Raw genomic sequence first — 72,089 nt, forward strand, 5'->3', positions numbered from 1 at the left:
AACTGAGTATACTTTTAATTTCTCCTTTGTCAAGTAAAAAAAAAGAGAAAGGGCAATAAAATGAGTTTTTCACATTCATAAATTCATACCCCAAAGACCCTTCCCTTTGAAGAAATGGACTATAAATTTATTTAATGAAATGTTATGTTGCTAGATACTTCAGTTAGGAATTCTTCATTTCAGATTAGTGGAATACCAACTCAAGGTAGCTTAAGAAAATAAAAAAAAGAGGTATTATAATGAGGATAAGGGAGTGTTTCAGAGCACACAGGGATAGTAATATAACCAGGTTTTAAGAAGAAACTAAAATACTTTAATATCACCTAGTTGCTTATTATACTCTGCTCCTTTTGTCCACATCATAAAAAACATGCCAACCTCAATCCTCAGGATTCTTTGTTCTTGTCTAGTCACCCAGAAACAAACTGATTTTCTTGTCATCTCCATATCCAAATTGGTTCAGATCATCCTTGGTTTAATAAGAAGCCTATGTTGGAGCTGGGGTTGCAATAAATCTGACAGGTTCAGCTACAATCATATAGTTTAAACAGGGTTTAATCCTTCAAAAAGGTGTGCTGGGGATTTAATCTAATGTCTACTAAATCAAGACTGAGGAAATTACAAAGAGTTGATACTATGCATAGATAGAGCAAGAAATTGATTTAAAAACTAGTAAAAGGCCTTTTTTTTGCACGCATGCTTAGTTGTGTCTGACTCTTTGCAACCTTTGGACTGCAGACCACCAGGCTCCTCTGTCCATGGGAGTTTTTCCAGGCAAGAACACTGGGGTGGGTTACCATTTCCTTATCAAGGGGATCTTCCCAACCCAGGGATCGAACCCATGTCTCCTTCATTGCCGGTGAATTCTTTACCTGCTGAGCCATTGAGGAAGTCCTATCAGGTCCAAATATCTCTCCCAATAATCTATCAAAATGTTACTCTCTTCCTTCTCATGTTATCATACTTATTTTGGAGAATAAAGGGAAGCCAGCTCAACATATTTTAGCAAATGTGTGATCCTCAGATAAAATGGTTGTATATTGTGTCAAACCATGGCCAGAATAGTGTATTGGAGTGCCTTGACATATTGGTATCTCACAGTCAGCTGTGAGATATCATAAGTAATACAGGGGATTAAACATTTCTAAAGTTTTTTTTTAATTTAAAAAAAGCATAGTTAATTTACAATTTTGTGTAAGTTTCAAGTGTATAGCAAAGTGATTCAGCTATACATATATATGTATATTATATATACACATATCCTTTTTCAGATTCTTTTCCATTATAGGTTATTATAAGATATTGAGTTTAGTTCCCTGTGCTATACAGTTGGTCCTTGTTGTTTATTGTGGTGGTGGTTCTGACTCTTGTGACCCCATGGACTCTAGCCTGCCAGGCTCCTCTTTCTGTGGGATTCTCCAGGCAAGAATACTGGAGTGGGTTGCCATTTCTTTCTCCAGGGGATCTTCCTGACCCAGGAATTGAACCCAGGCCTCCTGCATTGCAGGCAGATTCTTTACTGATTGAGCTATGAAGGAAGCCCTGTTGTTTATTAAAAGATCTATTTAAAAAGTAAAATAAAAACAGAGCACTTTCAAGGATAGTCCTATAACATCATCACTTCTACTTCTTCCCACTTGGATATGCTTTCTTGAGTGGTCAAGAATTACTCATTGCACACCAGGAATGGTAGAAATGCTGGTATGTGATGAGAGTTGTTTCATTTATGGGAATGTCATCACACATAGGCATTGCTGTAGCGAGAAGTTTGAAAATCCCTGCATTAAGAATCCTGAAGAGCTTGAGAGAAGATTCAGGATAGATCAATTTCCATTTGATTGTGGAGATTGGAGAAATGTGGCCAGGAAAGCCCTGGGGAGGCTCTAGGGGAGGGGTGGGTGAGCTACTGTATCTTGGACAGGGAGGAGAGAACTAGAACAGGTGCCTGGAGAGAGAAGCCTGCTACAAAAGATGTGAGGTACTGACAAAGGGGGAAGAAGGCAGGGTACTCAAGAGAAGTTTCATATGTCCCATCATCTTATCCCTGACAAGCCCTGTTTATGCAACCTTGTTATTTTACAGCTAAGATATTTTCATCAGGACAAACATTCACATAATGAGATTCCACCTGCCTCATTAACAAATTTATCAAAGCATTCAAGAGCCACACGCACAAGGCCCACAAGCTTGTCTCCAACACTTGGAAATCTGTATTGAACTTGAAAAAAAAATAGGATTCAATATCTGTGCCAAGGCCAAATTATCTCAAATTAGCAACCAAGAAAATAAATGTACAAATAAATGGCAGAAAGGGGATCACCATAGTCTATTTCTGTAGGGAAGTGGATTAGTAAGTGCCCACAAAGTGGATCCACTAAGTACCTGTATGAGTAGGGGCGATATTTCCTGTCCTTTAGGTTTCTAGTTTTGTGGTTGTTGCCCTTCAAAGGAATACTCACATTGTTAAAATGAAAAAGAAAAAAACATCTTACAAAGTCTCAATTTAGGTATGCTGCCACCAGGTGGTGGTAGTATGGCACAAACCTATAGTCCAAGCAATAAGGCCCAAACTCAAAATACGTGTTTTAGGAAAAAGATTAGCACACTATATACATAATCTATTGAAAAAAAAAAAAGAGTATTTTTTAGATAACAAAAAAAGCTTTGCTTAAATCTATAAAAAGATAATTTGGCTTTTAAGATTTCCTTTTGTTTTAGTTTTGTCTTTTAAAAGAAATATACGCCTATGTACAATTTGGTGTCAGTTTTACTAATCTTTAATTTTATGATCTCGTACTGAATTACATTCAAAAAGTCATCCTATGGGTTTGGCCCAACTGCAACGAGGCTAAAGTAGAGGTCAAAATAACCTCAAGTGCTTTGTCTTTTAGTAGGCAGCCAATTCACCTTGCCTGGCTAGTCTGAAATAAGTTCCTTCTATCTCTCCACCTTATAAAAGCCCTACTTCAATAGAATGGGAAAGCCTAGAGATCTCTTCAAGAAAATTAGACATACCAAGGGAACATTTCTTGCAAAAATGGGCTCAATAAAGGACAGAAATGTTATGGACCTTACAAAAGCAGAAGATATTAAGAAGACGTGGCAAGAATACACAGAAGAACTATACAAAAAAGATCATGACCCAGATAATCACGATGGTATGATCACTCACCTAGAGCCAGACATCCTGGAATGCAAAGTCAAGTGGGCCTTAGGAAGCATCACTACGAACAAAGCTAGTGAAGGTGATGGAATTGCAGTTGAGCTATTTCAAATCTTGAAAGATGATGCTGTGAAAGTGCTGCACTCAATATGCCAGCAAATTTGGAAAACTCAGCAGTGGCCACAGGACTGGAAAAGGTCAGTTTTCATTCCAATCCCTAAGAAAGGCAATGCCAAGGAATGTTCAAACTACTGAACAATTGCACTCATCTCACACGCTAGTAAAGTAATGATTAAAATTCTCCAAGCCAGGCTTCAACAATATGTGAACATGAATTTCCAGATGTTCAAGCTGGTTTTAGAAAAGGCGGGGAACCAGAAATCAAATTGCCAACATCTACTGGATCATCGAAAGAGCAAGAGAGTTCCAGAAAAACATCTATTTCTACTTTAGTGATTATGCCAAAGCCTTTGAGTGTGTGGATCACAATTGTGGAAAATTCTTGGGAATACCAGAACACCTGACCTGCCTCTTAAGAAACATGTGTGCAGGTCAGGAAGCAACAGTTAGAACTGGACATGGAACAACAGACTGGTTCCAAATAGGAAAAGGAGTACGTCAAGGCTGTATATTGTCACTGTGCTTATTTAACTTATATGCAGAGTATATCATGAGAAACACCGGGCTGGAAGAAGCACAAGCTAGAATCAAGACTGACGGGAGAAATATCAATAACCTCAGATATGCAGATGACACCACCCTTATGGCAGAAAGTGAAGAAGAACTAAAGAGCCTCTTGATGAAAGTGAAAGAGGAGAGTGAAAAAGTTGGCTTAAAGCTCAACATTCAGTAAACGAAGATCATGGCATCTGGTCCCATCATTTCATGGGAAATAGATGGGGAAACAGTGGAAACGGTGTCAGACTTTATTTTTTGGGGCTTCAAAATCACTGCAGATGGTGACTGCAGCCATGAAATTAAAAGACACTTACTCCTTGGAAGAAAAGTTATGACCAATCTAGACAGCATATTAAAAAGCAGAGACATTACTTTTCCAACAAAGGTCCATCTAGTCAAGGCTATGGTTTTTCCAGTAGTCATGTATGGATGTGAGAGTTGGACTGTGAAGAAAGCTGAGCACCAAAGAACTGATGCTTTTGCACTGTGGTGTTGGAGAAGACTCTTGAGAGTCCCTTGGACTGCAAGGAGATCCAACCAGTCCATCCTAAAGGAAATCAATCCTGAATGTTCATTGGAAGGACTGATGTAGAAGCTGAAATTCCAATACTTTGGCCAGCTGGTGTGAAGAACTGACTCTTTTGCAAAGAGCCTGATGTTGGGAAAGATTGAAGGCGGTAGGAGAAGAGGACACAGAGGATGAGATGGTTGGATGGTATCACCGACTCAATGGAAATGAATTTGATCAACCCCAGGAGTTGGTGATGGACAGGGAAGCCTGGCGTGCTGTGGTTCATGGGGTGGAAGAGTCGGACACGACTGAGCAAAGGAACTGAACTGAACCCAAAGAAGAGAAAGTCACCTTGGTATTTGGAGCAACAGCTTGTCCTCTTCACCATGTTATTTGCCATATTTCCCCAGTAACATTTATTTTCTCTCTCTCTTTCTCTCTTGATGGGAAAAGAAGGGAGAAATACATTATATATGCTATATATATATATATATATATATATATATGTAAGTTAGAATTTATAAAATAACATTGTATTTCCACCTATTTAATGGACTATTTAACTGCTTTGATTAAAACTTCAGGGTGGGACGAATTGAGAGAATAGCATGGAAACACATACATTACCATATGTAAAATAGATAGCAAGGGGGAATTTGCTCTCTGACACAGGGAGCTCAACATAGTGCTCTGTGACAACCAAGAGGAGTGAGATGGGGAGGGAGTTCAGGAGGAAGGGAACGTAAGTATACCTGTGGCTGATTCATGTTGATGTATGGCAGAAACCAACACAATATTGTAAAGCAATTATCCTCCAATTTAAAACAAACAAACAAACAAACTACAGGTTCCTTGGTTTATAGAAAAGTTCTCTCATTTTGCTTTTAGCTATTCAGCATAATGCTCTTAGCTATTTATTTTTTTTTCAGGATAGTGGCCAGTATGATTTTCCAAAACTGAATTTTTAAAAGGCCAGTATTTGATGCATAAAACACAGCATTAGGCATTAAAAAATAGATTGGCAGGAAAAAATTATATTATCTCCTGTGTCCAAGACTTATGGTTGGAGTATATGAGATTAAGATCATCCTCATCACCATCCATCATTCTCTGTTATTTCTTGAGCAATTAGTACCCACCAGGTTCCATGCTGGAGAAGGCAATGGCATCTCACTCCAGTACTCTTGCCTGGAAAATCCCATGGACGGAGGAGCCTGGAAGGCTGCAGTCCATGGGGTTGCTGAGGGTCAGACACAACTGAGCGACTTCACTTTCACTTTTCACTTTCATGCATTGGAGAAGGAAATGGCAACCCACTCCAGTGTTCTTGCCTGGAGAATCCCAGGGACGGGGGAGCCTGGTGGGCTGCTGTCTGTGGGGTCACACAGAGTAGGACACGACTGAAGTGACTTAGCAGCAGCAGCAGGTTCCATGCTAGGTGCTGCTTACTTTTGTTACAGCAGAACTCAGCCCAAGATATCCTTTTGTTCACAATGCCCTGTCAGCCACAACCTTCTTCGTGTTTCAGACCTCATGCAGTGTACTATCACTACAGCTTTCCATGACCGAGAACAGATGTTATTATAAAGATCCCCCAAAGGCAAATCAGAAGAATCAGTCTTTATACTGTAGTGCATAGTGGCACATTCAGGATTCTAGAATTGGCCATGGGAAGTTCTGTTTGGGGTGAATCAAACTTATCTGGAGCCTTGGTTTCATAGCCCTATTTTTTTTTTTTTGCCATTTTTCTGTATATGTTGTATAGGCAATTTATGTAAAATGCCCTTCTTTCCTCATGTGACATTTGTTTCAAAGACCATTTCTCACTGTGGCATAACATAGTGACCAGCATGATGGTGTGATGTACATCTTGCGGGTACTGATCTGAACACCGTGGACCTTTTACAGAGAGTTTATCCCAAAGCAATGGCTTTTGCCATCAGACATTTATCTGTTCTTCCTGGGTAGCTCTGCAAGAGATGATACTATCATGATAAAGAAAATATATCCATAAGTTTCAGCACAAGTCACTTAGCAGGATGACAGGTGTTATCTGGGCTTTGTTCTCTGTCTTTGGGGGTTTTGATGATCAGACCAAAGCAAAGTGAAGCTTGAGAAATTCAACTGAGCAATTGCTACAGAATTTCTTGCCTGAACCAGTTTTTCAGTCATCAACCTTTGGAATCTTAGTTCTTTTGTTTTTGTCACCAAAAAGTACTATAGTATGGAGAGTTATATTCAATTTTTAAAAGTATTTAAAAAAATGATCACAGATCTTATGAGTTACAATCTTTGAATGTCAACTTAGGCTATTGCTGAAAAGAAGATAAGCAATAGAATTCAAGAATCTAGTCAGAATCAGTTCTAGCAAATGTACACTTCACCAACCCTCAACACTACCCACCTCCAACTCTTGGTATGACTACATAGAGGTGGGGATAAAATTGCACATATAACTAAACTTTTGAAAAATTTCCTGCATATCAGCTCACTTACGGGAACCAACGTCTTTAATAGGTCCATGAACATGACAGCAAAGTCACACCTATTTTTGACTCTGACATAAAGAGCTAAATAGAATAGCCAATGAGTATCACTTGCACCATGAATTATGTTGGAAATACTGTGAATTCTCTGAGTCTTACATGGACTAACAACTCTTTTGAATTAAGTACAATATTGTACCTCAAGGGTTAGCATAACATATACGATTTCTTTCAAAATAGACTACCATTACTGCAGATGATTTTGGATGTTCCATGAAAAGTAGTTTACTTCTGCCTGAAGTTAGAGATTTACCTACTGATTGTTAAGACCTGTTGGATTTCATATGGTTGATTTCTGGGGCTCTTGATGAATACTCTTTCCTACACACTCTCTGGCAACTCCAATAATTTTAGGCAAATAGTGGCAGTACTAGTTCATGTTTTTCATCTTGAATTTTAGGTTATATGTAAGAATATGGGGCTCAGCTTGATGTTTAATTATACTCTTTACTTAAGCAACCAACCTAATATCCACAACATCAAAGCGTAGTGGCAAATCACAAACTGGACTCATTTTAATGTATTATAGTCTACGTCAGAGATCTAGCCAGTAGAGTTTATGGGTAAGGAATCAAACAGACCACTGTAGAATGAGAAAATAAAAATTCTGCAGCTTTAGGGACAAAAAGAATTGGAACTATAGAAGACACATGGGGTAAGATGCAAAGACATATAGGGCTCTTAACAGATTTATTTCTTCCACAGTCTGAAGTAGGCAAGGAAAAGAAAAAAGATCTGATCTAACACCACAGTACCTGAGGGCAGGTGTAGTACTTGAGGGTTGTTAAGGTAGAGCTTGTTGGTGACATTTTGAAAATTATTTAAGATACAAATAAATTAAAATTGAAGTAACTGCAAAAGAATGCAATTAGAGCAACATTAACATTTGTTCTTGCTTTCTCTCTCTCAATCTAAAGTGTTTTATTTTAATACATACAAAAATTCAATGCAATATGAGAATCACTTAATTCTATCTAGTATTATTATACAGAGGATTTGGCTACCTTTCCTCATCCAGGAATTATTGTCTCACTGTGTACCACCACTACACAGTGGATAGGATGGCAGATGTTACCATGGACGCTTGGGATTTGCAGAAATTTCTCACAAAAGAGAAAAATGGGTTAGAGATTCAGAGAAGGAAGTGTTTCATATACTATTTGTACCTGAAAAATCAATGATGTTCCACAAAAACACAAAAGAATGGCAAGTAGGATTTCAAATTAAAGATGGCAGATTGCAAAAAAATATAGCCTTTGATATCTCCTAAAAGCTAAAGTGATATTTTAAAAGGCATAAATATCCCCTGGAGAAGGGAAAGGCTACCCACTCCAGTATTCTAGCCTAGAGAATTCCATGAACTGTACCCATGGGGTCGCAAAGTGTTGGCACAGCTGAGCGACTTTCACTTTCTTTCTTTTACTATGGTCAAAAGTAAACATGAACGGTTCCCAGAGCAGTAAATTTTGAGAAGCTGGAAAGCTTATGAATAAGTAATACTTGATCTAGAAACCCCAAGAAAACCTAATCCTAAACTGACAATGGAGAAAGAGAAACCATGAACTTGCATTGTCAAATTTTACATTAAAAAACAGATCTAATAAATCCCCTTTTCTTCTCCATGTACTGGAAAACCAGTCTTTCCACACCTTGACAGAAGATTAGGAATTTATATTCTGTAGAGGGTAAAATAGAGGCTCTGGGCAGGGGTCACCAGTCACAATTGATGGTTGCATACTATACTGAAAACAGAAGCATTAGTTAAATATTGAGATCCCCAGTGCTCTCTTGCCACTCATTTCTCATGACATCATTATCCAGGCAGCGAATCTGAAGTGCTTTTTGGTGAATCTAACCAACATAACAGGAAGACCTAAAAAATACTGAAATGAAGGCTTCTCTAAAGAAATGACTCAGCCAGAATACCCTACAATGAAACATTGTAGGCTCAGAGTTTATAGCTGGCTTTTCAATTTCTCATTCTTCAACATAAACAGAGAGCAAATGATGACTAGAGATTTGAGGAAAGTCTCATATGAATGACAGAAACCAAAACAACCAACAAACCCATATATAAAAGTTGAACAAAATGAACTGGGGAGAAATAGACTATGCAGTTGAGATATATGATATAAAAAAAGATTCATGAAACAATAACAAACCTTAAACACATATCCCATTTATAGATTAAGAAAGATATCTCAGAAATTTAAAAACATAGCAAAAATGAAAACAATCAAGAGTAGAATGTTTTAAAGACAATGTCACTATAAATCTTTAGAATGTAGAGTAAAAAGACAAAGTGATAGGAAAGGGAGAGAAAGGATAAGTGGAATTAGAGAATCACATGAACTTGGGCAAACTCTGAGAGATGATGAGGGGCAGGGAGGCCTGGCATGCTGTAGTACATGGGGTCATAGAGTCAGACACAACTTGGTGACTGAAACAATAAAAGAGTCCAACTTGTAGCTAATTGGAAAAATGTACTTGACATAATTTTAAATTATGAAAATATAAAATGTGGAATATACATTTATTGTAATATAAAAATATTACAAAAATAGGTTAAAGTTGATATGTTTATAAATGAGAGTTAGAAGGTAACATAAATTAAAACATTGATTTAATTAAATGACAGACTTGTAAGCAAAAAAAAAATAAATAAATAAAATATTAATGAGTTTCAGAAAAATAACAGAGAAAATGTAGTGAATAAAATCAAAGTAATTATTCAAGAAAAAAATCCCATTTCCAAAGACATCAATCCACAGATACTTAGGACAAAAAGAAGATCCTACTTGCTTTCAGAGAGAATGAACTGGATTTGGAATGGCAAAAATTTTCCCAGTTGCAATATTGGAAACCAGAAGGCAAAGAACAAACTTTCAATATGTTACAAAGAAAATATTTTCAACCTGGAATGCTATACATAACCAAACAAATGTGAAAACACATTTTCAAACTTGAAAAATCTCAAAAAATACCTCTCTTTCTCATGTATACTTTTCCAGAAAATAAATGGGACATATCTTCTACCAAAATGGAGGAATAAACCACGGAGGAAGGCTGGTAATAAAAGTTACATGGGTTCCAACTTAGAAGAGAGGCGTAGGGAAATCCCAGAATGATGGTGACAGGCATACTCAGCATACTCTACTCTAAAGGCCATAGGAGATGTGTTTGCCAAGAACATGAAATTAATAGAAAACTTGATGCATCCAAATGTATTAAAGGAGATTTTTGCATGGGAAGGAACATAAGCTAAGGGGGAAAAAGGATAACTATCAAGTTTGATTTAATCAAATGATGTAATTAGAGAAGGATGGGAAGATAGGAAGAGAGTATGCGTCTGTCTGTGAGAGGCTGAGGATGATGAAAAAGTTAAGTCTAAATTTCAACAGCAGGATGTTACTAGATTACATCAAAAACTAAAATCTAACAAAGAAACAATATAGTCATATCATTTAGACCTGCAACGTCCAACAAAATAGGTACTGTCCATATGTGGATCTGGAGCACCTGAAGTATGGCTAGACCAATTGAGGACTTGAATTTTTAAACTGATTAGTTTTTACCAATTAAAATTTAAAGATCTTAATAAACTCAGTTCAGTTATTAGAAAGCTTCTAAGTATATCTAGAATAACATGGGTATGTGACTTTCCTTTTTCAAACTATAGGGAGCTTAAACACAGATCAAACATTTCTAATGAAAATTTAACGTCCAAACAGAGATGTGCTGTAAATGTAAACTATGCACTGGATTTCAGAAGCTTAGTATGGAAAAAATGTAAACTTTTTTTTTTTTTTTACATTGAATACATCTTGAAAGATAATATTTTGGCCATAGTGGGTTAAACGAAAAAATTTTAACTTTTTAAATGTTTCTACTAGAACATTTACAACTGACATATGTGGTTCTAATATTTTTACTGGACAATGCTGATTTAGATTAATGGCATTAAATAGAAAGAAATAAGCACTAAAATAAATGAAAGTTATCTCCTGGTAAAGAATCCGCCTGCAGTGTAGGAGACCTGTGTTCAATCCCTGGGTCGGGAAAAATCCCCTGAAGAAGGAAATGGCAACCCACTACAGTATTCTTCCCTGGAGAATCCTATGGGCAGAGGAGCCTGGTGGGCTACAGTCCATAGGGTCACAAAGAGTCAGACATGACTGAGCAACTAACACTTTTACTTCACTATCTCCATCCACAGAGCAAGATATAGGATATAGGGAATGTCAAGGGCCACTGTTTTTCATATGTCATAGAATTATATTATAAAATTATGATTTTATTACTACAGAACTCTGTTGCATATTTGACTCTTTAATCTTTGTGTATGTATAATGTTGACAAAGAAAAAAACAAGAAGGGGAAAGCAATTTCTCAATATTTTTGCAGCTTCACAGGACTACACCTATTTTCATTTACACTTGATGTTATTCTCTGGAGCCAGGGAAACATTGGAAATAATGTTTTCAAAAGAAGCAGGATGCCAAGAAACTACCCATACTGACAGGCTGTGTGTCCACTCTGCCTTCTCAGTGTGTGCATCAGCTAGCAAACTGTGCTTTCTGTAATATTTTTTCCCCATAGGAATGAGATGAGGCTTAGGAACTAAAGGTATAAAAACATAATAAAAATTCAATTTTCCGGAGCATTCAAGCTGTATAAATAAACAAAACCCCATGATGATTTATCATTAAGGTCTGAAAAATCCTTTATCATCTCCTCTAGTGTACCTACAGTCTACAGTCCTGTTCTGGGAAACCATGGCATATTCTTAAAAATCAACTACTGTTGCTAATCAGGAAAGCAGCCAGCAACACAGACTCCGCCGCTCATGTGCAAAATAAGGTTGGATCTGAATTGTTTCTGGTCATCTTCAATACTGCAGTAATTAGAAATGACTTTCTTGATTTTTCTTCAGTCTTATTAGGCGTTAGAACTCCCAAGAGAGAGAGGTGACAATTTGCAGTTCAGTTAACAGGCACGACAATGCATTTGAAATAGCAGTCCCCTAGAGAATTATCAAGCACAGATGGTAAGGGGAACTGAAAAAATTCATCAGGGAAAATGGGGGAAAACATTAAAAAAAAAAATCTCCTCTTGACTCTTCTCTACTTGCCAAACCTAGTTCCCATTGGAAAGTACCATTAAAGAGAAAGGCTTATCCTTATCATTTTTGTGTGTATTTGCATTTGAAATAGATTTTATCTAAATCCCATTTACATTTTTTGTAATCATTTTCATATTTGACCTTTGTACATTCAGAGTATTTTAGTTCTTAAGAGGGACAAGAACAACTTAGAGGTTCTAAATGAGAACTAAGGAGATGACTAACAGTCAAAGGCTATTCAGGCTAGAGAAAGAGCTGGCAGAGGGGCAACTGAATGTTGGTCTTTAAAGAAACAATCAACTTGGGAATGCTGCAAACGAGGAACAGAGAAGCTATCAGAGAGATTCCTGATCAGCAAAGGTCATTAGCTTTTTTAGCTTCACTACAGAGGTTCTTTCTTTTATAGCCTTCAGCAACACGATGAATGTGCACTTTATAGGAGATTTAACATGGCTTTTGGATTTCCCTGGTGACTCAGATGGTAAAGAGTCTGCCTACAATGCCGGAGACCTGGGTTAGAACGATCCCATGGAGAAGGGAATGGCAACCCACTCCAGTATTCTTGCCTGGAGAATTCCATGGACAGAGGAACCTGGTGGGCTACAGTCCTTTGGGTCACAAAGAGTCGGACACGACTGAGTGACTAACACAGTTTTTAGTAAGTTAGGGAAATTAATCATGTGGCTTTTCTTAAGGTCTTTTTCAGGCATAAGAGTTTCTAATCGTTCCCCCATTTTAAATTTATTGAATACCTATCATAGGCCAAATACTGTGCTAGGCTCTGGAGATGACAACAGTGAACAAGAGAAACCATCTCCATACCCCTGACACTAATTTAATGATTCCACCATGCTCTATGAAGGAGCTGGGCTATGTAATCTCTGATATTCTTTGAATTTGAAAATTCAAGAATAGATTGGCAAGATCATTTCTTGTCAATGGCAGAGGGAGAAGCATAATCCACAGTCAGTTCTGAAGCTAACCAATAGGTAGATTTTTTATTCACTGTAATTTCTTATTTTCTTGACTTCTTTGTCCAAAAAAGTCAATGTTTAGAAACTTGACTATTTTTAAACTCTTTTCAGGTGTGACATTTAGAAAGCTAAGGGGACTGTATTTTCAAAAGCATTTAATGATTATGAATTTATCCCAAAAGCCCGGAAGTATGTGGCTCTTGGAAGCCACTGACAAGTATTTCTCAAAACCATCTCCTCAGCACTGGAAGAGTATTTGCATAAAGCAGACTTCTACAGTGACAGCACATGCTGTAGTTCCTAGGAACTATATCGCTCTTCAAACTCCTGCTTCTGATAAGGACTCTGTTGAAAACAGTTCAGAAGGAGGAAAGCATACACGAGTGAGTGCTAACAATCTGCTCAAGTAACTCAAAACAAGCAAGGCAGGATGTTACTTGTTCAGAAGTCAGACAGATGCCCCTGATGTTGTCTAGAGAGCAGAATTTTGGGGGGCATTCAGGTCACTTTTACTGTCTGCTCTGATAAGGCTGGTCCTCACCTTTTTCCTTTGTCTTCCTCACTGAGAACAGGAAATGAGATCAATGCAGAGCATACCCAATCACTAAGAGGTCTTGGGAAACCTGACATTGGGAACTTGGGAGAGAAACCGAGGTTTCCTGGTTCTATTCCTCACAAAATGCATTGCATCCCAGACGGAAGCACAATGATATAAGAAACATGAGGCTGTCCTTCAGAGAGATCCTCTTCTAGGGAATGAATGTTCATGCAATAAGAGGCCCTTCTTTGGGTAAACAAATGCTATCCTGCCCTCTCTTTCTCTCAAAATGAAAGCAAAAATTCAGTTAATAATAACTGTCATAGATTTGCCTCCATCATATGTATATTGAGAAATTGTGCAAAGAAACCAGTCTACTAAGGGGTATTCAAGGAGAGGGTAGGGAACCCCACCCCTTTGTCAAACAAGGGACTCTTGGGTAGTGAGTAAAAACTTGTTAGCTCAGGAGCCAAATTGCTTGAGTTCAATTTTCAGTGTTGCCACTTATGAGTGTGCTACCTGGGACAAGATATCAAATCTCCAAGTGTCTCAGTTTCCTCATTTTTAGAGCAAAGATAATACTATGTTTTGGGTTGAACTGTCTCTCCCTTCCCTCAAAATTCATTAGACAAGGTTCTAACTTCCAGTACTTCAGGATGCAACCTTATTTGGAGATAAGATCTTTAAAGAGGTAATTAAGTTAAAATGAGGCCAATAGAATGCGGTCCTATTCCAATATGACTGTTGGCCTTATAAGAAGAGGAGGAAACACCAGGGATGCACATGCATAGAGGAAAGGCAGCAAGAAGGTGGCCTTCAATAAGCCAAGGAGAGAGCTGCAGAGGAAACCAACATTGCCAGTACCTAGAACTCGGACTTCTAGTCTCCAGAACTTCAAGAAAATTAATTTCTATTGTTTTAGCCACACACTCTCATGTTTTGTCATGGGAGCCCTAACAAACTACTATGTAGTTCTTATTCTTGTAAGGGTGCTATGAGAATTAAATTAGTTAATCCATGTCAAATGCCCCAAATTAAGGCTGGCACATAGTTAACACTTGTGATGAGAAAAAGAACTTTCGAGAAAAAAGAAAAAAAATAACAACTTTTGTTTTTCTGACTTGCTGCACAGGAATTTTACAGTATGACAATCCTGTTCACACCCAGAGTCTGGACATTTAGATAAGGACTTGAGTTTAGGATGGACTCCATAAGTTCCCTCTTTGCTTTTCCTGTGCTTTAAAACAACCACACTTAAAACTAAGCCTGCAAAAAGATAGTGAGCTCTGCCCCAAGCACCTTATAAGTAATACGTACTTGCTGCCTTGCTCTCTGTCTCCTACTGGCTTGTGACCTGAGTTGGAGGACTGCCCTTCCCCTGGCTCATTGTGCTGCCAACAACCCCCAACCCCGGATCTGCAAGCAATGATAAATCTTGCGATTTGACTTCCTTTGTGTTGACTTCCTTTGTGTGACTTCCTTTGTGTTGTATTGATTGAAACTGTGCCTTCAATCAAACTGACCCCATGGGTTTCAGGTCTCCAAAGTGAGAGGTAGGATGCAGAGGGAGCTCCCTGGCGCCCCCATGTGGTAGCTGGTGCCTCCTCATCCAGCAGGTCACAATCTGCATATTCTTCATGCAATACACCAGCTCTGACTTCTCAACATAACTGTACGTTAGCTACTGCGTGAAACAACAAAAGGGACTATCTTTGTTGTTGACGATAATTCAAAGCCACCTGCACATTGGCTTCTGACCTTACTTGGGACAGGAGTTATGCCCCTTCCTGTTCATTTTGCTAAAGACTTGGATGAAAATAGACCCCAGATTCTGTCCTGAAGGGAATTCCAGATTCTAGGGATCCTAATAGGTATGTTGTGATTGACTCTCTGATGGGTATAGGAAGACACAGTTAACATTTCCTTAAAGAGAAGATTATTTCACTAAGAAATTTGCTCTTTTTGTCCTAGGGTTGTGAATCGTTCCTGTAAACATTGGTTTAACTTTATTATGCACCATCACAAACTATCAGTTTGTAATAACACAAGTTTTATAGATTCTATATATCAGACACTGTTGAATATAAAAATGTAATGATTTGAGAACATGAGAATTAATTTTCTCTAGCTCTATTAGATTAGAAATGTCCTGGGCTAAGCAAAAAATAGGTTAGAGTTTTACAGGAGAGTATTCATTTTAATGAGTATTGCTTATTATTCAGGAGCAAGTGATGCACACATTCAACTAACCTAATGAAGATGCTTTATACCTATTGTATTTGGCATTACTGATCCCTTATAACGGAGAAGGCAATGGCAACCCACTCTAGTACTCTTGCCTGGAAAATCCCATGGACAGAGGAGCCTGGTGGGCTGCAGTCCATGGGGTTGCTAAGAGTCAGACACAACTGAGCGACTTTAATTTCACTTTTCACTTTCATGCATTGGAGAAGGAAATGGCAACCCACTCCAGTGTTGTTGCCTGGAGAGTCCCAGGGATGGGGGAGCCTGGTGGGCTGCCGTCTCTGGGGTTGCACAGAGTCAGACACGACTGAAGTGACTTAGCAGCAGCAGATCCCTTATAATGCTTTCTTTCTAAAAACCATTATAATGGTTGCTTCCTACCCCTCTAGAAGTCTGAGAATGGGATAGTAAGCCCTGTTCTGATTTGAATAGCATAAAACGGTTGGCTGTCACCACATCTCCCTTTGGTCTTTAACCTGCCAAAGTATCTCAAAGATAGCATTGATGGTAGAACTCTCTGTTTAAGTGCAAATAGACAACCTGGTCAAGTTATCATCACATTGAGTAACTTATTATCATTTCACCTCTATAAATCTCAATTTCCTTACATGGACAAAGTGAAACCATGGATAAGCACACACTAATCTTTGTTGGACACTTATCAATGTAGTGAACTTTGTGCGCAATTTGCTGCATACATGAGCTCAACTAAATCCTCAAAATGATACCTTGAAGTAGATTTTATTATACTACTATATATAATTCATGTTCTACAGAAGAATACACTACCATTGACCCTTGTATAAGGTGGATTTGAATGGTGTAGGCCCACTCATATGCAGATGTTTTTCAACAGTAAACACTACAGAACTACAAGATTTGCAGCTGGTTGAATCTGTAGATGTGAAAGAATGGTGGATATGGATGGCCAACTCTGTTATAGGCAGATTAACTCCCTGTGTTGTTCAAGAGTCTGCTGTAATGCTTTCAGATGTAAAGAACAGACTTTTGGACTGTGTGGGAGAAGACAAGGGTGGGATGATTTGAGAGTATAGCATTGAAACATGTATACTACCATATGTAAAATAGATGACCAGAACAAGTTTGATGCATGAGGCAGGGCACTCAAAGCTGGTGCACTGGTACAACCCAGAGGGATGGGGTGGGGACAGAGGTGGGAGGGGGGCTCAGGACGGGAGGGACACATGTACATCCATGGCTGATTCATGCCAATGTATGGCAAAAACCACCACAATATTGTAAAGTAATTAGCCTCCAATTAAAAAAAATAAATTAGTTTTAAAAAAGAGTCAACTGTAATATTTAAAGAGGTTAATGAACATGCCTGAGGTTCACACAGCTAGCAAATAGCACAGCTCCAGGAGTAGAATTCAATTCTTAGCTCAAAGCTTACCTCTTCAGTCTTCTTGACTCCTCTAAAGTAGTCAGCACCCTCCATGAGTCATTCTCTGTATCATCTCCCATCATTTTTTTTCTTTTCTTTATAGCATTGACCATCATCTAAAATTTGTATTCTTTTCTTTTCTTTGTCTTCCCCCCACCCCCAGTGGAATGTAAGCTCCAAGAGAGCAGAGAGCTTGCCTGTTTCATGTCCCCAGTGTCTATAACAGTGCCTGACACAGAGTAGGATGGAATATTTGTTGAATGAATTGATGCATGCCTAAAGAGGAAGCTGTGCTGTAAACTGGAAAACTCAAGTTTAATGGCAAAGCATTGTCATTATTACCTGAGTTTGGTTAATCATAAGAGCTGGACCTGGGAAAATCTAGAGAATGTATTAGAGAAAGGGGTCAGGTGCCATACCATAGTGGGTAATCCAAGTAGAATTTTGCAGGCAGGGGCAAGAGGCCTCCTAAGAGAAGCGGTGAAAAAAAATATTTGACAATACTTCAATTTTACCCATGAAATGTGCAAAGCATTCTTAGAAGTACTTTTACTTTGGTGAGAAATGTAATTATGGGACAAACCATAACCTCTCTGAACCTCAGAAACCATTTAATTAGGGGAAAATACCTGCCCTGCAGAAGTTCACAGAATCAATATAAAGATCAAATGAGATAATGCATACAAAAGTGCTTTGTAAAATTTAAAGTCTTGTGATACAATGGTAAGGTGGTATTAGGATGTTAATTTGATCTACTTGTTTCCATTTCAAATGGCTAACATACAATTTATTTCCTGGAAAGTCTTTCCATAATAATATGATTATGGAAACTCTCCAAGCACTATAGGCTTATTACATCAAACTCAGAGCTAGAAACCACGGTCTTTGCAAAGTACAAGTGTAAGAGACCTTGGTATCTCTGTGTGCATTTAGCTCAGTCGTGTCTGACTTTTTGCAACCCCATGGACTGGAGCCCGCTCAGCTCCTCTTTCCATTTGGATTCTCCAGGCAAGAATACTGGAGTGGGTTGCCATGCCCTTCTCCAGGGGATCTTCTTGACCCAGGAATTGAACCTGGGTCTCCTGCATTACAGGTGGATTCTTTATCAGCTGAGCTACCAGGGGATCTGAAAAGACTGTGGGGGGGATAGCCTAGAGTGGAAGGCAGACTTACTTTTCATTGTAAGTTTTTACTGATTTTTTTTTTTTAACTGTTAGAGATTTTTATTAAAAAATTTAACCATTTACAAAATACCTAAAAGAAAACAAATGAAACCAAAGAGGAGAAGATTTTACAGTACCAAAATACATCTCTTTGTCTTGAGGATTACTTGGAGATAAAAGCAAGCAAAATCCATCTGATTCAGGAAAAGCTTACTGCCTCCTCAACATGAAAAGGGAGCCTGGACCAGGAAGACAGCCTGCACTAGAGGTACATTTTTACCTAAGAAACTTATCTGCACAACAGAGTAAACTTCATCTTCCAAACATCTTTTCTGCCTTCCTGTGAATGGCTTTCCTCCCCTTTGCATCCCCAGACCCCAATAACCTGTCCTTAGCTCAGGATGTTATGTAAGCCTCAATTGCCTAGCTGCTCTTTGGGTCTCATTTTTAATGGGGCTTCTGTATATATAAAATGGGTTTGTTTCTCTCCTGTTAATTGGTCTTATATCAATTTAACTACTAGACCAGCCAAAGAACCTAGAGGAGAAGAAGGAAAAAATTTTCCACACCTTCAAAACAAAGAAGAAATAAGATTACATATGAATATGATCGTGGTTATCTAAACCAAAAAGCTTTCAACTGAAAGGAGGTATCAACTCTATGTTTTCATCTGAGTGCTTCCTCCATGCTTGTTTTCTCCCTGGTGGTTATAGTATTGGTTTTAGGGCAGCTGCCTCATTCAGAATTTCCCCTTCTCTGAAAATGACCCTGAATATAAAGTAATCATTCTGTCTCCTACCCAAAGCTGATTGCATTTAGTGGTAGATATTAAAACTGAGACACACTGCTCTAGGAGGATTCATGAAATATACCTCATATTTCTATGTAGCTAACAATTCCTGGATAGCTTGAGTTTGTTCTTCACTAATTCCAAGAAACATTCTAGTGACATTTCAATAAACTCACCCCCTTCAATGTCCACTATTTAAACTAGCTTCAGGTCAGTGGGTGTATTGTTTGTTTCTAAAGTTCCCCAGGTGATCCCAATATTAAAATTAAATACAATATGGAGAGTAGACTTGAGAATTTCTTGAGCAGACAAACCATCTAAACTACATAAACAAAACTAAATCTATCTTACTTTATGAACATAAATGAAACTTAGGCTATTTATTGTAAATGTCTCTGACAATCATAAAAGAAACTCAAGTCATCTTCTTAAACATGGTATGAGATAATCACTTTTAACCACTTCTCCCTCCCCTGTCTGGAAACCTCCAATGTAGTAACCAATCATTGTAAAGGATAAACAACTTGTTCATTTTCACTTTATGAGCCATTCTGTAACTTCATGCCCCTGAGCTTCATACCAGCCTTTTAACTTGAAAGCTCTCAGTTTGTGAAATATTCTTATATGTATAATAAATTCTTACTAAATACTATGTATTGATTTGGTAGTTCTAATTTAGCTCTTTCTGGATTTTGGACACCAATATGCATTCAAGGCTGAGAACAGTTATATTACTCCAATGTTAGGCAAGGTTTAACTTGCATGTGACTCACCTGAAGATCTGGTTAAATAGAACATTCATATTCAGTAGGTCTGTCTGTGGTGGGGCCCAAGATACTTTGCTTCCAATTATTCCCCAGATGATGTCAATGCTACTACTTTAGAATGACATTTGAGTAGCAAAGCTCTGCATGGTTTCTGTGGCTTGAAACCCAAAGAACCTTAATTTAATATAGTATCTTTTCTCAGATTGCAATCCCATTCTGTAAGGCCTTCCTGCTTTTCAGATCCTGCTCATCATTTGAGTCAATTATAACCCTATTTCCTTGATGAAGTCTTCCTTAAATCATTACAGCTTCCTCTTTCCTTGTTGATGGCCCATTGATCATACAGCTTCCGTTACATAATATGACATTCGATTGTCTTCGACATCCCACTTACAAATGGTAGCCCATATACAACTATTTCTTGTGTAAATCTCATCTCTCCAATATGTGTGTACAATAATATAAATGTAAAACACATAAATATTATATATATATATATATATATAATATATATATGCTCAACCCACCATGACCTCTAGTCCAGTAGTGAGAACTGGGCAGATGTTTAATTAATATTTGTAGAATTGAAGGTGTATGAAAAAGGAAAGTGTAACCACCACCACTGCATGATCAGTCACTTCAGTCATGTCTGATTCTCTGTGACTCTATTGACTATAGCCTGTCAGACTCCTCTGTCCATGGGACTCTCCAGGCAAGAATACTGGAGTGGGTAGTCATTACCTCCTCCAGGGGATCTTCCCGACCCAGAGACTGAACCCGTGTGTCCTGTGTCTCCTGCACTGCAGGCAAATTCTTTTACTGATGGATCGCTGGGGAAGCCTCCAACCAACACCATTAACTAGCCAAAAAAAAAATCAGAAGAGATCATAAACCAAAATAGTAGAGTGACCTAATGTGGCTTATAGCCCTGGATCCCAGAGGATAGATATTGAATATACTTACATAGAGTTTGGGTGAGGATAGTGGTTCATTGCTTAGGAAATGAAGATGGATCTGGCCATGAATATGCTCAGGCCATGTGTGCAGAGCCCCAGTGCCTCACATATCCCAGAGGTCCTTTGACAAGGGCACTGAATCAGCCAGTCCCTGGCTCAGTGGTTTGCTTTAAACCAAGAGAGGAAGAGGAGGAGAAGGAAAAGATTAGAGAATGCTGGAATTGAAAGCTACTGCAGAGATAATTTTTTTCCAACCTTCTCATTTTAAGGATGAGGAGGCTGAGGCTCATAAATACCCAGGTTAGAGATGAACAAATCTTACCCTAGAACTCAGGTCTCTATTTGTAGGACAATGCTGTCCCATGGTTCGAACTGATCTGGTAAAAATTCTTAATCTATATAAGAACCTCTGCATGCATGCTAAATTGCTTCAGTTGTATCTGATTCTTTGTGACCCTGTGGACTATAGCCTGCCAGGCTCCTCTGTCCATGGGATTCTCTAGGCAAGAATACTTGAGTGGGTTGTCATACCCTCCTTCAGGGGAATCTTCCCAACCCAGGGATCCAACCCACATTTCATATCTCCTGCATTGGCAAGCGGGTTCTTTACCACTAGCACCACCTGGGAAGCCCATAAGAATCCCTAGTGTCATACTATCCCCTGTGTCATTTTTGTCAGGGATGGGAAACTTTGGCATCTTAGTGAAAGAGGCATGATATGGCAAAGGTTGCCAGGCCCTGCGATGTTGGGATAAGAGAGGGCTGCACAAATGAATGTGGTCTACTGAACACTACCTTCTTTCTCCTGAGTCCAATTCTCTTTGGTCGCAGTGGAGCCCCATGATCTTAAATGGATTTAATTCAACATAACTCTTTTGCTATCCTCTATTTTGGTATGAATAGATTACAGGTTTTCCCCAGGATGAAATGTTAGATAAATGAAAAATGAAATGAGCAAACTCTTCTTGAATGTTGACTCCTTTCTTCTGGGGACCCCTACAGACTATTCACCATGCTCTTTGCAGTGTAAAGTTAAGTGGGGTTTAACTAAAATGGGTACTAAAGCCTGATTCCACATTATGACTCAAAGAAATCTCAGAGCAACTGATTCCACTCCCTCGTGAAACAGGTATATAGAGCCCTTCCAGAAAATGTCTGTGGTTAACAAAAACAAAAAAGTAACAAAAAATATTTTTATTTGTAGATTCATTTCCAAGTGTGGAGTAGAAATAACATCTGATAATTAAGAGATGGTCATCTTGTTTGAGAGCCACACTTTAGCAGAAAAAAAATAAAAGGGCAATCAAGAAGGACCCAAAGAGAAATAACATTTTGGTTTTCCAATAGACATAAGTCAAAGGATAAAAGATCAACAAACTTTCTTTTCCTACACTTGCATTTGTCTTGTTCTCATTTTAACCCATGCATTGTTGTGTTCCTGCTTAACTCCTGGATAAGTAGGACAAATGTTGATTAATATATCAATGATTTCCATGGAAAAAAAGAATCATTACAGCAATAATTAATGCAATTTCCCTAAAAATCAGACTTGGTCTCTTAAAAAAAAAAAAAAAAAAGATGGCATTCAAGGTTTAAAACCCAGAATAATCTTACATTCTGTCTTTATAAAACAAAACAAAATAAAACCAAACAAAAACACTTGCTGTCCTCTAGAATTGTTATTTATGTAGTAAACACATCTTTGCCACGGTGAGGCATGTTATAGAATAAACTCACTGGGTCATCTCCATTTTGAAGCCACCATAATTTGATGCTGCACAGAGAAGTAATTAGGTGACTTTGAAAGCATAGTCTTAGGGGAGGAAAATAGGGCAGAACATATTCCAAGAAGGGATTGCAGGCTGCCTTAGCTACCACTACTATACACAAAAGAATCTAAAAATAAAGATGGAGAACAGGCTGTTGAGGACTCTGTACTCAGTAGCTTATAGCTTGCCTTGTCAGTCTAGTGTTTCTGCTTTCAAATTCTGGAAACTCTCTACCCTCAGACTGCGGGAAATGCTCTGTCAAAAGCCCAATTCTCAGTTTCCACAGCCGAGAGAGACTGTAAACTTAGCTTTATAGGGGCATGGGGCTTTCATCTTTTTCTTTCTTTCTTTTTTTTTTTTTTTTAATTGCCTTCTCCAGTGTCCCTTATGCCCACATTCCTAACTCAAATTTGGAATGTGTAGATGGAAGGACAAAAAAAATTCCACTGGAAGGTTCACCTTCGCAAACAAGTAAAACAAGATCTTAAGTGTATGGAGACAGGTCCTGAATTCAGGTCCTGAAATCAAATAGAGCTGAATCTGTGTCCCGTCATCTACTGTGTGCCACTTGGAGTAAGCACCTGGTTCAGCTCTCCATATAGCTCCTGTCTAACCCCACGGAGAACAGGGCCTGGTCTATAAGTAAAAACTTACAAGTGCCTTTTTGCTGAAAACGATTAACATTATTGGCACAGAGCCTGCAGTTCCTACATCAGCAAGAGGGCAAAGGCTGCGGAGAACCAGGTCATTGCCATTAAGTGGCCTCATCTGTACTTGTAGTTCCCAAGGCTGGGGAAAATTCAAATTTGGGAAACATTTCTTTACAGCTCTCTCTTCTCTTTGAGGCTGCGTCTAAGGGCCTTCTTTTTTTTTCCCCCTCATAGCCACGATGATGCTTTCCTATAGAGCCTGGCCCAGAGTGAGCCCTCAACATGTGAATGAATGGAGCATAGCATCCAAGGCATCCAAGGATCATCTGAGACTCGAGCTTTGGTACCCAAGTTCTCCAGACGTAACAACTGAAAAGTGTGGGGCAGAGTCATGGTGGGGAAATACTCCAGGAGGTCAGAACAGGATCAACTTGGATGATAAAAATGCAGATGCATCATGCCACTGACTACTAAGGCATGTGCTCCTAAGTAAAGTGGATTTTAATGCCTGTGGGACAAAGTTCAATGTGTTACAGGGAACATGAGGAAAAGACAGGGGGCTTCTTGAGGACCCACTACCACCTTGGATTCTCTGCAGCATTATTTTCCTGTTTGACACACTCCTCCCTCCTGGTGCATTTTCATCAAGACTCCAGAAGGCTTTCCTGTTTGCATCACTTTCTTGTCCAGGAGAATAGCTTGGTTGACCTGCGGAACTCTCCCTGACTGCAGAGTCTCTGGACTCCTCTGAGGAAGATAATGGTGTTTCAAAGGACAGGTGCTAAAGCAATCTTGGCATGCCAGGCTAGAATCAGCAAGAACAGCCATCAAGGATGTGACTGCAGGAATTTTTTTTTTTTTTTTTTTTTTACAGTTTTGTGCACCTGCTAGCAACCACTTATTCACCTGCTCAGTGTCTTGGCTGGATTTTTTTTTTTTTTAAATGAGACATTCACTAGGTGTATTTGGCAAACAATCTGTAGAAGCTATTTATTCTCTGCCTCCAAGGACTCTCAGGCTCCCATCAAATCATCCAGGCCTTTGCTGTTCCCTTCCTTATTTCTTGCCACCTGGTGTCCTGTCAGGCCAATTTTTGACTGCAGTGGTTTTTATCTGCAGAGTTGCGCCTGGCAGAATCACTTCTCCTGGCAAAGCTATGCTCTAGAGACAGTGACAGACATTTGGGCAATGGACGGCAGGGCCATGGCCCTGGGCTTGAGTGTCCTGCACAATTGCTGTGTGCACGCAACTGACCTGCAACACAGCACGCCTGGGGCTGTCTTCAGCAGTAGCAATCCTGCATGAGTTGTCCCTCAAGGCCACCCACTGCCCACACTGCTTGTGTGCATGCCAAGTCTCTTCAGCTGTGTCCAACTTTGTGCAACCCTATGGACTATAAGCTCGCCAGGTTCCTCTGTCCATGGGATTCTCCAGGCAAGAATCCTGGAGTGGGTTGCCATGCCCTCCTCCAGGGGAGCTTCCCTACCCAGGGACTGAACCCACGTCTCCTGTGGCTCCTGCATTGCAGGCGGATTCTTTACTGCTGAGCCACCTGGGAAGCCTGCTTCTCCCCTCTCCCCCACTACACCCAGCATAATGTAGAGGTTAGGAACCTGGGCCCCCTTGTCAGGCTGTTTGCCTCCAAATTCTAGTTCCATCCCTTATTACCTCTGGGACCTTAGGCAAGACTCTTAACTTCCCTCAGCCTGAGTTTTTCCCTGTTGCTACCCTGCAAGGAAATCATACTGTCTCCCCTCCTTGACTATTGTGGGGGATTAAATTAAATAATTCCAGTAAAGCACTTGGCACATTGTCTGGCAAATCAGAAGTGCTCTACAAATGTTAACTCTTCTTTTAAAATTCATGGAAGTGTTTTTAGAACTTTGGGGATTTCACTTCTGTTGCTTTGAGCTTGTGCTTCCCCATGGGGTTTTCTTGGCCTTAGTCTCTGCGGGATGGAGCATTTCAGGCAGAGGTTTGGGAGGAGTGAGGCAAAGCTACTGGAAGGTACTTTGAGACCTGAAATAAAACTCCCCAAGCTGGAGGCATAATGTTGGGGGATTAGGAAGTTTACAAGCTAGGAAATGATGGTCTCTGTGCTCTGCCAGCATCTCCTGTAGTCTGAGTACTCTGTTCTGCCTAAGGCCTCCCCTGGCTGTTCTAGCATCTGCTTAGACTGTATTTGTTTGTCTAACTGCCAGATCCCGGGGCACTCAGATGCTTATGTTCGTCTTGAAGCTGCTTAACTCTTCAGAATTGAAATATGAAAACCAACAGTAAAATAAGGGTAATGATCCAAAATCAGGCAGGCAAAATCAGGAGGCCATCACGCTTATAACTGTGGACCCAAACAACCATTTAGAAGTTCAGGCAGCAATAGAAAATTCTTTAGAATGAGCCAATTAACTTTGCAGCACATTGTAATTTTTGACATGTCTTTAGCATAGCTTTGTCAGCACTACCAAATACAAAGCTTTTAAAGGCTGGCTTTTGTGAAGAGTGGGCTGATATATCACTACCTTTCTTGGGAGTGAATCAGAAGCTCTCCCTTACTTTGGTCACTGTTTCTGAAAAACTTATTAAGAATGAAGAAATGAAGAATTAAGAATGAAGAAAAACTTATCACCATGAAAACAATTAGGTTAATATGCATATTGTCACCCTGCTTATTTAACTTATATGCAGAGTACATCATACGAAATGCTGGGCTGGATGAAACACAAGCTGAAATCAAGGTTGCTGGGAGAAATATCAATAACCTCAGATAAGCAGATGACACCACCCTTATGGCAGAAAGTGAAGAACTAAAGAGTCTCTTGATGAAAGTGAAAGAGGAGAGTGAAAAAGTTGGCTTAAAACTCAACATTCGGAAAACTAAGATCATGACATGCAGTCCCATCACTTCATGGCAAATAGATGGGGAAACAATGGAAACAGTGAGGGACTTTATTTTGAGGGGCTCCAAAATCACCACAGATGGTGATTGCAGCCATGAATTTGAAAGACACTTCCTCCTTGGAAGAAAAGCTATGACCAACCTAGAAAGCATATTAAAAAGCAGAGACATTACTTTGCCAACAAAGATACATACAGTCAAAGCTATGGTTTTTCCAGTAGTCATGTATGGATGTGAGAGTTGGACTATAAAGAAAGCTGAGCGCCAAAGAATTGATGCTTTGAACTGTTGTGTTGAAGAAGACTCTTGAGATTCCCTTGGACTGCAAGGAGATGCAACCAGTCCATCCTAAAGGAAATCAGTCCTGAATATTCATTGGAAGAACTGATGTTGAAGCTGAAACTCCAATACTTTGGCCACCTGATGCGAAGAACTGACTCATTGGAAAAGACCCCGATGTTGGGAAATATTGAAGGTGATAGGAGAAGGGGACAACAGAGAATGAGATAGCTGGATGACAACATGAACCCGATGGACATGTGTTTGAGTAGGCTCTGGGAGTTGGTGATGGACAGGGAAGCCTGACATGCTGCAGTCCATGGGGTTACAAAGAGTCGGACACGACTAAGCGAATGAAGTGACTGACGGACTTAAAATTATAAGACTTCCCTTTACATACTCAATGATCTACAAGCTTTCCACAGTCAAAGATATTTTCTGGATCATTCTTTGACACCTAAGAGGCTCTAAAGTATGTTCCTACATCACAAAGCCTTTGAGAGGGCGTGTGTGCACACTAAGTTGCTTCAGTAGTGTCTGACTCTTTGTGACCCCATGGACTGTAGCCCTCCAACCTCCTCTGTCCATGGGATTCTCCAGGTAAGAATACAGGAGTAGTTTGCCATGCCTTCCTCCAGGGAGTCTTCCTGACCCAGGGATCAAACTGGCATCTCTTATGTGTCCTGCACTGGCAGGCAGGTTCTTTACCTCTAGCTCCACCTGGGAAGCTCCTTTGAGATGGCAGCATCCTCTAAAGCAGAATGGCCTAAGAGTTAAGAGAAGAGAGAGTTGGTACACCAAGCCTAGAGCTGCCTTAGTGCCGGTGCCAGCCGGCAAAGTCGATCAGGTCCCGAGAACGTGCACGGCGGGGCTGAGAAAAGAAACTAAAGCAAGAGACTACAACAAAGATGGGGTCGAGAGGTTCAGACACCTCTCCACGAAGGGACTCAGTCTGACACCAACTTTATTCAGCATCTTATATTTATACAGAAAAGCGTGAGAAAGACAAGACAGTTGACATTTTTTCTTGGTTGATCTATACATCTTACAAACAGTCACAGAAAATCTTGAGAGCATGGGAATGGCACCCTGTTATTATTTCTTACACCAGATAACATTTTCTTGTGCGTGAGAAGTTTGCACAGAACTCCAGGTGTTTGCAGTAAATAAGCGCCTAATCTCTGGGGTAGCGGGACAGAGAGCTATGTTTGCAAGCAAACCCTCAAGGACTGAGGCAGCTCCCAGAGCTGTGTCCTTTGAACAAAGGACCCCGTTCTCACGGGCAGCTCCCCGCACTTAGGAAGCCCTACAGAACTCCAGATGAACCCACGGAGGAGTCATGCTACCTTTGCAACTCTGGAGACACAGTTACTAACACCAAAAAGAGATGTCCAAGAGTGCTAGACACAAAGAGGGGATCAGCATTTCTTGGAAGGGGGTTAGAAATTAAAAAGCATGAGTCTGAATGGTCCTTAAGAGAAGAATGAATCTAGGAGGCCCTTGTTTACTTGCTAAGTCATGTCTGACTCTTTTATGACCCCATGAACTGTAACCCGCCCGGCTCCTCTGTTCATGGGATTCTCCAGGCAAGAATAACTGAATGGGTTGGTATTCCCTCCTCCAGGGGATCTTCCTGACTCAGGGATCAAACCTGCATTTCCTGCATTGGCAGGCAGATTCTTTTACCACTGAGCCACCTTCCTTGGGTCTGGTGTTTATTCAACCTGCAATCAAGAAGTAGGCTAAGCTTGGCAAGCATCCAGTTTCATCAGTCTGATGATGACTATGTTGTCTTCAGTGGCTTCGACACAGCCCTTAGCAAATCCTGTATGGAGTTTGGTTCCAACAGTTGCATCTACAAGAAGGTGAGCTTAGGGTTCTTTTGTTTTTGTTTTTTACTATCATTTTAATTCTAAATCTTGACCTTCAGCCCATCTGGAAACTTAACGTCACATGGTCCAAGCCTCTGTATTTTATAGATGGGGAAATGCAGCGGAGAGGAGGGGTGATTTGCTCAAGGTCGCACAGCTAGTGTGCAGGGGGCCTGGGGTACAATCCAGTGTCCTAACTCCCTATTCAGTATTCTCTGAAGTATCCCCTAAAGTAAGCTTTTGTTGCCTCACCAACCCAGACTCTTGTTTAGATCTATGCAAACAAAGCATGTGGTAATGATTTTGAGGAGCTATCAAGAGTCCTGAATACACTGCGGTGTGGAAATGAAGTCTACAGCATTTTGATAAAGTTGCCACTTTTGTTCTTCCACTAAGGATTTGCCTCTGGAAACCTCTCAAGGAGTTAAAATTCTCTACAGTTGTCAGTAATTGTGTGTATGCATAAATAGGCAGAGCAATTCAATAGAGGAGTTAAATAAGTGATTAAGAGATATCTTGAAATCAATGGGAAATTGTCTTAGCTTAGCATAAAAGAAGGCATTTTGTTGTTATTGTTGTTGTCAAGAGAGGCTTATTTTCCTTAAGTCTTTTGATGCTTTATTAATTGTGATAAGGATGGTTAAAAATTATATTTTCCTCTTAGGAATGGCATAGATTTAGAAAATTTCAGCTTGCCCGATGCTCAGTGATTTTAAGAATATTACACACAATATTGAGATCTATATTTTTTTCTCCTCATAACCTTGATATGAATTCCAAGTCCAGTAACGTCTAGTTCACTGGGATGTTAGTAGAATATGTCCCTGGAAAAATCTCAAAGATACTATGCTTTGTAAATAAAAAAGAAAGCAAATAAAGTGTAGACCCTTAAGAAATCACACATTTTTTAAGCTGGGCAGGGGAGAACAGTCCTCACACTTCAGCCCAGGGCTTGTGAAAACACAGATTGCTGGGTCCCTCTCCTGGAGTTTCTGATCTACCAAGTTCCCAGGTGATGCTGATGCTGCTGATTCAAGGACCACACTGTGAGACTCACTAGTTAAAAAGCAAAATCCAGGAGAGGGGCCCAGCAATCTGTGTTTTCACAAGCCCTGGGGATACATGTATATTTATGGGTGAGTCCCTTCACTGATCACCAGAAACTATCACACCATTGTTAATTGGCTATATCCCAATACAAAACGTTTTTTTGTGTTAAAAAATTAAATATTAAAAATTAAAAAAAGGAGAAAAAAATAAACCAAACCTTCCCCTTTACAGCATCCCTAGAGAATTACACTGTGCTTAGAGAGCTGATGGAAGTATACGGCCTGGAGTCAAAGAAATGGGGTCCCAGTGAGCAGTGAACTCAGGCTCATGACCTAGGCCACAAACCCAAGCAGTGGGTTACAAGCAGAGACCACACTTTGAGTACGATTGGTGTAGAGACTGCAGAGGCAAAAAAGCTTCTCAGGGAGCTCCTAGCCCAGTAAAGGGCATGAGTACAGAAACAGGTGGTTTATAATACAGTGTGATAAACTTTAGGTATGGACTATATTATAAAGATAGGCTTCCCTGGTAGCTCAGTGGTAAAGAATCTGCCTTCAGTGCATGACATGGGTTGAATCCCTGGGTTGGGAAGATCCCCTAGAGAAGGAAATAACCAAACCATTCCAGTATTCCTGCCTGGGAAATCCCATGGACAGAGGATCCTGGAAGGTGACAGTCCATGGGGTGGCAAAGAGTCAGACACGACTTAGTGACTAAACAACAATGTAAAGATAGTATGAAGAGTATCATACCTACTATTGAGTATTTTCTGTATATCACAGTGAATGCATGGTGTGTGCTGTTGTGTCTGACTCTTTACCACCCCATGGACTATAGCCCACCAGGCTCCTCTGTCCATGGAATTCTTCAGGCAAGAATACTGGAGTGGGTTGCAATTTCCTTCTCCAGGGGATCTTTCCAAGCCGGGGTTGGAACCCGAGTCTCCTTCATTGGCAGGTGGATTCTTTATCATTGCTCAACCTGGGAAGCCCATATCAGAGTATATATCCTCTAAATTGTATTAGGTATTTTACACAAATAAGCTAATTCAGTCCTCAACAATCCAAAGGTAAGCACTTAGTATCAGCATTTTAGAGATGAGGAGACTAAAGCCCAGAGAGGTTAAGTAACTTGCTCAAGGTCAGACAGCTAGTAAGGAGCAGAGGTAGGCTTAGAATTCAAATCCAGTCCTGTACTCTTATTCACTATACTACATCCTCAGAAAAGACTACAATCAACTCTTAGGTTGAGAGAGAGGGATGGAGAGAGAGAAAAAAAGAGCAAGGTGGAGAGGAGAAAGAGAGAGATGGGGAGGGGAGAGAGAAGGAAAGAAATGATCAGGAAACAGATTCTAAAGATGACATCTGAGCTATGTATTGATGAAAAATAGAAAATAGGATACATTTGTATTGGGGGGCATTCTAGATATAGACTGTGATGACTTGGAAAATGCTCTTTGATTGGGATTAACAGATGAAGAAGATAAAGGGTGGGGGTTGATAGAGAAGAATAAACAGACATTTCGAAAGGTCTAGTGCAGCTTAGCAAGGAGAATGTTTCCTTGGTGCTATTAAACAGACCATCACAAAAGTACCTGGGCAAGGTCAAGGCCCTACTGAGATGGAAGGCACTACCAGACTGGTGCCATCAGCTATATAATCTCTAGAGTCAGTCTGAGTTAATCTGCATCTCTTCCATTTATAAGCTGTGAGGTCTCGGTCAATTTCCCCAACTACTTTCGGTGTTCATTCTTCCTCTCGATCATTTGCTGGTCAGAGCATCTTCTCAGATTGCTGTTGTAATGTCTAAGTGAGGCAATACACATACTCTCCACAGTACTGGACAAGCAGTAAATGCTTAATAAATTGTAATTTTATAAAACAGTAATTCCTAACATACCACATGTCAAGCATCATTCTAATACAGTGGTTTGCAAAATGTGGTTCCCCAGACCAGAGGATTCAGAATCATTTGGAAACTTGTTAGAAGGGTGCTGTCTCTGGCCCCATCCCAGAGCCACTGAATCTGAAAGTCAGGGGATGGGAACCAGCACTCTGTTTTAGCAAGTCCCTCCAGGTGATTGTGATGCCCGCAAAAGATTGAGAATAATTGTTGTAAGCATCTCATGTGAACTGACTTCATTACTTCCTCATGGCAACCCAATGAGGTAGGTACTATTTTCTCTGTTTTAAAGACGAAGAAACTGAGGCACCAAAAGGTAAAGTAAGTGACAAAGGTGATATAGCCAATAAGAAGTGGAAACACAAATTTTAACCTCATTTAAAAATTTTCCAAATTTCAAAAAATTTCTTCAGACAAGCCTTTCTGTCTCTTTTTACTTCCTCCCCTTTTCTGATATCATAGCCTGTTTCCATGTCTTCGTGCCTTTAGTGTTCTGTGCCAAAGCGAAATTACCACCTATTGCTTTATCTACACCTTTCTTGGACCCAGTTGCTCTCGAACATCCATAACTCTTTTCATGAGGCTAGTCAGAGATGAAAGGGCCATACCACTGGAGTGATTCTTTGTGTATTGCTTGCTGAGGTAGAGAAGTCTGACATAGAAAACACCATTGTCAGCAGTGTCAACTTAGATTACAAAGGACAGTGACTGTTTGGGGAACCATTAGACAAATTATTTTGACCTGCTCTAACAATTTAAATATCTTTCATTTTATTTTGCAAATAAAAAAATTTGAATTTCATCACTTGACCACACCATGAAACCATCTCTGGGCAGAAAGTACAATCCTGAGTGACCTTGAGCGATCAGATTTTTATCAATATGCTCTTAATCAGCAAGCCTATTAAGGTCTGAATAGCATGAACTCTGCAGCCTGAAATGGTAATGGTGCCTGTTCTCCTTTCCTTAGTAAGCATACCTAACCTTCTTTATTTCTTAGCCACTTTGATGGATTCTTTTCAGGGCTGGCCAATATGTCATTAAAAAACACAGAATAAGCACTTTGAGCCAGATCTGAAGATTCTGATCATTTTGACCCCTACTAAAAGCTGGCTCCTCTTGAACAATTATAACAAATACTCTGCTAACTTTGGCTCTTAAATATTCAGATGGCAGCCATGCCTTATCTCTATACAAAAGGAAAAGGGAAAACCTAATGATCATCAGGGAGTGGATCTTTGTCAGAGTTTCTTGCTGATTATGACCTTTGTGGAGAGAAAGTTAAAATATATAAGTATGTAGGAAAATATCCGATATTGTCATAGCACTACAAAGGAAGATGGAGATTATAGTTAAAAGAAGGCAATTCCTAAAGAATCATATTATATTCTAAAATGTATTTTTGTACCTTAAATAAATATTTCAAAATATCCTACAAGCTTCCTCATGACAGATTTTTAGAAAGAGGTGTGGTAGTCATTAGTTCTTGTACTTTTTTTTTATTGAGGGGGAATTCATGTAACACAAAATTAATCATTTAAAGTGAATAATTCAGTGGCATTTAGTACATTTCAGTGTTGTGCAACCATGACCTCTACCTAGTTTGAAAAAATTTTCATCACCTCAAAAGGAAACCCTTTACCAATTAAGTCATTATTCTCCACTCTCATCCCCCAAGCTTCTGACAACAATCAATCTGCTTTCTATCTCTTATGAATTTATTTATTCTGGATATTTCATAAAAATGGAATAATACATATAAATGGAATAACACAATAGGTGACCTTTTGTGTCTGGCTTATTTCACTTAGCATGTTTTCAAGGTTCATCCATGTTGCATCATGTATCAGTTCTTTATTCCTTTTTTATGGCTAAATAATATTTCATTATATATATTTACCAGAACTTGTTTACCCATCATCTGATGGATATTTGGGCTATTGTGAACAGTGCTGCTGTGAATTTGTGTGTATAGTATTTGAATATCTGTTTTAAATTCTTGGGAATATGAAACCCAAGAGTGAAATTTCTGGGTGATGTGGTAATCCTATATTTAACTTGTTGAGGAACAACAGTAGTTAAGTCACTTTATGTTCCCACCTGGAGTGTATGAGGGTTCCAATTTTTCCAAATCCCCACCAACACTAGTTATTTTCCAATAATTTTTTTTTTTAGCTATCTTGGTGGTGGTTTAGTCACTAAGTTGTGTCTGACTCTTGCAACCCCATTGACTGTAGCCTGCCAGCTCCTCTGTCCATGGGATTCTCTAGGCAAGAATGTTGGAGTGGGTTGCCATGTCCTTCTCCAGGGGATCTTCCAGACCCAGGGACTGAACCCAAGTCTCCTGCATTGCAGGCAGATTCTTTACCAGCTGAGCTATGCAGGAAGCCCTTTAGCTATCTTAGTGGGTGTGAAAAAGTAACTCATTGTGGCTTGTTTTGCATTCCCTGGTGACTAATGATATTGAGTATCTTTTCATGTTTTTGTTGGCTATTTGTATATCTTCTTTGTAAATATGTCTACTAAAGTCCTTAGCCCATTTTTGAACTGGGTAGTCTCTTTTATTGTTGAGTATATATATATATATAAATCTCCTGCATACTAGACTCAACAGATACATGATTTGCAGTTTTTTTTTTCTCATTCTGTAGATTGTCTTTTGATCACAATAATTTCATTCTCCTCTTTTCAATCATGGTATAGGACTACATTTCTCCTTGATAAGAGAGTAATGTGTGGAAGAGCTTCTAGGTGGAAGCTCTAGGAGGTAGTGTTCTATCTGACGTAAGTAAACCCAAGTGAATGTCCCAGCAATAGGTAACACTCTAGATCACAATGTCTGTCAGCTTGAGTTTTGGAATGAAGACGACATGGAGTAGAGTCTGCCAGTTAAGATCAGTTCAGTTCAGTTCAGTCGCTTAGTCATGTCCGACTCTTTGTGACCCCATGGACTGCACCATGCCAGGCTTCCCTGTCCATCACTAACCCCTGGAGTTTACTCAAACTCATGTCCATTGAGTTGGTGATGCCATCCAACCATTTCATCCTCTGTCGACCCCTTCTCCTCCCACCTTCAATCTTTCCCAGCATCAGGCTCTTTTCCGATGAGTCAGTTCTTCGCATCAGGTCACCAAAGTATTGGAGTTTCAGCTTCAGTATTAGTCCTTCCAATAAATATTCAGGACTGATCTCCTTTAGGATGGCCTGGGTGGACCTTGTTGCTGTCCAAGGAACTCTCAAGGGTCTTCTCCAACACCATAGTTCAAAAGCATCAATTCTTTGGTGCTCAGCTTTCTGTCCAACTCTCACATCCATACATGACTGGAAAAACCATTGCCTTGACTAGATGGACCTTTGTTGGCAAGGTAATGTCTATGTCTTTTTAATATGCTGTCTAGGTTGGTCATAGCTTTTCATCCAAGGAGTAAGTGTCTTTTAATTTCATGGCTGCAGTCACCATCAGCAGTGATTTTGGAGCCCCCCAAAATAAAGTCTGTCACTGTTTCCCCATCTATTTGCCATGAAGTAATTTACATATAAGCAAAAAAGCTTTGTTTTAGTCTTAAATTTTCTTAAAGTTGCTTATTGAAGAGACAATTTTATGCCTCTGTTAAGTATTCTTGACACTCTTTTCAATTATTAGTTGACTCAGTTCTCATCTTAAACTGAATTTCCTGACCCATGCAAACTACATTATAGAATTGGGGGCCTATGTAGATTTTATGCAGTTTTGCAAAGAAGGTGAGGATAGCTCAACAGTTTCAGAAATTATTGTTCCTAGAATATGTCTTGGGGTCGTGAAGGACTGTACAGTATGGCCTCATAGGCTGTGTGCTACAACTGAATGACACTTCCAGGACTAGAGTCATGGGGTCCTCAAAATATGACCAATGGACCAAATCCAGCCACCACCTCCTTTTGTAAATAAAGTTTTATTTAAGCACAACCACATTTACTGATGTATGGCCTACAAGCTAAAAATATTTACTATGTGTTCCTTTATAGGAAAAAAAAAAGCCATCCTCTGACTTGAACAACATACAGCAGACCTTGTCTTTAGGCCTTGTGAGAGTTGCTATATGTGTGGAAACTGACTTGAAATTGACTACCCTTACCTCTGTTGCTGCTGCTGCTAAGTCACTTCAGTCATGTCTGTGTGACACTTCAGCTGTGTCACTCTGTGTGACCCCAGAGATGGCAGCCCACCAGGCTCCCCCGTCCCTGGGATTCTCCAGGCAAGAACACTGGAGTGGGTTGCCATTGCCTTCTCCACCCTTACCTCTAAACAATAGAAATACAACAGGCTTTTTTTTTGCCCCTTTTACTTGCACTTGGGGAGCATGCAGACCAGTGACCATAGTTTCTATAACAATTAAGGGAAGAGGGTGTGGGTGGGACAGGAGTTCACAGACACACAGAACAAAGATGAGTGGCTCACACTTGTTAGATTCCTCATACCATATTGCCATCAACAGTTGTAAGTCACTATGAAAAACGGAGATAAATGGGAAGTCTTTGCATCCATGCAGGTTCTTGCTGCTTTATCTTCTGTTTTATGCTATTGTTGTTGTTCAGTCACTCAGTCATGTCCAACTGTTTGCAAACCCATGGACTGCAGCACTCCAGACTTTCCTGTCCTTCACCATCTCGCGGAGCTTGCTCAAACTCATGTCCATTGAGTCGGAGATGCCATCCAACCATCTCATCTTCTGTCATCCCCTTCTCCTCCTGCCCTCAATCTTTCCCAGCATCAGGGTCTTTTCCAATGAGTTGGCTCTTTGCATCAGGTGGCCAAAGTACTGGAGCTTCAGTTTCAGAACAGTCCTTCCAATGAATATTCAGGGTTGATTTCCTTTAGGATTGACTACCTTGATCTCCTTGAAGTCCAAGGACTCTCACGAGTCTTCTCCAACATCATAGTTCAAAAGCATCAATTCTTCTGTGCTCAGACTTCTTAAGGGTCCAACTCTCACAGCCATACATGACTACTGGAAAAACCATAGCTTTGACTAGATGGGCCTTTGTTGGTAAAGTAATATCTCTGCTCTTGAATATGCTGTCTAGGTTTTTCATACCTTTTCTTCCAAGGAGCAAGTGTCTTTTAATTTCATGGCTGCAGTCACCATCTGTAGTGATTTTGGAACCCAAGAAAATAGTCTCTCACTGTTTCCATTGTTTCCCATCTATTTGCCATGAAGTGATGGGACTGGATGCCATGTTCTTAGTTTTCTGGATATTGAGTTTTAAGCCAACTTTTTCATTCTCCTCTTTTACTTTCATCAAGAGACTCTTCAGCTCTTCTTCACTTTCTGCCATAAGTGTGGTGTCATCTGCATATCTGAGGTTATTGATATTTCTCCTGGAAATCTTGATTCCAGCTTGTGCTTCATTCAGCCTGGCATTTCTTATGATGTACTCTGCATATAAGTTAAATAAGCAGGGTGACAATATACAGCCTTGACATACTCCTTTCCCAATTTGGAATCAGTTCATTGTTCCATGTCCAGTTCTAACTGCTGCATCTTGACCTGCATACAGGCTTCACAGGAGGCAGGTAAGGTAGTCTGGTATTCCCATCTCTTTAAGAATTTTTCAGTTTGTTGTGATCCACACAGCAAAGTCAAAGGCTTTAGCATAGACAGTGAAACAGAAGTAGATGTTTTTCTGGAATTCTCTTGCTTTTGAATAGATGGTTTTCTATATCTGTTGTCCTTAAACAAACTTAACATTTTAAAATTATACACATGTATCCATTAATCACATTACTGGACTACAATACAAAAGCAGATTTATCAATCTATATTGATGGCTAATAGTCTTATGAGGATGTATGGTATAAAGGTATTTACTTGGAAAGTTGCACCTGATTACTTTTTCTAGGTGGTGAACTTGTTGAAGACAAAGACCATATCTTATGCTGCTTTCACCTAAAGAGGATTAAGTGCTAGGCAGCTCAATAAAAGCTTTTGAGTATGGAATAAAAATAACACAGTCTAACTGGGCAATCAAGCATGATTGAATGTTTTCATTAATTCATTGTTTTAATGAGGGAAAAATTCAGAACATTTTCTACTTCTTATAATTTTATGTATTCTCTTATAGAAAAAAATGTAAGTGAAATAGTAATAAACTCAAATAAGTGCAACTAGAATGGTGTATTTGCTGTTAAAAGCACACACAAGGACTATTACAGTAGACTATATCCATGATCTGTAGTCATAGCCATATTCATAAAAAGCTCAGGGACTTAAGCATGCTTGAACTGCCCCAGACTAACAAGGAAACTCTGTGCTCTTATTTCTTACAAATGGCCTGTCAAAAAAAGAAAAAGTCAGAGCCTGTCAATATCAGAAAACTCAAGGTCCAATTACTCAGAAAGATGATGCTTTTTTATAAACTCAAATATGCTTTATAACCAAATGTGAATTGTGATTCCAGTCTACAAAGTTGATTCATGAAAGGTAGTAAAGCTAGCATAATGCCAACTATATACTGCATAAGGAGCCCTAGCTCTGCCTTGGTTCCTGACTCATTTGCAAAAGGTATAAAGCCAAAAGATTAATTCAATAATTCTTCCCACCATATGCCAGACATTGTTGAAAGCATTATAAGTACAATGTTGAATACTATAAGCAAAGTCCATGCCCTCAGGGAGTCTGTTTTCTACCTACTGGGGAAAGACATATTAAGTAATTAATTTATTTCAATATAATAATCATATAATAAGTGATAAAGTACTGGGTGCTATGAAAGTATAGATGAATAATATTGAAATGACAGTGAGAGATCAAGTCAGACCTCCCTGAGAAATTACACTAATATCTAATAGATGGATTGAAGTTGACTCAGCATAGAGGGAAGTGGGGAGCTGAGAAGAGTAGAGGTGAAGAATATTCCAAGGAAAGGGAACAACAAATGCAAAGGTATCAAGATGGAAGCAGCTGCAGAGGGGAAATTAGAATTTTAGACAGAATAGATGAGTTTTCAGAAAAATGTATATTCACAAAAAATAACTTGAGAAATAGCCTGACTTACATAAAATTAGGCTTAAGAGGTAGGTAGAGGTGATGTCATGAATAGTTGTGTGCTGAACATTTTGAACCACATAAATAATTTTAGAGCAATAAGATGTCATAAAAGGATTTTGAGCAAGATAATAGCATAATCAGATTTAGGTTTTCTTTAAAAATATCACCAGTCCCAGGAGTAGAGACAGAGTGAAGACAGGTTGCCCAGTTGAGATACAATTTACTTCTTTCCTTTGCCATGTTTTCATTTGTAGGGAGCATTGTGCAGTGTAATAACTACTACAGATGATAAATAGTAGTTTCACATGTAGTACACTCACATGTAGAAGAATGAAACCTCTACCCTACACCACTTACAACACTGGGACGACCCAGAGGGATGGTATGGGGAGGGAGGAGGGTGGAGGGTTCAGGATGGGGAACACATGTATACCTGTGGCAGATTCATTTTGATATATGGCAAAACCAATACAATATTGTAAAGTTAAATAAAATAAAATAAAAAAAACTAACTCTAAGTAGGTTAAATATGAAATGAAAGACTGAAAAAACATAAAACTCCCAAAAAATGATAGGAAAAAAGCTGCTTGACATGGGTTTGGCAATGATTTTTTGGATATGATACCTATGAGCAAAAGCCACAAAATAGAAAATACATATAGTGAGACTATATCAAACTCAAAAACTTCTATACAGCAATAGAGATGACAAACAAAATGGAAAAGCAACTAACTGAATGGGAGGAGATATTTGCAAATGATATATCTATTAAAGGGTTGATGTTCAAAATATATAAAGAACTTGCACAACTCAATTTCCAAAAAACCAAAAATCGGCACATGAAAAGAGGATAAATATCCCTAATTATTAGAGAAATGCAAATCAAAACCTCAACGAGATATCACCTCACATCTGTCAGAATGAAAGTGAAAGTGAAAGTTGCTTAGTCGCATCCGACTCTTTGTGACCCCATGGACTATACAGTCCATGGAGTTCTCTAGGCCAGAATATTGGAGTGGGTAGCCTTTCCCTTCTCCAGGGGATCTTCCCAACCCAGGGGTCGAATCCAGGTCTCTCACATTGCAGGCAGATTGTTTACCAACTGAGCCATGAGGGAAGCCCAAGAATATTGGAGTGGGTAGCCTATCCCTTCTCCAGGGGATCAAACTCAGGAATTGAACCAGGGTCTCCTGCATTTCACATGGATTCTTTACCAACTGAGCTATCAGGGAAGCCATCTGTCAGAATGGCTACTATCAAAAAGACAAGAAATAACAAGTGTTGGCAAAGATATGGAGTAAAAGGAACATTTGGGCACTGTTGGTGGGATTGTAAATTGGTTCAGCTCCTATGGAGAATAGTATGGAGTTTCCTCAAAAAATTAAAAATGGAACTATCATATGATTCAGCAAGTCCATTTCTGGGAATATGTCTGAAGGAAACAAAAGTGCTGTGTGGAAAGATATCTGCACCATCATGGTAACAGAATTATTTAAAATATCTAACACATGGAAACAAGTGTTCCTCAATGGATGAATGGATAAAGAAGTTGTAGTATGTATATTCAATGGGAACATTGTTCAACTCTTAAAAATGAAGAAATCCTGTCATTTGTGACAGCATGGATGGAACTTGAGGGCGTTATGCTAAGTGAAAAATACTGTATGTGAAATATAAAAAAAAATTCTTAAAAAAAGAGAGGGAGAAGGAAAAAACAAACTCATAGAAAAAGAGACCAGATTTGTAGGTTATTAGAAATATGGATGGTGAAAGGGTAGGGGAATTGGATGAAGGCAGTGATAAAGTACAAACTTCCAGTTATAAGATAAATACATTCTGGCAATGTAATGTACAACCTAATGACTGTAGTTAACACTGCTGCTGCTGCTGCTGCTAAGTCGCTTCAGTCATGTCTGACTCTGTGCGACACCACAGACAGCAGCCCACCAGGCTCCTCTGTCCACAGGATTCTCCAGGCAAGAACACTGGAGTGGGTTGCCATTTCCTTCTCCAGTTAACACTGCTACAGGGTATATGAAAAATTTTAAGATAGTATATCCTAAGAGTTCTCATTGCAAAAAGAAAAATTCCTTTATTTTTCTTTTTAAAAATTTTGTATCTATACGAGGGCTTCCCCAGTGGCTCAGATGGTAAAGAATCCGTCTGCCAATGCAGGAGACATGGGTTCGATCCCTGATCCAGGAAGATCACACATGCTGCAGAGCAACTAATAAGCCCATGTACCACAACAATTGAGCCTGTGCTCCAGAGCCCAGGAGCCACAACTACTGAGTCCATGTGCCCAAACGACTGCAGCCTGTGTGCCCTGGAGCCCATGGTCCCCAATAAGAGAAGCCACCGCAACGAGAAGCTCACGCGCGGCAACTAGAGAGTAGTCCCTGCTTTCCACAACTAGAGAAAAGCCTACACATGCAATGAAGACCCAGTATTGCCAAAAATAAATAAATAAAAACCTCTTATTAAAAAATTCTACATCTATATGAGATGATGAATGTTACCTAAACATTGTAGTAATCATTTCATAATATATGTAAGTCAAATCATGATGCTATGTACTTTAAACTTATACAGTGCTATATCTCAATTATACCTCAATAAAAATCAAGGGAAAAAAATGAGAGTAAAAGATAAGTACGGTAAAAGTAAGCTAAATAAAAGAAAGTGTTAGTTGCTCAGTTGTGTCTGACTCTTTGCAACCTCATGTAACCCGCCAGGCTCCTCCTTCCATGGAGTTTACCAGGCAAGAATACTGAAGTGGATAGCCAGGCCCTCCTCCAGGGGATCTTCCTGATCCAAGGGATTGAACCCTGGTCTCCTGCATTGCAGGAAGGTTCTTTACCATCTGAGCCACCAGGGAAGTCAAGCTAGGAAAAGAGGGAGGCAAAAAGTATCACAGGCAGATGAAACTGTGTGCAAAGATTGGGATTTCAAAAAGAGCAGCATCCACGGTAGATACGATTCACAGCCTCAATATCTTTTCTTACCCAGAATATGATTTCAATTTTGTTCAGATATCCAAATCGATCTCTGGATAATCAGGAGAATTTTGATTAGTTTAAACTAGTGTGTGGCATTTCCTTGGTGACTATTATTTATTCAGCCCAATACAATTTAAAGGGAAAGATGTAGTCCATCTTTCAAGGAGATTTTCCTTTCTCTTTCTTGCTGGATGTGATTAAAAAAAAAAAAAAGCAACAACTTATAACCCTTATTTCCCTTGCTACACTAGCCTTAACATAGAGCTTAACACAAAACTGAAATAAATTGAAATATTTCATAGTAGTAATTGAGTGACAATTGATTTCTATCATATCTAGAGCCTTCCATTCTTTGGACCTCTAGTTTTAGTTCATATTCTCATTACTTGAGCTAGTTTGAGTAGGTGTTTTCTGTCTAAAATCACAAGTATTCTGACAGAGTATTTGACAGGGTAGAAGCAATTCAGTATAACAAGACTATGAAGTAAAACAAAATACAGCTGGAGAAGTAGGCAGAGGCAAAGTCTGTGGGCCTTGTTTCTGGAGGCAATACACACCAAGTTCAGGGCATCCATATAGAAAGAGTTCTTCCACCAAATAGGCACACAATGAGGGATAGAAAGATATAGCAGACTTATGACATGTAGAACTTTGTTCTTATAAACACCAAAGCTCAGTCCATTTAGTTACTTTATTATGGTTACACTACATCCATTTTATTTTTATTCTATATCAGAGATAAATTATATATTTTGTGAGGGTTGAGTAACTGCCTTTTGAGTACAGTAAGGGATATGGAAATAATACTGGAGAGCTTGATACTGTTTAGTGGTCACAGTCAGATCCTAAAGGCCTTTAAAAATTATTCCAGAATGAAAAAAAATGTAATAAGGTAGGGAGAACTGATCTAGGAGATCAAAACTTTCCAATTACATGAAGAACAGATCAAATAAAATGAAAAACCAAAGTTTAGAAGAAAACTGTGAGCGGGGTTGGTGATGGAAGTGTTATAAAAATTGTCCAATCTCTCTCCCTTTTTACAGTAGAGCTGAACAATAATTTTTAAAATAATGAAAAGGGGAAATTCAGCAATTTGAAAAAGCTTTCATCAGTAGTACACATACGTGGCCTTGCTAGTGACATCCACATGCCACCTTGATACTTCTTAGAGAGATTCAGTTCTCTTTAATTTAGTAAGGCAGGGCTAGTAGCTCCATAGGCTTGGTGATAAATGTTGCAAAGGGCTCCTGATCCTACACTTGGTGTACCCCTGGATCCCTCTTGAGGGAGGAGAGACTGGTTCTTTAGGCAGTCTGCTCCCAAGACAATGTCAGCCACTATTTGAGAGAACAGGAATATTTATTTTTTTTAAGTCCAAATATTTACTATCCAAGATTAAGAAGATAAGTCTGTATTCCCATCATTAACAAACTGGACTCTGTTTGCTTTTTTTTTTTTAAGGTAAAATTGAAATACCATTTTTTATCATTATTTTACTTACCAGTATAGACATTATTGATATCTTTAAGGTTGATCTTCCTGGTATCATGTAATGACTGAATGTATCTAACTTGTAATGATTTAAATTTGACAAGCATATAAAGGAAAACTATGTTGTTAAAAGTTTCCTGAAGATATAGGTTTTTATTATTTATTTTCTTTTTGACTAGTAAGAGTTTACAATTAAAAGTAATGGGAAAACTCTGAGTGTAATAAAGTATCTTCAAATTAAAAAAAAAGTGTTGACAAACTATAGAGCAAGTGAAACTGTCATTCATTGCTAATGGGAGTGAAATGGGTATAATCACATCAGAAAATGGTTTGATAGTATCTACTTATGCTAAAATTATATGTGTGCTCTATGATACAGCAATTCCTCTCTTAGATTAATAAGCAAAACACTGTGCTCACGTGCTCAAGCATACTCTGTTGTGTCGACTTTTTGCTGCCCCATAAACTGTAGCCTGCCAGGCTCCTCTGTCCATGAGATTTCCCAGGCAAGAATACTGAAGTGTCTTGCCATTTTCTACTCCAGGGGAATCTTCTCAACCTAGGGATTGAACCTGTGTCTCTTGCATTGACAGACAGATTCTTTACCACTTAGTTACCTGGGAAACCTGTTCATATGCTCACCAGACCCCAAATAGAAATTTCCTAAATACTCAATGGAGAATGGATAAATGAATTGTAGTATGCTTACACAACTGAATATTATAAAGAGACATAACAACCTACAACTAACTATATGAAACAATACAGATGAATCTTATAAATATAATGTTACATGAAAGAAAGAAACCACATACAAATGCATACATTATGTATAACTACAAAAACAGTTAAAACTAATCTATGCTGTTATAAATTAAGATAGTGGTTACTTTGGTGGTAGTGATTAGAAAGTGTTCTGAAATGGGATGATGTGTTCTGAAATGGCTTCTAGGATGTTGGTATTATACATGTGTAAATAAAAAGAGAAACATGTGTAATAGAAAAGAATCCATGGGATTCTCCAGGCAAGAATACTGGAGTGGTTTGCCATTTCCTTCTCCAGGGGAAGCTTCCTAACCCGGGGATCGAATTGAGGTCTCCTGCATTGCAGGCAGACGCTTTAACCTCTGAGCCACCAGGGAAGCAAATAGAAAGAGAGCATGATATAAAATTATTTATGTTTCTACTTTTAGAAAATATATATTTTTGAATATACATGAAAACATTCATGTAGTAGATAGAATAATGCCTGCCTCCCCAACCAAAGATGCCTATATCTCTCTCTCTCCCCTAGAAGTGTTAGTCACAAAATTCATGTTGCTGTCCAAGGGATTCTCCAGGTAAGAATACTGGGGTGGGTTGCCATTCCCTTCTCCAGGGTATCTTCCCCACCCAGGGATCAAACCCAGGTCTCCTACCTTTCAGGTGATTCTTTACTGTCTGAGTCACCACAGAAGCCCCTAAAGATGCCTTTGCATGCCCTGATTTTCAAAACCTGTGAGTATGTTCCCTTACGTGGTAAAAAGAACTTTGCACATGTGATTATGTTTAAGGGCCTTAAAATGGGGAGATTATCCTGGATTATTTGAATGAGCTCAATCTAATAACATGGGTCTTTCAAAGCAAAGAATCCTTCCCTGCTGTGGTCAGAGGAAGCTATATCTATGGAAGGCAAAGAGAGATAACATTGCTGGCTTTGGAGGAAGGAGAACTTTAGCCAAGGAATGTGGGTGACCTCCAGAAAATATCATATAAGAAACGAATCGCCAGTCCAGGTTCGATGCAGGATACAGGATGCTTGGGGCTGGCGCACTGGGATGACCTAGAGGGATGGTACGGGGAGGGAGGTGGGAGGGGGGTTCAGGATGGGGAACACGTGTACACCCGTGGTGGATTCATGTTGATATATGGCAAAACCAATGCAATATTGTAAAGTAACTAGCTTCCAATTAAAAAGAATACATTTGAATCAGTCCTAATGAGGTGGATGAAACTGGAGCCTATTATACAGAGTGAAGTAAGCCAGAAGGAAAAACACCAATACAGTATACTAACGCATATATATGGAATTTAGAAAGATGGTAACAATAACCCTGTGTACGAGACAGCAAAAGAGTCACTGATGTATAGAACAGTCTTATGGACTCTGTGGGAGAGGGAGAGGGTGGGAAGATTTGGAAGAATGGCATTGAAACATGTAAAATATCATGTATGAAACGAGATGCCCGTCCAGGTTCGATGCATGATACTGGATGCTTGGGGCTAGTGCACTGGGACGACCCAGAGGGATGGTATGGGGAGGGAGGAGGGAGGAGGAGGGTTCAGGATGGGGAACACATGTATACCTGTGGCGGATTCATTTCGATATTTGGCAAAACTAATACAATTATGTAAAGTTTAAAAATAAAATAAAATAAATAAATTTAAATTTAAAAAAAGAAAGAAAATGAATTTTCCCCTAGAGCCTCCAGAAAGGAGTGCCGCCCTGAAGGCACCTTGATTTTTAGCCCACTAAGACCTGTATCTGATTTGTGACCTACAAAATTGTAAAACAATAAGTCTGCATTATTTCAAGTCTCTATGTTTTTGATGATTTGTTATGGTAGCCTCAAAGAAAAGCCTAACAACACAGTTTGGAAGAAAATAACACCAATAAGAGTGTAATTAGAGTGATTGTCTCTGGGTAGTGGAATTACAGGTGATTTTTATTATGATGTTTTTCTTATGCACATTTGATTATTTCCTTAAGATTTCTTAAAGTGGAATTATTGAGTCAAAGGCTACAAATATTTCTAAGTGCCTTGAAATTCAATGTGAATTCCCTTTAAAAAAAGGTTGTACCAATTCCTACTCCTATCTAATATTTCTTTTTGCTGAAACTTTTGGTGACTTTGTTATGCCAGTTCTCTCTTATTCACTTTATGAGCCCCAAGTAAATAAATAAAACAGTAGTAAAATACAGAGCCGAGAAAAGAAGCAAAACTGAAATACAAGTCAGATACTCGATTTTCATGTTACCTTGTAACGTATATCCTTGGGGCCACTTCACCATACAGAGCATGCTCATGAATGATGCTTCTAAGCTACTCAAGGTTCTCTTACGACTTCAGTTTAATATTAGTACTTACTTTCGCACCACTCTGTTGAAATTAAGAAGGGCCAGGAGCTTCTTCAAAGTTTCAGAATAGCCTCTTCTTGGAACATCCTGAAGTGCCCTTCCTTTTAAAAAGCCATTTCTTTAGAACATAACCTCCCTTCTAGCCTTTTTTTTTTTTTTTCTTTCTTTTCTGCTTCAAACCTCTCTCCCTGAGATTCTCTCTGCAACAGGTTTCCAGAGCGAGACTCTAAGTACCTGAGATTTTAAGAAGTTGGTACTTCTCTAGGACTTGATGTTCTCTCCCTGTGGGGGAAGAGAGGGCATCCTTTTTCAGCTGATTTCAATCAAGAGGCTCACCCTATAATGGAAAAGCTATAAAAAGAATGTGTGTGTATATATATGTATAACTGAATCACTTTTCTGTACAGCAGAAACTAATGCAACATTGTAAATCAACTATACTTCAATTTAAAAAATTTAAAAAGAAACAACATTTCAATGAATCTAAAAAAAAAAAGACACTCCGGCTGGTAAGTAACTTTAAGGTATGGATTCAAGAGACAAATTTTGAAATTGAAAAAAATACATGTGATCCTTATAATTTGCTGTACTGTATGTTTCTAAAAACTATTATAAAATGAATTAAGCATGTATTATCACGTAAAAAAAATGCAGCTATCATGATCCTAAGTCAAAGGCATGAAAAATAAAATACATATTCCACATTAACAATATTTTCTTGACTTCTTAGAACTTAGAAGACACACGAGGAGGATGATTTAAATAACCCATTTGTCTTTTAAAAAGCTGTTCAAGTAATTTCCAGCTGATATGTTCTTTTTGTTTTGATAAATCTCCCAACGCTAAGAAGTGACATTTAAAAATCATTCCTCTGACCTTAGAAATGCTCTCAAGTACTAAGTGCTCAACAGATGTTTGCTGTTCTTGATGATGATGGTATTTTCAGACCAAAAAACATTTTCAAATCTAAGGACTGACTCACCATTTCTCCCCGTCATCTGCTCCTGCCACTCTTAGTTTATTTAAAACTACAAATAGAGCTAGTCCTTGGATTGCTGTTAACAGGAAGCACTAAGTGCTATTAAATCTTTTTTAAAAAATTATTTGTATTTATTTTTTAAATACCAGCCTTCACTACCAAAGTGGTAGAGCAGAAACTGTATTCAGTGGGATTATTTCAGTGTGACTGCCCTACTGTAGGGGGCTTCCCAGGTCACACTAGTGGTAAAGAACCTGCCTGTCAATACGGGAGACATAAGAGACGGGGGTTCAATCCTTGGGTTGGGAAGATCCCCTGGAGGAGGGCACGGCAACTCACTGCAGTACTCTTGCCTGGAGAATCCCCATGGACAGAGGAGCCTGGTGGGCTACAGTCCACGGGGTCGCAAAGAGTTGGACACGACTGAGTGACTAAGCAGCAGCAAACTAAAATACAAATTCTTCTGATGTTAAGAAGCAAGTTTTTTTTTGCCCCCGCCAGATGTTTTCCCAGAACATCAGTTGAGAGTGAGGGGGAATGAGTGAGATTGGGTTGGAGATTTGAGAAGTGAGAAGGTGTTTTGTTTACTGTCATATAATCAACATTAGCACACTATCTGGTACTAGGTGTAACTACACATGAAAAGTCATGGCATTCTGTTCTTTATATTTTCAGGATATATTTTTATTTTTTGAAGTATGGTTGATTTATAGTGCTTCATATATACAACAGGTGTACAATGTTTCAGGTATATATATGTGTGTGTGTATATATATATATATACTTTTTCAGATTATTTTCCACTTCAGATTATTACAAGATAGTGAATGTATTTCCCTGTGCTATACAATAGGCCCTTGTTATTTATCTATTATATATATATATATATATATATATATATGTTTGTATCTGTTAATCTCAAACTCCTAATTTATCCTTCTCCCTCCTTTCCCCTTTGGTAACCATAAATTTGTTTTCTTTGTAAGTCTATTTCTGTTTTGTTAATAAATTCATTTGTATCATTTTTTAGATTCTGCATATAAGTGATATCATATGATATTTGTCTTTCTCTCTCAGGATAACTTTTGACTTTCTACCTTCACATTCTCATGCTAGCCAGCCTGTTTTAGGTGTGCATCTTTCCTTGTCTGACTGGTCTACCATCTTTAGTTTCCCTTCCTCCAAACTATCCCCCACACTGAGTTCTTATTATGCCTATGTTTCTCAGTAAGAGAATGCTGAGTGAATAAATGAATGTATAACTGATTATACAAACATTAACACTTTATAATTATAAACACAATGGATTTCTTTACAGAGAAAAGCTGAACATAATATAAAATGAGAGGTCTCAAGCTTGGGCTTACAGAACTCTCAAGAATGAGGGTCATATAACTTGACACAGAGAGAGTATAAAAAGTAAAATTCTGTCACTCTTGACCTTACGCAAGTAACTTTTGTTTCTAGAAAAATAAAAATAAGTGATAAAAATAAGTCAACATATATGACTTAGCTGAAAGGAAGTACAAGTTTTAAACTTTAAAAATGCTTATTTATTTTCTAATAGAAAGACAAATATATGTTAATTGTAGGATACTGGAGAAATACAGAAAAGTTTAAAGGATCAAATAAAACCACCACTGAAATACTGCTTAACCTTATTTTTTTTTTTCTAGTTGTGTATTTTAAATTGAGTTCATTCTCTTCTTTATACTTTTGTATTCTGGCATTTTTGTTTATGTTTTAAGCAATCTGTTATTAAATATTCTTCTAAAACATTTGTTATAATGGCTGCAGCATAGTCTATCTGATAGGGATATCATAATTTAAGCATTTCTTCATTGTTGTTCATTTATGTTGACTTTCTTCCCAGATAAGCTAAAAATATCATGCGACAAAAGTATAGTCATGATCATTATCTTTCCATCAAATGATGATTTTATGAGTTCAGAGAAGTGGAATTAAGTGGATAGTTATCATCTTTTTTTCCCTCCTTAATCTTTGTCACATAACCTTATGTGACAAATACCTAAAATAAAGTTTATACCCTTCCTTCTGAAAACTACTTTCAGGGAAGCATTCCACATTTTGTAAAACATCTGTGCTCTGGAGCAGACATAGCTTTGCTACTCTTCCACTTAAAAAAAAAATCTTTTATAAGTGCAGGGACAAAATACTTGAAAGAAAATACTAGTATAAAAGCTACAGTCTTTTTAAGATAATGGTGCTAGCTCTCCTTTGAAATTGGACTCTACTTGTAGTTTACATGTTATTATAGATGAATTTATTAAGATTTCATGATGATGGAAGCAATATAAAGAGCTAAGAGTATGTCTCCTACTGTCCTGGTTTCTATTCCTATTTGTAGGTAATTTGGAAATTTCCAAATTAGAGAATAAAAAACTTTATATTACAGAGGTTCTAAATTCTCAGAACACCTGTTTTAAAGTCATGTTGCTCTGTTGATGAATCACCCAAGCTTTATAAAATGATTCATCATTAGTCATTATAAAATATAAGCTTAACAATCCATAAGCTCAAAATACTACTATTTTATTAGCTCCATATTTATTGAAGCCATATTACTTTGACTAAGTCTAGAAACAAAGAATGTTCAAAAAGTTTATTCTTCAAAATGGCAGCTCTTTCCATTCCTTCAATGCTCTATTTAGTCATATCTATCAAGGTGACATTTATTAGCAGAGAAAAAACTTGGTAAATTTTCTTTATCCCCCTAAAAGGTAATAGGTCTTTGATCCACGTTTCTGTATAGAGCGTGTACTTAACTCCATACAGAACTATGTGTTGTACAGCAGGTATAAGAGCTTAGGTTCTTGAAATTTCCTGTCACCTGAGTATGTTTTCTAATTCATTTCTATTTCTAATTCATGGATGAGAAAACTGACGCCAGCATTGTTTATTAGTGAGATCAAAGTTGCATCTGTGCTCAGACAAGGCTTTAAGGAGAACCAACAGCCCCTGGGTTTCTGATTTGTTGCTGAGTCAACAAAAGACTGTGTTTTCTGGGCACAGTATATTTCAACTCTGCTGTTCCACACCTGCCTGGGGCTCTTTCTAATCAGTGTCAGACGGAGTTTTAATGCTAACCCCCACAGACTGGCATATGTCTTTACTTATGTGCCTTAGAAGTATGCTGTGTACCCGGGAAGCTATGTACTGGGATGAGTATATGGAAATTCATGGGCTTTGGAACCACTTTGGAGCAGCTCCACACTTCATGGGGCTTTTAGTTGCCTCATATTTACAGTGGGAATGTTTAAGTTCCTCTGTCTGAGGATTTTGTGTATTTAGTGAGTTAACTTAGGTATGGCACTTAGCACCATGCCTGGCACATGATAGGCACTCTGCTCTAAAGCAGTATGCATCCTACCGTGCTGGCAAAGCCTTAAGATTGCAGATTCATCTTTTATGGGGGTTATGTAAATGAATTTCTGAAGGTTGTTTTGGTGTTTTCTATTGTATGACTTTTTTACCAGCTGAGCCACAAGGGGAGATGAAGCATTTAGTTCCGGGGTTAACATGGTAGAAATAAGACTTCTAAATGCAGTTATTTGGGAGGAGGGTGGAGGGTTCAGGATGGCGAACACATGTATACCTGTGGCGGATTCATTTTGGCATTTGGCAAAACTAATACAATTTTGTAAAGTTTAAAAATAAAATAAAATTAAAATAAATAAATAAATAAAATCAACTTAGAAGCAAAAATAAATTAATTAATTAAATAACATTAAAAAAAAATAAATGCAGTTATTTTTCCGGTGTCTAAATAATGGTGAATTTTTGAAAAATGACTTCAAAGTTACTCCAGGACGAAAAGAAAGAAAGAAAGAAAAAAAAACCAGTAATGGGCAGAACTTCTTTTTCATGCTTCCATTTCATTAAGCATGAAACTAGAAATATAAGAAATGCTAAGAGAAATCATCCACTCATTTTATTGAAGCTTTCTTCCCCCCAGGATGGCATCTAATTGCTTCTCAAATAGTTCCAGTGAGTTGCTTTTAAAAATGTGACTTTATGTTTCTAAAAGAATTCTCCATATCTGTGACTGGAAAGCAAATGAGGTTACACCAAATTTACACTTGCTCTTTCATTAAAACTTGTGCTTTGAACACATCATACATTGAAACAAATAACAGGTCCCAAATCATAGAGAACTCGATCACTTTATCATTGCACCTTGTTGTAGCTGCCTTGGACCCTAGGTACTTTCTCTTAAGGGAGAGAATGTTGGAGCTACAAGACATAGGATTAATTACTTTAACCTACTTCTATTTATGAAAGTACAATTCCTGTGGCTCTGTCTCCATCCCACTGCTTCTGAATAACAAAAGAGCATAATTTAGGTTCACCCACTAAGGTCCTGTCCTCATTACTGCAAACAAGACCAAGAGCAATTTTCCCACTGATGGCCTTTTCCCAGCCATTTTGGTCTTGTTTTGAGACCATATTAAGACAGTTTTACATTAATTACCAGAAGAACTTTTATTGTTATTTTGAATTTTAGACCAATAAGGGCGTATCAAACTCTTCAGAGAAAAGGAACCCTAGAATATATACCTCAGTTCAGTTCAGTCACTCAGTTGTGTCCAGGTCTTTGTGATCCCATGGACTGCAGCACTCCAGGCTTCCCTGTCCATGGCCAACTCCCAAAATTTACTCAACTCATGTCCATTGAGTCAGCGATGCCATCCAACCATCTCATCCTCTGTTGTCCCCTTCTCCTCTTGCCTTCAAACTTTCCCAGCATCAGGGTCTTTACAAATGAGTCAGCTCTTCACATCAGGTGGTCAAAGTATTGGAGCTTCAACATCAGTCCTTCCAATGAACACTCAGTACTGATCTCTTTTAGGATGGATTGGTTGGATCTCCTTGCAGCCCAAGGAACTCTCAAGAGTCTTCTCCAACACCACAGTTCAAAAGCATCAATTTTTTGGTGCTCAGCTTTCTTTATAGTCCAACTCTCACATCCATACATGACCACTGGAAAAACCATAGCCTTGACTAGATGGACCTTTGATGGCAAAGTAATGTTTCTGCTTTGCAATATGCTGTCTAGGTTGGTCATAACTTTCCTTCCAAAGAGTAAGAGTCTTTTAATTTCATGGCTGCAATCACCATCTGCAGTGATTTTGGAGCCTCCCAAAATAAAGTCAGCCACTGTTTCCACTGTTTCCTCATCTATTTGCCATGAAGTGATAGGACCAGATGCCATGATCTTAGTTTTCTGAATGTAGAGCTTTAAGCCAACTTTTTCACTCTCCTCTTTCACATTCATCAAGAGGCTTTTTAGTTCCTCTTCACTTTCTGCCATAAGGGTGGTGTCATCTGCATATCTGAGGTTATTGATATTTCTCCTGGCAGTCTTGATTCCAGTTTGTGCTTCATCCAGCCCAGCGTTTCTCATGATATGCTCTGCATATAAATTAACTAAGCAGGGTGACAATATACAGCCTTGACGTAATCCTTTTCCTTTTTGGGATCAGTCTGTTGTTCCATGTCCAGTTCTAACTGTTGCTTCCTGACCTGCATACAAATTTCTCAAGAGGCAGGTCAGGTGGCCTGGTATTCCCATCTCTTTCAGAATTTTCCACAGTTTATTGTGATCCACACAGTCAAAGGCTTTGGCATAGTCAATAAAGCAGAAATAGATGTTTTTCTGGACCTCTCTTGCTTTTTCCATGATCCGGCGGATGTTGGCAATTTGGTCTCTGGTTCCTCTGCCTTTTCTAAAACCAGCTTGAACATCTGGAAGTTCACGGTTCACGAATTGCTGAAGCCTGGCTTTGAGAATTTTGAGCATTACTTTCCTAGCGTGTGAGATGAGTGCAATTGTGTGGTAGGTAGTTAAGCATTCTTTGGCATTGCCTGTCTTTGGAATTGGAATGAAAACTGACCTTTTCCAGTCCTGTGGCCACTGCCGAGTTTTCCAAATTTGCTGGCATATTCAGTGCAGCACTTTCATAGCATCATCTTTTAGGATTTGTAATAGGTCAACTGCAATTCCATCACCTCCACTAGCTTTGTTTGTAGTGATGTTTCCTGAGGCCCACTTGACTTCACATTCCAGGATGTGGGATGGGGGGCGTTATAGGGTAAACTGACTATGCAGCCTTGGGAGCTGCTTTTCAACAAGATGATGTGTGTGCATATATGTTGAGATGAGTGTCATTGTGAGTTGGGGTTCCTTACAGAGTAGCTGGAGAGTTTTCCATTTCTGGAGAAGTGGTGAGTTATTTAGTAACAAATTCTTTTTTAGGCCAGAACATGACAATTTTGAGTTGTAGCTCTCCACACCTTGTGCTTTGTGTGCTAGTATGGGAAAGTGTTATCAACTGTAACCCAGATATTCATTGACTTGCTAACTTCCAACTGAGTAGAAACAGGGTCTCCGACTTACAACCTATGAATGTTCCTCAGTTATTTCAGAGAGTCCTCAGAGTATTGCTTCACCTAAGCCTAAAAACCAGCTTGTCAGCTAGCTTCATGAGTGAGGTCTTTTGTATTCTTCCTCTCTGACTCCCATTTGTTTGTAACCACTACCCTTAAAATATCCTGGCAGGACCTCATTGCTATTGTAGACCATAATGATGAAGGGTAGCAGAATGAACCACCCCCAAACATGGAAAACTTAAAAAAAAATTTTTTTTCTTCCTCTATGTCAAGGATCTTCTCTTTGGGTAGCAGGATTGTATTTTGTTTCTTAGCTTTTCCTTCTGATGTACTCTCTTTAGAAGGAAGCAGTAGTAACAGTGCCAAACCCAGTCCAAAAACCCAGTGTGAAGTTAAGTGAAAGTTGCTCAGTCGTGTCCAACTCTTTGCGACTACATCGACTACAGTCCATGGAATTCTCCAGGCTGGAATACTGGAGTGGGTAGCCTTTCCCTTCCCCAGGGGATCTTCCCAGCCCAGGGATAGAACCCAGGTCTCCCACATTGCAGGTGGATTCTTTACCAACTGAGCTATCAGGAAAAAACCCAGTGTAGATCGAGCTTATTCCATCCCCTTGAGTTCTTCCAGTCTCCCTCAGTCCCCCTCTTCCAAACAAAACTTTTTCTTTTCTCATGTAGTTGCAAAGTAAAAGCTCCAGTATACATGACCGGAAACCATTCTTATGAAGGGTAGAAGAATATGTCACCCCAAAATTTGCCCCTTCAGAATAATGATTATTTTGAATTTTACTTAGGAAATTGCTGGCACAAGATGGACATTCTGATCTTCTTTTGTCCTCCTGAAGGCAGGAGCTAAATCTCCCATGTGAGATATCCTCCTTGTACCAGGAAGACAGAGAGATACCCTTACCACCGGAGACAAGGAATTTAGGGCCTAGAAGTTAGACAGGAAGGGATCAGGGCACAACCTTTAAAAAAATGACATAACCTTTGGACACGACATAAACTGGTTAGAACCAACTAGGTCCAAGATGGCAGATGAGTTGACTTCCACTAGACCTTGAGCCTTAGTATGCACTTACTGTAATATATCAACAAGCAACATGACACACTCACAGGCTTCCCTCCCCTTTGAAGTCCCAAACCACTCTCCCCAACATCTTTTGTCTTTATCCGAATATCATCTTCAGGTGAGGATTTTGGCCATTTTAGAGAGTTAGTTCTCTTGGGTCTCTTTCACATATGTTATTAAACTTAAAAAAAAAAATTTCTCCTGTAAATATGTCTCATGTCAGTTTAATTCTTAGACCAGCCAAAAGTACTTAGCTGCTACTGCTAAGTCACTTCAGTCGTGTCCAGCTCTGTGCGATCCCATAGATGGCAGCCCACCAGGCTCCCCTGTCCCTGGGATTCTCCAAGCAAGAACACTGGAGTGAGTTGCCATTTCCTTCTCCAATGCATGAAAGTGAAAAGTGAAAGGGAAGTCGCTCAGTCGTGTCCGACTCTTTGCGACCCCATGGACTACAGCCTACCAGGCTCCTCTATCCATAGGATTTTCTAGGCAAGAGTACTGGAGTGGGGTGCCATTGCCTTCTTCAATAAAAGTATTTAGAAGGGTAGACAAAAATGTCTTCCTCCCCAACAATTCTCTGAGTGTATTCAGTGGTTTGGGAGGTGGTACTTTGCTTAAAGCTGGAAGCAAGGGGAACTATTTGTAATGTCCCTTTCAACACTTTCAGTAGAAAATATGATACTCTATATCAGTTATGGGGGACATTCTCCATTTTCCAAGTAATTTCAAGACTGATATGTCTTAAGTTGCTTTTAACGTATAAATGAAAAACTGCACAGAAGTAGTGATTCCTGCTCACCTTGTATAATAAAGAAACAAAAGTATCTTAAAATACATAAGCATGTTGAAAGGAATTACCTATAACCACCACCACCAAGAAAGAAAATCATAAGTTGCAGAAAATCTATTTTATTTTAATCAAGTTTATATAGCTATAACAATTGAATAGGAGGAATAAGCAAGGTTATTTACAGAGGTTAAGTAAAACCTAACAGAGCCAGATTCCAAATGGAATGATTATGGACCAAGAATAACTAGATGTGGGAGTGGAAGAAAGACTATACAATGCTGATGCCTCAGTAAAGGTTCAGGGCAAGAAGATTGGATCCAAAGTATCAATATTAACAATTACTAAAAAAGTTGTGTACACTAAACTGGAAATTAGAGAATTGAGATTTCATTGGAACTATCTCCTCAGTGGAAAAGAAGTGTTGCTTCCAACTTTTAGAAAACAACAATTTTTTTTAAGATAAGAAGGGGATCATATGGACATGTCAAAAGGCTACTACTTAACTGGAAGAAAGATACAAGGCAAAGCATATGTTACAGGGGACAGCTAAGAAACAATTGCTGTTGATTTAATTTTTATAACAAATCCTACTGCTGATAAGGAACAAACTTTAAAGAAATAAACTCTTGTGGGAGAAAATTCTATAAAAACTGATGGGAAGAAATAGGCAGAATTGCCTGCCATGCCACTTAGGAAAACAACTTTACATGCAACACAAGAGACAAGGAATATTATGCAAAAATATTTTTTATAAATAATATAACAAAAGGAAAAAAATACTGTTTTACTGCCAGTCAAAATATAGTGCTGACATGAAAAGAAAAAGGGTGGGTGAAACTGGGCTGCAGTGAGATGGCTGACTAGGGCCCTGGAGGATGGATCATATTCTTGTTAGCTGAGCCCTAGGACAATGTCGTAGGCCCTCTATCCAGAGTAGGGAGGTACTTCCTCTTCCTTTCTACAACTAGCCCATGGGGCTATGGTGAAGTCATCTGCCCAGGGTCACACAGCTAGTAAATGGCGGAGCTGGAACTCAGCAAAGTTGTTCTGACTATAAAGCCTGTGCTTTTCCCATTAAACTGAGATATATCTAGAAAGCATAAGATCATCCTTGCAATATATTTAGTAGAATGTATAGTCCTCAGAAGGTTTACATTTCTTAGTTCCACAATCACAATGCTATTAACAATAAGAGGTGTGTTAGCAGAGCATCAAATCTGTAAATAAAACATTGAAAAAATTAATAAATCCTTATTTACACAGGAAAAAAGATAGACCTGGAAATGGGCATAAAGAAGGCAAAATATTCCATCTCCACATATACCATAGTTTAACAGATGATGGAGATGGAATGTTCTTAGTTGCTAAAACAAACAGAAGGAAAAACTGGGTTTTAATACAGGACATTATAAAGAATATCGTTATGAAGAAGAGTTCTGTATTAACAAAACCATTTCTATTTCTTTTGGGCAGTTCAAGTTCATTTGCTGGGGTAATAAAGAATTGTGTGCAATAAATAATCCCATACAACAAATGTTTTTCCTACTCCTTAAATTTATATTATCTTTTGTAAAGATAATTGTGTGTTTTCATATTCCATTTTGTGGAACTGATGTATAGAATGAACACAAAACTTTCTGTGTACTTTCCATACTTCCAGTAACTTTAAAACTGCCTTCCTTGACTCCATTCTAGACCCCTTTAATTTTATTCTTCCTACTGTTGCCAGAATGAACTTGGTAAAACACAAGCCTGAAAATGACAGTTTTTGGTTTCATAGTTGTCAATGACACCCCATTGCTCCAGCCTGCCTTTCTGGAGTCATCTTCATTTCTCCCCCTCAAGCACTCTTCAAGTTAACTATACCAAATTTCTGACTGTTCCCAAAGGGAGGAAGCTACGCTGCCTTTGTGCATGCTCTCTTTCATGTCCAAAATGTATTTTCCCAACTTTTTAAAACCTGACAATGCCATCTTTCCATTAGCTCAAATAACATATTCTCAGTGAAACTTTCCAGATTCCGTCAGATAGAATTATGATCCATTTTTATATATTTTTCTGATCAATATTTTTGGACTCTGAATGGGTCTTATCACCAACAAAGATATTTATTATGGTGGTGTTTCCTCACTGCACTGAAAATCTGTTACTCATTAGATAGCACATCTTAGAATTAAAGAACAATTACAGTTATTCCCTCATCTTTGTTACTGTAGCACTGACATTCATTCATTTAGCAACTCTGAAGTGCCTATGAAGTACCAGACACTATGCCAAATTCTGGGAATACAATAGTGGAAAACACAGACATGTCCTACATACATTCTTGATGTGGAGACAGACAAATAAGACAAAACAACAGGTAAATCTTAAATTAATCAACAAATAAAGTAATAGGATTGTATGACATGGTAGAAAGTAATCAAAGAGAATGCTACTAAAGTACATCCTTTTGGAATGTGTTATTGTTGTGGTCATGTCAGGTGCAACCCATTTTCTTTCCTTTCTTGGGCATATGACTAGAATATATCTCCTGATCTTCTTGCATCTGGATGGGGCCATGTGACTAGTTCTTGCTAATGGAATGTGAGTGGCGCCATGCATGTCACAGTTTGGGTAAGGATGTTAAAAATAGGTGAGCCTTTTCCATATTCTTTCCCTGTTCTTGTCACCGAAGCAAAGGATCCAGTCGAGGACTCTGAGGCTCCTAGGGATGGCAGACCACAAAATGCGAAGAGTATGGGGTCCTAAATGATTTCATAGATGGCTTCCCACTCATGACCTAATTGGACTATGTGGAAAATGAGAACTAAATCTTTATTCAGTGTAGTCTGTGAGACATTGAAATTGTTTGTTACAGCAGTTAGACTCTCTTGACTTATCTGGTGATTGTAGCCTCTGATGGGCCAGGATCAATGTAAGAACTTGAGACAGGGATATGACTATCTCAGAAAAACATTTGTTCCCTTTTGGGAGTTGTCACAAAGAATCTTGATCCTACAATTCAGGAATTACTCTGTAGGTAATTTAACTCTTCTTATCATATGCCCATTGCTCTATTGAGGAAGTGACAATAACAATCTACCAAAGCAAAAGAACTCTGACCTCTCCCAGAGTAAAGCTTAGTAGTTAGGTAAACAAACTTTCTTAGTGTCTTTTATCCTTCTGATGTGTAGTTAGCTAATTATTGCTATAGACTCTTTCGCAGTGCTTTAATCATTCTTATAACCACTAAATGGTATCATATATCAACTGGAAACTTGTAGCAAAACAAGATAAAAGATTTAACCTCTCTTTTAGTGTGATGACCTATTTGAACACACACTGCTTCAACAGGAACTAGGATGTGTATAAAGACATTCTGCCTGCCAATTAATTAAGCTCAGCATTTTTCAGCAGTCTTGGTTCAAGACATACAGGCTAATTTGGTCAAGCATTACCAATTATAGAGAAACATTTGCTGGGACTCGGGCAGAGATAAGGTGATTGTCTCCAAGTTGAGCCATACATGTTCTAGAAATAAAAAACCCAGAATATTGCCTCTAACCCACTTTGCCTTGTTGTTGTTCAGTTGCTGTGTCTAACTCTTTGCGATTGCATGGACTGCAGCATGCCAGGCTTCCCTGTCCTTCAATATCTCCCAGAGTTAGCTCAAATATGTCGATTGAGCCGGTGATTCCATCCAACCATCTCATCCTCTGTCACCCCCTTCACCTCCTCCCCTCAATCTTCACCAGCATGAGGGTCTTTTCCAATGAGTTGGCTCTTCACATCAGACGGTCAAAGTATTGGAGCTTCAGCTTCAGCATCAGTCTTTCCAGTGAATATTCAGGGTTTATTTCCTTTAGGATTGACTGGTTTAATCTCCTTTTTATCCAGGGGATTCTCACCACAATTTGAAAGCATCACTTTTTTGGTGTTCAGCCTTCATTATGGTCCAACTCTCACCCATATATGATTCCTGGAAAAACCACGGCTTTGACTATACAAACCTTTGTCAGCAAAGTGATGTCTCTGCTTTTTAATATACTTTCTAGGTTTGTCATAGCTTTTCTTTCAAGGAGCAAGTGTCTTTTACTTTCCTGGCTGCAGTCACAATACAGTGATTTTGGAGTCCAAAAAAACAAAATCTGCCACTGTTTCCACTTTTTCCCCATCTATTTGCCATGAAGTGATGGGATCAAATGCCATGATAATAGCTTTTTGAATGTTGAGCTTTAAGCCAGCTTTTTTTACTCTCCTCTTTCACCTTCATCAAGAGGTTCTTTAGTTCCTCTTCACTTTCTGCCATTAGAGTGAGGCTGGGTCATTTCTGCTTGATGAGAAATGAAGAACAATAATTTCATTAATTGCCCATGTCCCTACTTGGACATGTTAAAAGAAAAAATAGGTGAGTTTAATTAATTTAATGAATACTGTTTAATTCAATATTTGAGAATATGGATGGGAGTGATGTGGGTTTAAAGTGAATAGGGAGGCCATATGGACTTTTCCTGTGAAAGAGGCCCAAACAACAGCAAAGCTTTCAAATTATTGGTGCAATTGAGGAAGTAATATTTAGAAACTTCATTAAAAACTCTCAAAATGGACATCTGTAAGGTTGATGAAAAATTGATGAATAGAGATGTGATTGTTTTTAATGCATTACATTTCTTGGGAATAATGTGCTGCTTAGAATGCTTTGAGAATATACCAGAAGAAAGCCAAGCAATATGATCTGACCAGCTGACAAGGAAAGGACAGTACCTGGCAGCCAAGCTGGACAGGGTGTCCATGGCTCTAAACTGCAAAAGGAGTGAGCAGTGACAGATGCTTCCAGACACTTGGCAACGGACATTTAGCAAGAGACCCAATTTCTAATGGACTCAGTGTACAAAGAATTATAGGTCCTCTCCTGGTCATTCCAGACATCTAAATCATAGACAGCTAGCTGTACTGAATAACAGCCTGAATGCTGAAATAAAAGACACTCGTTTGAATTCTGGCTCAATCATAAAGAGACAGACACAACTGAGCATGCACGCATGCACACAAATCGGTTACTGCTATGTGACTGTGGACATATTACTCAACCTACCTTCACTGTCCATACCTATGAAATGCAGATTAAAATGCCTATTGATGAATATTAAATGACATGATACAGAAATATCATTTGTTTAGCACATTTCAAGAGTTCAATAAATGGCAGGTATTAATAATACTGCCTTCCAAAATGAACTTTCTCCACTCTCCCCTCAATGCTCCACTCCAAACTCCATACACATAGATATATGCTTGAGTAATTTTAGTAAACAGGGCCTAGTAGGAGAATTGTGAAGCATATGCACATAGTTAAGTTACAGCAGTTTTGTTATTTCAAAATATTTTAAATCAATGCCAGAAAGAGAAATAGACACATTAGTAATTATAATACAGTAAGATTTTGTTGATAAGTAAATTGTCTTCTTTCACAAAAGGCAAACCTGTCATCTTTGGTCTTGAAAAGAAAAATCACAGATGTGATTAAAAACCTCAGAGAATAAGTAGAATTATTTAAATTAGATTCCGCAACTCTATATTTCATAATTATGAGAATCTGCTTATTCAAAATTATGTGTAATGGCATGATTGTGGGATTTCCTTGCTAATAAGAATAAAATACTAATAAAAAAATCCATTTTTCATCAGTTCCATGGTGCTTACCATGGTAACCAATCTCAGTGGCATTATTTCATTAATACTAATTGAAAGGGGAACAAACTTTTACAGTTTAGACTTAAATTATGTGGGTGAGCTTAAAAATAACAGGTGTAAAAAACAAAGTGCTCTTCTGTTTGTCACTACTGTATAGGATAGTTCAATAATTTCTCTTTGGCAGGTCCTGTATAAGGTATAGTGAACACTGCTTGTGCACCACTTCAAATCCTTTGGTTTCATCTCCTACCCAGTCATACCTGGGCAACCTGGCAGGCTGCAACCAACTTCAGTGCGACTGGCAGTCCCTTGTCTCTGGCCAGCCATAAATGACTCTCTCTTCTGGGTACAGGGCTTCTCTGATTCCTTGCCCAGTGATACTCTAAGAAGACATTTGACACTCAAGCAGGGGCAAACTGGAAACAGGTGGGGAAAGTCAATACCTGTAGGGCAACATTTAGCCAGTAGTTAAATGCTTTTCCCTTTCTTTTACACAGATGCTCTTGGGTTGCATTTCATGAGGCAACTTAGATGGTCCTACATGATTGAACACTCATAGTGGTGGGCCATCTGATAATGCAGACTTGAATTGGTTCTCTTTTCTTTCCCTCTGTCTTTCATTCCTAGTTTATCCCATAAACCAACTCTGAATGCTTGGGAGTGGGCTCCTGGGACCTTGTGTTGAAGATTTCTGGTACTTCATGTAAAAGAATCCATGATCCATTACCCCACTGAGTGTTTTCCATCCCTGAATTAGGTTGCCATCTGAGGGATTTCTTTCTCATTGGAATCTATAAATTCATGAACATCTTAATATAAGTTTGATATCTGGAAAACACTAGAAGGTTCATCATCACAAAAGCCCAAGTAGGATGTGCTTTCTTTTTTTGTTTAATATACTGTGGGCTCATCTTCATGGAGCATGTTTTGCTATACAAATCAGATCATATTCACTACTCTGAAGTTTCTTCCAACTTCTAGTCCAGAAAACCCCAGAAGAGTTAGAAAGTCACTCAATGAACTTTAGTATGTAAAGCTATATGTGTGTCTAGTGATGTTTTTAAAATCAATTCTTGAGTGAGTTATACTATTAATTTCCTCATTAGAACAACTAAAATTTTAGATGAACTATTTTACATTTGGTATCTTTTTAAAAGTTATTAAAAAAAAGTTATTTTAAAAAGCTTTACTGAAGTATAGTTGATTTACAAAATTGTGTTAATTTCAGGTGTATACATTAGATCCCTTTTAACACATGAACACCCCCTAAAGTTCAGAGGAAAAATGAAATTTAATCAAACTTGAGTTAACATCAGATTATATTCTCTTTGTCCACCTCAACTTATATCACTTGGATCAAGTAGAATACAAGTGATATAATTTAGGGGCCTTACTAGGTGGCATGAATGGTAAAGAACCTGCCTGCCAATGCAGGAGATGCAAGAGACAGGGGTTTGATCCCTGGGTTGGGAAGATCCCCTGGAGGAAGGCATGGCAACCCACCCTAGTATTCTTGCCTCGAGAATCCCATGGAGAGAGGAGCCTGGAGGGCTATGGTCCATGGGGCCACACAGAGTTGGACACTACTGATGTGACTTAGCACACATACAGCATGGCATAACCTAGAGCCTATAGTGCTAAATGTATTTTAGATGTGCTCCATAAATGATCTATATTGCAGGTTAAAAATATTGAGAAAGTTTGCAGTGCTGATGGATCATGTAGCAATCCTTGAGTAAATTTTTCTTGCACCTTAAGAGCTCGAAATTCTCCATCCAGGCTTCAGCAATACATGAAACGTGAACTTCCAGATGTTCAAGCTGGTTTTAGAAAAGGCAGAGGAACCAGAGATCAAATTGTCAACATCTGCTGGATCATCGAAAAAGCAAGAGAGTTACAGAAAAACATCTATTTCTGCTTTGTTGACTATGCCAAAGCCATTGTGTGGATCACAATAAACTGGAAAATTCTGAAAAAGATGGGAATACCAGAGCACCTGACCTGCCTCTTGAGAAACCTATATACAGGTCAGGAAGCAACAGTTAGAACTGGACAGGGAAAAACAGACTGGTTCCAAGTAGGAAAAGGAGTACATCAAGACTGTATATTGTCACCCTGCTTATTTAACTTATATGCAGAGTACATCATGAGAAACGCTGGTCTGGAAGAAGCACAAGCTGGAATCAAGATGCCGGGAAAAATATCAATAACCCCAGATATGCAGATGACACCACCCTTATGGCAGAAAGTGAAGAGGAACTCAAAAGCCTCTTGATGAAAGTGAAAAAGGAGAGTGAAAAAGTTGGCTTAAAGCTCAACATTCAGAAAATGAAGATCATGGCATCTGGTCACATCACTTCATGGGAAACAGATGGAGAAACAGAAACAGTGTCAAGACTTTATTCTTTTGGGCTCCAAAATCACTGCAGATGGTGACTGCAGCCATGAAATTAAAAGGTGCTTACTCCTTGGAAGGAAAGTTATGACCAACCTAGATAGCATATTCAAAAGCAGAGACATTATTTTGCCAACAAAGTTCCGTCTAGTCAAGGCTATGGTTTTTCCAGTGGTCATGTGTGGATGCGAGAGTTGGACTGTGAAGAAAGCTGAGCGCTGAAGAATTGATGCTTTTGAACTGTGGTGTTGAAGAAGACTTCTGAGAGTCCCTTGGACTGCAAGGAGATCCAACCAGTCCATTCTAAAGGAGATCAGCCCTGGGATTTCTCTGGAAGGAATGATGCTAAAGCTGAAACTCCAGTACGTTGGCCACCTCATGTGAAGAGTTGACTCATTGGAAAAGACTCTGATGCTGGGAGGGATTGGGGGCAGGAGGAAAAGGGGACAACAGAGGATGAGATGGCTGGATGGCATCACTGACTCGATGGACGTGAGTCTGAGTGAACTCCGGGAGTTGGTGATGGACAGGGAGGCCTGGCGTGCTGCGATTCATGCGGTTGCAAAGAGTCGGACACGACTGAGCGACTGAACTGAATTGAACTGAAGAGCTGAGAAAAACTGATCAGAATGTTTTCTTATGTTTTTCACATTCACTATCAGTTTTAATATAAGTTCCTTGTGGGGAGGCAGTAGTATCTTTCTGCATGATTCATGACATATTTATAACTTTTTTTTCTTCTCATGGACTTGTCTACACTGCAAGAAACATAAAATCCTGGGTATTTGAAAATTAAAGAACAGCAGCAAAGGACCAGATGCTGTAGTTATGAGAGTTGCAAAAGTATCATAAACACCAGGTGTGCCTTACAAATGTACAGGTTTTTTTTTACCCTGCCACACTATTATCATATGGTTCCAACATCTGTTCATTCCTGTCTGGGCTTCCCACAGACAGTATTTATTAAAATCAAATACACACTAGCTCTCACTTATGTGCCTTGAGCAGGAAGTGCCACAGTGGCCTTATTATGAAGTATAAGTGAGCCAATAAAAATTGATTTTTATCAGTAAACTTACAATTATCCTTATAACCCAATATACTATCATCTGCCTTTGATGTGCCTTCTACTTGCTAATTACTCCATGGTTTCTGTGGGAGTGGGGTCAACACAAAAAATTTTACACTAATTCTAAATATTTAGAGGCTGAGAAGGGGGCCAGTTGACCTTTCAGAAGAGTTTATGGTAGAGAAGATTATTAAAAAAAATTCTGCTTTCTTATTTTCAACTAGAGGACATATTAGAAAACAAAAATAAATAAATATAAACAAATATTTTAATGAAAATATTAAAAAGCCTCAAAGGCCTACATTATAAAATGATATATTAGAAACAGTCCACCCAATATAGAGGAAGTAACACTGGTCTAGAAATTGTCTTATGTTCTGGTTTTTAATCTACCCCTACCACTCTTTGGGCTTCCTAGGTGGCACTAGTGGTAAAGATCCCACCTGACAATGCAGGAGATGAAAGAGAGGGGGGTTTGACCCCTGAGTTGGGACGACCCCCTGGAGGAGGGCATGGTGACCCACTCCAGTATTCTTGCCTAGAGAATCCATGGACAGAGGAGCTTGTTGAGTTGCAATCTGTAAGGTCCCAAAGAGTGGGGTATGACTGAAGTGACTTAGCAAGCACATACCACTCTTCAGGTCTTAGTTTTCTCATCTGGGAAATGAGACTGGAAAATATATACTATGTTCACTTCAGGTTTGATGATTTATGACTCTAATGATAAAAAGCCTTCAATGATAGAAAAATTTTCTGTAGCCCTATGATTTCACACATTCCTTTGTTTTATGATTGGTGCTATGGATGGACAACCCAGATAATCACATTGGTGTGATTATTCACCTAGAGCCAGACATCCTGGAATGTGAAGTCAAGTGGGCCTTAGAAAGCATCACTATGAACAAAGCTAGTGGAAGTGATGGAATTCCAGTTGAGTTCTTTCAAATCCTGAAAGATGATGCTGTGAAAGTGCTGCACTCAATATGCCAGCACATTTGGAAAACTTAGCAATGGCCACAGGACTGGAAAAAGTCAGTTTGCATTCCAATCCCAAAGAAAGGCAATGCCACAGAATGCTCAAACTACCGCACAATTGCACTCATCTCACATGCTAGGAAAGTAATGCTCAAAATTCTCCAAGCCAGGCTTCAGCAATATGTGAACTGTGAACTTCCAGATGTTCAAGCTGGTTTTAGAAAAGGCAGAGGAACCAGAGACCAAATTGCCAACATCCGCTGGATCATGGAAAAAGCAAGAGAGTTCCAGAAAAACATCTATTTCTGCTTTATTGACTATGCCAAAGCCTTTGACTGTGTGGATCACAACAAACTGTGGGAAATTCTGAAAGAGATGGGACTACCAGACCACCTGATCTGCCTCTTGAGAAACCTATTTGCAGGTCAGGAAGCAACAGTTAAAACTGGACATGGAACAATAGACTGGTTCCAAGTAGGAAAAGGAGTACGTCAAGGCTGTATATTGTCTCTGCTTATTTAACTTCTATGCAGAGTACATCATGAGAAACGCTGGGCTGCAAGAAGCACAAGCTGGAATCAAGATTGCAGGGAGAAATATCAATAACTCCAGATATGCAGATGACATCACCCTTATGGCAGAAAGTGAAGAGGAACTAAAAAGCTTCTTGATGAAAGTGAAAGAGGAGAGTGAAAATGTTGGTTTAAAGCTCAACATTCAGAAAACGAAGATCATGGCATCTGGTCCCATCACTTCATGGGAAATAGATGGGGAAACAGTGGAAACAGTGTCAGACTTTATTTTTGGGGGCTCCAAATTCACTGCAGATGGTGAGTGCAGCCATGAAAGTAAAAAATGCTTACTCCTTTGAAGGAAAGTTATGACTAACCTAGATTGCATATTCAAAAGCAAAGACATTACTTTGCCAACAAAGGTCCATCTAGTCAAGGCTATGGTTTTTCCAGTGGTCATGTATGGATGTGAGAGTTGGACTGTGAAGAAAGCTGAGTGCTGAAGAATTGATGCTTTTGCACTGTGGTGTTGGAGAAGACTCTTGAGAGTCCCTTGGACTGCAAGGAGATCCAACCAGTCCATTCTAAAGGAGATCAGTCCTGGGTGTTCATTGGAAGGACTGATGCTAAAGCTGAAACTCCAGTATTTGGCCACCTCATGTGAAGAGTTGACTCATTGGAAAAGACCCTGATTGTGGGATGGATTGTGGGCAGGAGGAGAAGGGGACCACAGAGGTTGAGATGGCTGGATGGCATCACTGAGTCGATGGACATGAGTTTCAGTGAACTCCGGGAGTTGGTGATGGACAGGGAGGCCTGGTGTGCTGCAATTCATGGGGTCACAAATAGTCGGACATGACTGAGCGACTGAACTGAACTGAAATGATGGATGGCAAGTTTGTGTCTCTCCTAAAATTCATGTTGAAACCCTCACCTTAACCCTCAATAATATGTTATAAGGAGATGGGCCTTTGAGAATTAAGTCATGAGGGTAGAAATCCTCAGGGTGGGATTTGTGTCCTTATAAGAGGAAGAAGAGAGCAAGCCCTCTTTCTTTTTGTCATGTGAGAGCACAACAAGAAGTCAGGTACAGTCAAATACAGAAGAGGGCTCTCACCAGAACTGGACCATGCTGGCACCCTGGTCTCAGACTTTCAGCTTCCAGTGCTGTAAAAACTAAAGTTTTTGGTTATAAACCAGTTTATAGTACTTTGATATAATAGTCCAAACCTCAACAATTATTTTTTCTAACTTAACAGGAAATACCCACATTGTATCTGAGTTATCCTAAACACTAATCAAGTAGATTACAAATGAATAAAAGTTTTGACTGAGTTTTTAAAAAGATGGCTAAAAAGACAGAAATTATAAACTGTCAAGCAAATATTGGAAGAATTGGAAAATCAGAACCTCTATCTACCTTGTATCATACACAAAAATAGATTCCAGATGGATTAAAGACTCAAAAGCATACAGATGTGTGGTGGACACTATGAAGAATGGCCCCAGATGTCTCTTTACTGAAGGACTTATTGCCCCATCTGCTGAGAGTGCTGCCAGGAGACAATCTTCAGATTCTGGTCTCTTCACTAATTACTTCAGCTGCAAAGAACTGCCTCATGCAGGGTCACACCCCTTCCCTGGGCAGCCCACATCCAATGACTAATGAAAAAGAGGGGATATATAGGCCTGGCCATCTCAGCACCACCCAGAAAACTTCTGAAGTACCATTTGAGCCCAGAGGTGTCCATGAAATGGATTGGGGTTGTCATCAACTCAGCATGGCAGCTCAGCTTCTCCCTCTGACAGCTTCTGCTACCTTGTCCTAACATTTTCCTCCATGTTAGTCCCCAAATCATTCCCTAAGAAACATCAAAAAGGCTAAACTCTGTTTCATATTCTACATACTGGGGAACTCAACTTGCAACAACACATTCCATGAAAATGTAAAAGAATATCTTGAAAATAACTTTGAGTGTGGGAAAGGCTTTCTTAAACAGAACATAAAAGCTACAAAGTCATAAAGGAAGAAATGTAGAGATATGATTATGTGAAAGTTGAAATTTTCTTTCTGTATTTTGAAAAGCATTTTAAGATTAAAAGACAGGCATTAGATCTGGTGAAAAATATTTTTAACATGCACAATACACAAAGAATTTATATCCACAACATATAAAGAATTCCTACAAATCATTAAAAAGTCACCCTCCACCAAAAAAGACTAATGTGTATGAAGAAATCCAAGGAAAAGAGATGTTGCCAATAAAGTAGGAAAAGATGTTCTCAGGTTTATTTGAAATCAAAGAAATCTTCCTTGAAATCAAAGACATAAAAACAATAAGCTAACTTGTATAATGAGAAAGATTGATAATATATGCAATTGGCAAGAGGGTGGAGGAAATGGACATTTTATATTTGTGGAAATATACCTTTTTTTTGAAGGACACTTTGGCAATAATCTATCAACACTTTAAATGTGCATACTTTTAGATCTAGAATTTCTCCTTTTAGGAATACATGCTACAGAAATATTAGCAAATGCACACAAAATTGTGTAGAAGAAATTGGGGGAAAGTATTTCTATAAAAGAAAGATATTTGAAACAAACACCCCAAAATGAGAGTATGTTTAAAATCATTTATCGTGTGCCCATACTATGAAATGCTATACCAAATCACTTTAGTCACGTCTGACTCTTTGTGACCCCATGGACTGTAGCCCACCAGGCTCCTCTGGCCATGGGGTTCTCCAGGCAAGAATACTGTAGTGGATTGCCACACCTTCCTCCAGGGGATCTTCCCAACCCAGGGATCAAACCTGTGCCTCCTGCATTGCAGGTGGGTTCTTTACCTCTGAGCTACCAGGGAAGCCCAGGAAATGCTATGCTGCTGTTGCTGCAGCTAAGTTGCTTCAGTTGTGTCCGACTTTGTGCGACCCCATAGACGGCAGCCCACCAGGCTCCCCCATCCCTGGGATTCTCCAGGCAAGAACACTGGAGTGGGTTGCCATTTCCTTCTCCAATGCATGAAAGTGAAAAGTGAAAGTGAAAGTGAAGTCACTCAGTCGTGTCCGACCCTCAGCGACCACATGGACTGCAGCCTTCCAGGCTCCTCCATCCATGGGATTTTCCAGGCAAGAGTACTGGAGTTGGGTGAGGAAATGCTATCTATACAAGATGCTAAAAGGAATGAGGTTCATCCATATGTATCAGCATATGATATTCATGATATATTGCTAACAGAAAATGCATAATACATTTATATATGTATACATTTTATAAATGCATAAAAAATTTCTAGAAAAAGATGCACACTAGAACAGGGGAATTAGGAGTGGTACTGTGGAAAGGAGACATTTACTTTTACTCTGGATACCTCTGAATTATTCAATACTTTTATATGGAGCTTACATTACTTTTATGATGAAAACATTAAAAAAAAAGATAAAGAATAATGGACAGGGAGGCCTGGCCTGCTGCGATTCATGAGGTCGCAAAGAGTCAGACACGACTGAGTGACTGAACTGAACTGAATTGCTACTATTGGTGGCTTATATGGTAAAGAATCTGCCTGCAATGTGGGAAACACGGGTTTGATCTCTGAGTTGGGAAGATCCCCTAGACAAGGGAACCACTATCCACTCCAGTATTCTTGCTTGGAGAATCCCATGGACAGAGAAGCCTGGAGGTCTATAGTCCAAAGAGTCAGATATGACTGAGTGAGTAACACTACTACTGCTATGATTACTACTCTTACTACTACTACTAATGTTACTAGAGACAGTCATTTGGAATTTCTTTCAATCTAAATATTCTGTAATATATCCTATAGAATTCCATTTTTCTGAAAATGACCTGATTTAAACTATCTAATCACACTACATCCAAATCCTCTTTCATACAAATAAAACCAAGTAAGTGAAGTGGGCTTCTGAATCTTGTAGAAAATAATTCATTTAAAAATCCCTGGATTTGGGTCCATGGAATTCAGTTTATTTCCCCCAAGAGACTATAGTCAGGGAGCAAAATTTGCCACTTCAAAATGTGTCTCTTCAGGATGAAGATTATTTTAGGCTGATTATTTTTAAGAAATAGAAGACTGAGGAAGTTCTTCTTGTTCAGTTCAGTTCAGTTCAGTTCAGTCGCTCAGTCATGTCCGACTCTTTGCCACCCCATGAACTGCAGCACACCAGGCCTCCCTGTACATCACCAACTCCTGGAGTTCACTCAGACTCATCCATCGAGTCGGTGATGCCATCCAGCCATCTCATCCTCTGTCGTCCCCTTCTCCTCCTGCCCCCAATCCCTCCCAGCATCAGAATCTTTTCCAATGAGTCAACTCTTCTCATGAGGTGGCCAACGTACTGGAGTTTCAGCTTTAGCATCATTCCTTCCAAAGAAATCCCAGGGCTGATCTCCTTCAGAATTGACTGGTTGGATCTCCTTGCAGTCCAAGGGACTCTCAAGAGTCTTCTCCAACACCACAGTTCAAAAGCATCAATTCTTCCACACTCAGCTTTCTTCACAGTCCAACGCTCACAACCACACATGACCACTGGAAAAACCATAGCCTTGAGTAGATGAACCTTTGTTGGCAAAGTAATGTCTCTGCTTTTCAATATGCTATCTATGTTTCTCATAACTTTTCTTCCAAGGAGTAAGTATCTTTTAATTTCATGGCTGCAGTCACCATCTGCAGTGATTTTGGAGCCCAGAAAAATAAAGTCTGACACTGTTTCCACTGTTTCCCCATCTATTTCCCATTAAGTGATGGGACCAGATGCCATGATCTTTGTTTTCTGAATGTTGAGTTTTAGGCCAACTTTTTCACTCTTCTGTTTCACCTTCATCAAGAGGCTTTTTAGTTCCTCTTCACTTTCTGCCATAAGGGTGGTGTCATCTGCATATCTGGGGCTATTGATATTTCTCCTGGCAATCTTGATTCCAGCTTGTGCTTCTTCCAGACCAGTGTTTCTCATGATGTACTCTGCATTACAGTTAAATAAGCAGGGTGACAATATACAGCCTTGATGTACTCCTTTTCCTATTTGGAATCAGTCTGTTGTTCCCTGTCCAGTTCTAACTGTTGCTTCCTGACCTGCATACAAATTTCTCAAGAGGCAGTATTCCCATCTCTTTCAGAATTTTTCACAGTTTGTTGTGATCCACATAGTCAAAGGCTTTGGCATAGTCAACAAAGCAGAAATAGATGTTTTTCTGGAACTCTCTTGCTTTTTGATGATCCAGTGGATGTTGGCAATTTGATCTCTGGTGCTACCATTCAGGTATGACCTAAATCAAATCCCTTATGATTATACAGTGGAAGTGAGAAATAGATTTAAGGGCCTAGATCTGATAGATAGAGTGTCTGATGAACTATGGAATGAGGTTTGTGACATTGTACAAGAGACAGGGATCAAGACCATTCCCATAGAAAAGAAATGCAAAAAAGCAAAATGGCTGTCTGGGGAGGCCTTACAAATAGCTGTGAAAAGAAGAGAAGCGAAAAGCAAAGGAGAAAAGGAAAGATATAAACATCTGAATGCAGAGTTCCAAAGAATAGCAAGAAGAGAAAAGAAAGCCTTCTTCAGTGATCAATGCAAAGAAATAGAGGAAAACAACATAATGGGAAAGACTAGGGATCTTTTCAAGAAAATCAGAGATACCAAAGGAACATTTCATGCAAAGATGAGCTTGATAAAGGACAGAAATGGTATGGACCTAACAGAAGCAGAAGATATTAAGAAGAGATGGCAAGAATACACAGAAGAACTGTACAAAAAAGATCTTCATGACCCAGATAATCATGATGGTGTGATCACTGACCTAGAGCCAGACATCCTGGAATGTGAAGTCAAGTGGGCCTTAGAAAGCATCACTATGAACAAAGCTAGTGGAGGTGATGGAATTCCAGTTGAGCTATTCCAAATCCTGAAAGATGATGCTGTGAAAGTGCTGCACTCAATATGCCAGCAAATTTGGAAAACTCAGCAGTGGCCACAGGACTGGAAAAGGTCAGTTTGCATTCCAATCCCAAAGAAAGGCAATGCCAAAGAATGCTCAAAGTACCTCACGATTGCACTCATCTCACATGCTAGGAAAGTAATGCTCAAAATTCTCCAAGCCAGGCTTCAGCAATATGTGAACCATGAACTTCCTGATATCCAAGCTGGATTTAGAAAAGGCAGAGGAACCACAGATCAAATTGCCAACATCCACTGGATCATAGAAAAAGCAAGAGAGTTCCAGAAAAACATCTATTTCTGCTTTATTGACTATGCCAAAGCCTTTGACTGTGTGGAT

This window comes from Bos indicus, chromosome X (genome assembly GCF_029378745.1).
Source record: "Bos indicus isolate NIAB-ARS_2022 breed Sahiwal x Tharparkar chromosome X, NIAB-ARS_B.indTharparkar_mat_pri_1.0, whole genome shotgun sequence".
Lineage (NCBI taxonomy): Eukaryota > Metazoa > Chordata > Mammalia > Artiodactyla > Bovidae > Bos > Bos indicus.